The 72,089-nt window shown below is 41.9% G+C and overlaps 1 protein-coding gene across 2 annotated transcripts; it reads right to left on the bottom strand.

Annotated features, from left to right (window-relative positions):
* Positions 1–9,875: 9,875 nt before the first annotated feature.
* On the bottom strand, positions 9,876–38,875 carry LOC146389231 (beta-1,4 N-acetylgalactosaminyltransferase 2-like). 2 transcript variants are annotated; one of them, XM_084926957.1, is made up of 12 exons: positions 38,763–38,875; positions 20,222–20,349; positions 19,482–19,625; positions 19,144–19,250; positions 18,437–18,474; positions 16,848–16,914; positions 16,359–16,472; positions 16,082–16,168; positions 15,669–15,850; positions 14,820–14,963; positions 14,079–14,307; positions 9,876–13,991 (listed from the first exon to the last, which is right to left on the bottom strand). In XM_084926957.1, exons 2-12 carry the CDS (start codon positions 20,347–20,349, stop codon positions 13,798–13,800), a joined length of 1,434 nt encoding a protein of 477 aa, XP_084783083.1. In that variant the 5' UTR covers positions 38,763–38,875; the 3' UTR covers positions 9,876–13,797. The 2 variants fall into 2 exon arrangements, with proteins under 2 accessions (XP_084783083.1, XP_084783082.1); XM_084926956.1 differs by having other exon boundaries at positions 19,482–19,637.
* Positions 38,876–72,089: the final 33,214 nt, after the last annotated feature.

The raw sequence follows: 72,089 nt of genomic DNA on the forward strand, positions 1-72,089 counted from the left end.
GTATTTAAGTCTAGAGTAGTGATCATCACACCACAAATTTAGGTAAAGCAGGACCATTGACAGACTCAGAACCTTGAAGCAAGGATAAGAGGATAGTGTCACCAGAAAACTTAACTATAATTCTGTTCTCATAAGAAGTCCTGCAGCTGTTGGTGTGAGTAATAAGAAGCGGTGACAGAACGCAGCCCTGAGGTGAACCAGAGCTTGACACAATCTATTAACGAGGGTCTGTTGATCTCTTTGAGTAGAAAGTTTCAAATCAGCATCAAGAACTGATCTGGAAGTTTCAAATGAGAGATCAGTCTCACACTCAGAATATGAGGCTGCATATTATTAAAAGCAGAGGACAAATCAGGACACAATATAACTTCGCTTTTTCGAGGTGCTTTTAGACAGCGTTTAATATAAAGAGTTTAGCATCATCCACACTGTTACGTATAAGCGAATTGCAAGGATCAAATTTACAAAGATAATTGATATTGTCACCACATGTATCATAAAGTATGTGGTGTCATGTACAACACTCACCTTGGCAGATGTTCACAGGACACTTCTGAAACTCGGCTTGATGGTTGTACTTCTGCTTTAAGTTTGTCAAATATTTGTTTCACTGCAATGTCAAGAGTCAAGAGATCGTGCAAAACCCACCACTTACGTCCTTTTTTAACAAACAAACAAATCACCAGCTATTATTAAGGCGACCTTTCCCGATTCATAAATGAGAATATTAACTTCCTAAGTAACAAAATAGCTCACAGTGCCATATCTTATCTGTTATTATCTTTCTTTTTTGAAATGCAAATATGCATCCATCACAGAGCAAACTGAACGATGGTCACACAAAGGAACAGCTGGTGTTGATCAGTTGTGAAATTGTCCACTCACTATTTATTCCAAGATATGTTTCTTTTGTGACCATTTAGAGTTGATACCCATCAAGAATAAGAAGTGGTCCTCTTCATACCACTTGAGGCTGCTCCATATCAAGGACACATCTAAAACCTTCAGGACACCGGCTCTTGAGGCCTGGATTTCCCTACCCCTGGTCTACACCATGGATATAGACATAAAGTGATTTTATTGTTTGGCCAATTTATCTTTGCTGACACACAAGCATACAAAGGGAATTATCCCAGATGCAGATGCATCGTGTCTTTCTTTTTCCAATGAAAGACACGATGCATCTGCTTACCAAACATGTTTTGTTTGTCACTGAGGCACGGACGTATTTGACTATATTCAAAACTGGTTTGTAGACATGGATGTGTTGTTATGTTTATAAAGCTAAGGTAAGTTAATTGTACTAATGAAGCAGTTAAATGTTGTAAACTAAGTTTTTAATGGCAAGAAGGACCTGCTAGTTCTGCTTTGCTTTTGTTAAAGCTCTTGTCACTATTCATATTATTTATATTTGAACATGATAAATGACAAAGCAAAAACGGTTCAATGATGAAACCATGAAAAATTATCACTTTATAAAGAATTTCACCTCAGTTTTAATTCAGTTCAATTCAATTTTATTTATATAGCGCCAAAAACACAGCAACAGGTGCCTTAAGGCGCTTTATATTGTACAGTAGATCGTACAATAATAGATACAGAGAACAACCCAACAATCATGTGACCCCCTATGAGCAAGCACTTTGGTGACAGTGGGAAGGAAAAACTCCCTTTTAACAGGAAGAAACCTCCAGCAGAACCAGGCTCAGGGAGGGGCGGGGCCATCTGCTGCGACCGGTTGGGGTGAGAGAAGGAAAACAGGATAAAGACATGCTGTTCCAAAAAATAATAATGTCAAAGTATCTTACTGTATATTTTACAGTTTTGTACTGTCTTTCTAGAATATCATTAAATTTACATAAGTAGACTGTGATTTTACATGTCAAAGGTAAAATAACATAACATCACTGTAAATATAGTAAAACACAATTTACTTGTTTTTTAAATATATTTTGTTGTACATATGCATATTTAGATTGTAAAAATATATTCAGAAATGTATCATAATTTCACAAATATTTGTCTGTTATGTGAGAGAATGATCTGCTAAATTCAAATGTAATACTATGGAAAAATATATAAAATGATCGAAAATCAATGAGAATAATCAATAATTAAAGGAGTATTTGAATTATAATTTTGCTGAAAATTTCATGTCATCTAGGTCTGATTCAATAATTCAGAGGTAACAAGTGAAAATATAATTAATAGGAATAAAAACTAAAAAAAACATATAAAACACTGCACGGCTGCGCTGTGCTAATTATATATTTTAAAAAGAAATGTAGAGGTAGGAATTGCAATTAATATAAATCTCAAAGTATTCACAACATTCCTGAACAGAAATAGGCCTCTGCACCTGGGGTGAGGGTGTGGCCATGAAAACAATGTGACATGCCATTGGATGTTGGGACACATAATAACATGACGCTAAGCATCGGCCAATGAATGTGAACTAACAACCACAAGGTCGCGGGTATGGCAGCACTGTAGGAAAAAATCCTAATATAAAAGTATTTTACTGTGCATTTTACAGTTTTGTTCTGTTCTTCTAGAATATCATTAAAGTTACGTAAATAGACTGTGATTTCACATTTCAAATGTAAATTAACGTTAAATCACTGTAATGTAATAAAACACAATTGTCATGATTATTAAACGTATCTGTCTGTACATATGCATATTTAGATTGTTAAGATACATTCATAAATGTATCATGATTTCACAAATATCTGTCTGTTATTTGAAAGATTGAACTGTTGAATTCAAATGTAATGCTATGGAAGAACTGATAATCGTTTTTTTTGCCCTCTTTATCACCTGATTTTTCCAGAGTGAACACAAATCTGCCTGACCCCAGTGATTTTGGAGCAGGTATTAACAATACTGCTGAGGGAGTTTCTATTCTTAATAGATAAAACACTAAACCAGCAGATAAAAGAAAATGTTAAAAGATTTTTAATAAATGAACAGTAAAAGTTAATTAGAATTTTCTTGTTAACATTAAGAGAGTTCAGGATTCTTAACAAAAATATTCTCTGTTGACTCTGTTTTACAATGGACTCATTGTTCACATCGAACTTGAGTTGATGTTCAAAGACTGTGCCAAGATAGTTACAAGACTGCACTTTCTGGACGTCCCAGTTGTGAATAGCACTGGCTTTATACTCAGTATTACAGTGTCTGGAGTCAATAATCCTTTCCTTTGTTTCTGACGTATTTAAGTCCTAATATAAAAGTATTTTACTGTGCATTTTACAGTTTTGTTCTGTTCTTCTAGAATATCATTAAAGTTACGTAAATAGACTGTGATTTCACATTTCAAATGTAAATTAACATTAAATCACTGTAATGTAATAAAACAAAATTGTCATGATTATTAAATGTATCTGTCTGTACATATGCATATTTAGATTGTTAAGATACATTCATAAATGTATCATGATTTCACAAATATCTGTCCGTTATTTGAAAGATTGAACTGTTGAATTCAAATGTAATGCTATGGAAAAGTATATAACATGATTCCTATAAGCTTGTGTTACATCACATAAGTATTATTATCATTGCTATTTAGGGCGATCGTGGCTCAAGAGTTGGCAGTTCGCCTTGTGATCAAAAGGTTGCCGGTTCGAGCCCCGGCTCGGACACTCTCGGTATTGTGTCCGTGGTCAAGACTCTTCACCTACTGGTAATGAACAGAGGGGCCGATGGTGCGATATGGCAGCCCTGCCTCTGTCAGTCTGTCCCAGGGCATGCAATCCATTATTATTTAAACCAACTGTTAACTGTATATTTCTGTACATTTACGTATTATGATTCATATTGCCACGTTCATTGACCTTGTTTATAGGTAATTTCATTGTTTGATCACGTTAAAATGTTCCTAATTTAATGTTTAAGATCACTTGAAAAGGCAAGATCCCATGTAAAATTAGCGCAACAAACTGTCACGACGGGGTGCGCCGGTGTGTTTTTTGAAACAGGACCCAAAAGCAGTTGTGGACGAAGAGTTGCAGGTTTAAACAAAAGCGATCCTTTATTTGGATGATGGCAGGAGTTAAACATGTAACCCTAAGCAAACTAAAAAAAACACTAAGACACAAACACTATGAAGCTCTATTACTGTGACTACAACAATGACTAAGACAATGGTGGGGATAACAGATGACCTGACAATGACATTCAGAAAACACAGGACTTAAATACACACATGAGGCGATCAGGGGAAGTGGTGACACATGAGGAAACAGCTGACTTGGATATACATAATGATGCACAGGAAAGAGTAAATTAAATGCAGTGAACAAAGAACAGACTCTTTCAAAATAAAACAGGAAACACGGAGACATAGACATGAAACGAACTAGACAACAAGAGCCACACAGACATGACACACAACGGGTAGGCGCACGAACCAGGGAGACCGAGTACAGGGGAAGATGACAGAAACGACAACATGAACTTGACAACATAAGACACACAGACATAAACACATGAAGGGCAAGGGAGACTTAACACAAGGGTAATATAATAACAAATGAGCTAGAATAACTTAATGAACCTAAACAAACAATAAACATCAAAATAGACTAAAACTCAAAACACTGGGTCGCACGACGTAGGACCATGACACAAGCTGTATTGTCATTAATGGAAATAACCGTATTTTTAAGAGGAAGTTATTTTCTGTTATTTTACGGTAGTATTTTGGCGCCCCAGCTGCCGGAATATTACCGTTTTTTTAAGATGTTTTTTTTAACAGTGCAGACAGAGATTAATAACAGGTATGATTCAATGCAGAGAGGTCTATTAACACAGAATAGACCTTTCTATATAAAGCTTACAGTTTTAAGCTTTCAGCCAGACACTGTACTCATTGGGTTAATTCTTACTACACTCATAATGTTGTTTTCTGTCACCATAGGCACCATAGGCAGCTCTAATTTGTTCATTTTATTTGAAGTAACCGTGGCCTCGATTCGCAACTAAACAGCAAACAGCAGATATGTTAACAAACATTTGAAGGGTATTCTGGAGCATTTAGCAGCTATAAAGTGAGATATTTCTTTTGGGTCTCCTACTGAACAGGAGGCAGCATAATGGGAGTGAATTTTTATCTTATCTTATAAACAGTACATTTGCATAATGACTGAAACCAGCCCACTGAAGGAACAATGGGCTGGGAGGTCAGTTCTTAATTATGCGAATTCTCATGACCATTGCTCAACAACCACTTACCAAAACCCACTGATCAAAGACCACTGATCAATGGCCATGAGTACCATTCACAGAGAGTTGGGGAATGGCTGCAATCACAGCATTGTAAGATGGTGAAAGTTGTACCCTTAGGCCCCCTCCTCAATTCAGAGATGGTCTTTCCCTTTTCACGTAAATGGCCTCCCTGACTCCGCGCTCAAACCAGCGTTCCTCCCTGTCCAGGATGTTACATCCTCATCCTTGAAAGAGTGTCCACTGGCCTGTAGGTGTAAATAGACTGCAGAGTCCTGGCCTGATGAGGTAGCTCTTCTGTGTTGTGCCATCCGCTTCACCAGAGGTTGTTTGGTTTCCCCGATGCATAAATCCTGGCAATCCTCCTGGCACTTAACAGCGTACACTATGATACTCTGTGTCGGGGGACCCGATCCTTGGGGTGGACCAGTTTTTGGCGCAGCGTGTTTTGGGGTTTAAAAGCCACAGAGACCCGGTGTTTAGAAAAAATGCATCTCAACTGTTCCGATACTCCTGACACATATGGGATCACTACAGGTTTTCGCTTGGGCAGCGGTTGTCCTTCTCTCCTGGATCGGCTGGAGCTTTCTTTAGGAGCCTTTCCTGCTTTGACAAAAGTCCAGCTGGGATAACCACATTTACTCAGGGCCTTCTTGATGTTCTTCTGCCTCCCTGGCCGCTGTGTCTGTGGGGATGGTGTTCGCTCTGTGTTGTAGCGTCCTCATGACACCCAGTTTGTGCTCCAGTGGATGATGAGAGTCAAACCTTAGATACTGATCCGTATGTGTAGGTTTACGGTACACGTCAGCTTTTAGATGTCCCCCATTACTGATGGAAATCTCACAGTCTAAGAAGGCTAACCTGCCACTTTTCATATCCTCCCTGGTGATTTTGATGTGTCGGTCCACCGAGTTAATGTGATCCGTGAATTGTGGTACGTCCTGAGATTTGATTTTCACCCAGGTGTCATCCACATATCTGAACCAATGGCTTGGTGGTGTTCCAGGGTAGGAAAGCAAAGCCCTCTTTTCCACTTCTTCCATGTACAAATTGGCCACGATGGGTGAAACTGGGGAGCCCATGGCACACCCATGTTTCTGCCTGTAGAACTGACCCTTGTATGTGAAGTAGGTGGAATAAAGACACAGTTCCAAAAGCAAACACACTTGGTCGATGCTGAGAGTGGTCCTGTTGCTGAGGTTGGTGTCATCCTGTAATCTCTTACGGACTACCTCCAACACTTCCATGACTGGGATGCAAGTGAAGAGAGATGTAACGTCGTACGAGACCATGGTTTCATCTGCCTCCATAATGACATCTCTCACCTTCTCAACAAAATCCAGGGTGTTCTGGATGTGGTGTTCAGAGCTGCCCACCAGCGGGTTGAGGATCAAAGCCAGAAACTTGGAGATGTTATAGGTGACAGAGTTGATCATGCAGACAATCGGTCTTAAAGGTGCACCCTGTTTATGTATTTTCGGTAAACCATACAGACTTGGTGTAGACTCCCCTGGGTCAGCTGAGACTGAAGAAGTCACTTGGATGAGTGACGAAACATTTCTCCCACAAAACGCTACGTCCAGATGAACAGAATCAACTTTTGGAGCTTCTGTATTTCACAGGGAGAGAAAAGAAAAAGAACTAACTTCTGTCAGAGATGGAGAAAGATAAGAAAGAGGACAGGAGAGAAAGAAGAGATGTTAGATTTAAAGATAAGGAGTGTTTTTAAACCAGATATTGGGTCTGTACATGTGACATTATCTTTTTTATTATATTATGAAATGTGCTGCAAATCAAACTGAAGTGGATTAACTGCTATTTAAACACTGCATGAAAATATTCTGCAGTTTAGTGCAGGATAAACAAGTTTGCTGTACTGTGATAGATTCAAAGTAAAGAACAGTGATTGACTGGTACACAGTGGCTGTGGTGGAGTACGGTTATATCAAGTGCAGCAGAGATCGATATGAATTTTATCAGATTATGCTAAAATCTGTTGACTGATGCCTATGCAAAAATTGCCTTTTTCAGGAAACACAAAATGGGTTAACAATTTAAAACTGCAGCAATGGAGGTTGAAAGCATTGAAAGCTGGTGCTACTAATTCTGCTGAGTTCTTTTATGAGAGAAGGCAATGCAAACTCAACATATGACTTTATCTTTGTTTTATTCAAACAATCAAAGGTTGGAGTTAAAAATGGCTGTCTCTTTGATCCCAGGATGATCTAAAAGAGCACCACACCCAGACAGTAAATGCTTTTAGTTACGTGTGATAAACAGGACACTAAGGTCAAGAGTTGGTCAAGAGTTGGAGGAAAGCCACAGATCTCCTTATTTGGCTGAGATCCAGCGCTTCAGCTCACATTTCTTTCTCTGCAGCTTTCTGAGCATCTCCTTATTTGGAGATAAGCCTTCTGCCAGCAACGCCCCATTACTATGGCAACCATCTTTTGCCCTCTGGTCAGAATAAGGGAGAGTGCACACCAGCAGCACCTGATTTATGGCCTTGTTGTTTTGTAGGTACCAAAACTCCCATCCACATTCTTGTGTAGGGATCTCAGTGTGTTGATATCAGAGTGAGTGAAGACTATTCTACACTGTGTGCAGTAAAAGACAAAACACAAATATGCAATGCTATTTATGTATTATACTTACAGATAAAAATAAATCCCAACGATTCGTACAGGTCTTTGTTGGGTTACTTTTGTTGTTGTTGTTGGGTTAATATTTGAGAGAGAGAAGACAAGTATGCTCCAAGTGTAACATGCTAATTATGAGATATTAGCCTTAAGGATAAAAATAAATGCCAGCATGTTCTGACTTCTCTGGATTACTTACAAACAACCCCTCTGTCTGCATAAAAGCAGTGTTGGGACACACTGTGGTACCATGCCGTTGTGAGCATCAGTTGAACAGTATTGTATTGCAGAAAGTAGTGTGTTGCTACAAAAATGGTGAGAAAAAAGCAATTAACAATGGAAGAGAGACAGACCATCATAAGACTTAAGATGTAAGTCACAAAGAAATTCCAAAGAAAGTCAAGGTGTCAGTGAATACAGTTTCTTTCACCAAAAATACTCAGAAACTCAGACAGGAAGAGGTCTGGCAGACAGCCACCAGCTTGTTCCTCAGAATTTGTCTTTTCCTGGAATGCCTGCGCTGTCACCAGTTCCTCACATTGCTCAGTCAAGCTTGTTACCAAGATTTGTGACAAGTAAGCTCTCCAACTCTCGTACCTCACGTAATCCACATTTGCCGCTCGCCAAGTTCATTCTCTAATCTCTGCTCTTTTTCCTTCCTGTAGACCGTTTGAGTTCTCCTCCAGTTCCCACACGATCCCTGAACTATGTTAATGTTTCTCCTTCACTGTAAATAAACCATCTCCACTGTCATCTAATGTGCCCGTGTGGTCTGCTATCTGGGTCCACCTGAGTTGTCTCATAACACTGTTTGGGGTGAGAGAAGGAAGACAGGATAAAAGACATGCTGTGTAAGAGAGCCAGAGATTAATAACAAGTATGATTCAGTGCAGAGAGGTCTATTAACACAGAGTGAGTGAGGAAGGTGACTGAAGAAGAAATACTCAATGCATCATGGGAATCCCCCAGCAGTCTACACCTATTGCAGCATAACTAAGGGAGGATTCAGGGTCACCTGGTCCAGCCCTAACTATATGCTTTAGCAAAAAGGAAAGTTTTAAGCCTAATCTTAAAAGTAGAGATAGTGTCTGTCTCCTGAATCCAAACTGGAAGCTGGTTCCACAGAAGAGGGGCCTGAAAACTGAAGGCTCTGCCTCCCATTTTACTTTTAAATACTCTAGGAACAACAAGTAGGCCTGCAGTGTGAGAGCGAAGTGCTCTAATAGGGTGATATGGTACTACAAGGTCATTAAGATAAGATTATCTGATTATTTAAGACCTTGTATGTGAGGAGCAGGATTTTGAATTCAATTCTGGATTTAACAGGAAGCCAATGAGGGGAAGCCAATACAGGAGAAATATGTTCTCTCTTTCTAGTCCCTGTCAGGACTCTTGCTGCAGCATTTTGGATTAGCTGAAGGCTTTTCAGTGAGTTTTTTGGACATCCAACTTGAATGAATGTTGGATGAATGAATACCTTATAAGGTAGCAACTCATACCATCACTCAACTAAATTTAATCTTGACTAAGTACAACATATCTGCAAAACTGCTGAAGAGCTCAGGAGCATAAAAGATGGCAAAAAATAGCATCTACCACAGGCTCTAACACTTGGAAGCATTCTCCACAAGGGCCAGAGCTGTTTTAAGACCTGCACAATATTTAGTAGGTACTTATCTTAACTGGCTTGCCAACAAAATGTCTTTCCTATGTCAATGAATTTGATATGTTGTCTTTGTGTCTGTTTATTCTTCTGCCTGTCTCAGTTTCTGCTTGCTAACAGAACTGTCATTTTAAGGAAAATGCTTTGAATATGTTGTTAGTTTTGATCAGATATGTTTCCTTAAATTATCTAATTTATTATTATTATTTATTAATTATTATTATTATTATTTACAAAATATTGGATTCAATGTAGAAGGTGTAAAAATGAAGAAAACACCTGCTAATTAACCACTAATTAACTTGCGGTTGCCATCAAAATGCCTGTTGAGAGATCAGAAAGCATTACTACAGTATAGCATATTTATTCATATTATTTAATAATGAATTCTTGACCCTGATGTGCTATGAATCCCCCAAAATATTTAACATACTTAAAGCAACTTTTTTGTTATTGGTTTTTTTATTTTGTTACCTTATGCTGATTACACATGTTAACTTCAGTACTGTTTTGAATGAAGAACGTTTTAATTTTTATGTTGTATTATTATTTTTAAACACAAGGCCTGACCATTTCTGTCAAGCCAGTGAATTTGCATAAGTGGTTGGGAGACTGAATACAGTAGATCCTTCGCCATGTCCCATGACAACGTCTATTAAGTATTTTTATTCATCTTTTCATGCCTAAAGATGACGCTTAAGAAAAAAATTAAGGTTGTCATAATTCATGCATGACAGGGTTAACTGAGTTAGAAGTTAGCAGGGAGTTAGCTCGCTAGCTTCCAGCTAAAGGGATTTATGAAACAAATTCAAACGTACAGCTCTGCTATCACTTCCAACATAAATGAAGACAGGAAAGTAAACAGCAGTGACGTTTGTAGGGTTACTGAAGTTGGGCTAGCTGGTATATAATGATGTGCTACGTGATCGCTAGCGCGACAAAGCCATGTTAGCATAACATAAACAGTAAAGCTGGAGGACGAACGCTAATGAACGGAGGACTTTTTTCAATTCTATAAAAGTTAATATGAGGGTTCCCAATGGTTAGGGGCAAATGTAATTGCATGGCAGGATGCTGTAAACAGACCAAACATCAGTCAGGAGAACCACTGAGATAATCCATCCACAATACAAGGTTAGTCACACTGCGGCATGGGCTGGGCTGTAGGTACATCGTAAGGGTTTAAAAACTGAGCTTTAAAGTGATTATCAGTAATAAAAGCCGAGAGAAGCCGACAGTGATCACTGACTGTTTTTAGGGGCTTGTTGAGATTAAATCGAACAAGATACAAAGCATTAAAACATGTTAAAAACACAACAGTCTTATTAAATGCAGACTACTTTGGGCCCGGAAGCAGGATTCATAATGTTATCACTTAAAGACCGGACACCGGTCATGGAGGCTAACAAGTGCTGCCCAAAGAACATCTGGATTAAGCCATACGGCTTCAAAGTTTTAGTGCTTTACAACAAACGCTCTCAGTCGCTGTTGCCATTGTCAAGCAGTAGCCGCATAGACACCAGTAGTTTTCCCTCACTCTCTCGTCCTCGTGTGACGGATTGTTTTCATCTTCAACTAAACTAAGTGCTGGTTGACTATTTTCACTGTGAACTGGATGCGATGCAACTGTATGACGTCACTACCCAGAGTGCATCTTTGCTTTTAACTTAGCGTATAACAGGTATTTGTACAAATTTAGGTCATATACAATCATAGACTGTACCTTTCCTTTCCATACTGCAGCTCCTCTTGGTTCAGGTCTTGAATCTGTGTGGGGTTAACACAGAAAAAGAGGAAGAATCTGATTAAACTTAAGAGTTCCTCATTTAAAGTTAGTTCTTTATTCACACAGTACTGCATGTAGCTACACATTTGTCCCTATTTACAACAAGCAAATATTTAACCATACAGAAAGAAGTTATGTTGTTTACCTCTTACTGGATTTAGTGTGCTTGGTGCTGAACAGGCCATGTTTTAGAACACAAAACAGCTTCGTGCTGTAGCCAAAATCCTGTTGTGAACATGACGGGTGAACCACAGTTGGGGACAGAATAGCGAATGAACTGAAACTCGATATGTGACTGTTAAACTGAGCAGAATTACAGATTTAAATGATAACTCCATTCAGTATCACCGTAATGTCACAGTTTCCCCCCCCCCAATGCAGTTACTTATATATAGTTTTTATAAATGTCAACTAATCATGATTCATAATTGAAAGAGGTAATATTTTGAGCTCAAATAATGGTTTTCTTAGTACCTTCTTCAGAATGAGCAATACAATTTCATTTTATGAAACCAGTGCAAAGTGGACTTAAATCACCATATCTTTAAACAGAGCTGTTTTTCTGGCCATCTGAATGTATTGGCTCTCTTTTAGCTGTGATTTTGTTCTTTCCCAACTCCTAAGGGCAGTATCTGGATCTAAACATGTCATCGTGTTTGGTGATGAGCAGGCCATGCTTTAGAACTGAAAGCAGCTTCCTGTTGTAGCCAAAATCATCAACATGGTGAGTCAACCACAGTTGGGAACAGGTAACAATCACAATATGAAACTCTGGTAATCTGAGCAAAGCTGCAGAGTTAAGTGATAACTGTCATGGGGTGGGGATAATGTGGACCCAAAGAAAAACCTGTACTTTGGCTTTGAGGATGTCCACAAAGGCTGCAGAAGACAAAGTCCATGAATAGAAACAGGTATTGAGTAAGAATAACAGGTGAGACAGAAAGGCAAAGAGAAAACTCAGGCAGTAAATACACACACGTTTATTTGGGTAGTGGGGAACAGATGCGTAAAAAAACCAAACAGGTGCAACAAATCAATGGAAACAAGCTAAATGAAGTAAAAATAAACACAAAGCACAAGAGCCAACAGAGGGAAGCAGTTCCAATATGTTTCTGAAACGTGCACTGAAATTAACTTAACCTGTTTGAGCCTTTTGTACCACATATCTTTAAATTGTTATTAAAAAAAAACAACATATTACATAACTTATAACAATACATGACATGTGAGTTAGGGTTTTTCTTTCTGCTTAACAAATAATAGATGGGTCCAAAAGCTTTTTATAGGGCACTCAGATGTCTGTGTGAGGTCAAGATATACACCTGTTTGGATATATCTTTGACCTATGCATCTCAGACTAATGGGTTGTCTGAACAAAAAACCAATTGAACTCATTCAACAAACCAGCATCTAAAGCTCACTGACAATCACCCCCCTCTCAGTAAACATTGCTTCTATAAGAGTGAACTCTTTAGCCCATTTACACCAGGATCCAAACATGTGGTTAGAAGGGAAATTATGGCATCTGATTACATCTGTGTAAACTATCATAAATATAAATTTTAAGGAACAGCTGGCCAGCTCCCAAGCAGGATTTCAACACCTGTGGGATGGAGTAGTGCATTTGTTTGTTTTTGTATAATATGATATTCTTCAGTGTGTTATGGGTATATGAATTGGGTTTTTTGCTTTTTAATTCAATTCAATTCAATTTTATTTATACAGCACCAAATTACTATAACAGTCACCTCAAGAAACTTTATATTGTAAGGTAGAGCCTACAATAATACACACAGAGAAAAACCCAACAATGATATGACCCCTATGAGCAAGCACTCTGGCGAAAGTGGGAAGGAAAGGAAGGAGGAACAAATAAACTGTGGTGATAAATGACAAGAAGTGATCACTGAACATAACAGAAAAAAAAACACGAGAATAAATTAAAAAATAAATAAATAATGCAAATGAAAACAACCAACAACCACGAGATATTACAAATTAGTAGAATAAAGGTGGAATCTGGCTTGGCAAATTTAACTATTACTGTTACGACACTGTTCATTCTTGTACAGTATGTATATTTATTTCTTTGGTTTTATTAAATATAAACATAGGTGGCATAGATAAATGACTCACAACATCTATTAGTCATGTTGATTTTAGCGTGTTTTGTACTTCTGTGAAGATATATAAAGTTCTAAAGTTCAGTGTATTATATTTACAATGAAAACATGAGTGAAAACACAGGATGACAAAACAGCAAAAGAAAATAAGTAATAACAGAATTCAGTGTCACCAACATCACAAGATATTAATCTCTATAAGAATAATAGAGAAAAAAAATCTTGATGAATAAAATCCAAACAGAGAGCCAAACTCGGCTATATTCACTGAGAATCCTAAACTCAGATAACCCTGGGACCATGACAAAACAATATGACACTACAAGTGACGCTGATGTTCTTTGAATGAATCTTCTAACCATATTTAATGCACTTAAGGTTGTTTTTGTAAAAGTGAAGCTGCAGTTTGAATTCTTCATCATTTTCTCCCGGGATTCTATATTTGTCGTATATAGAACTTTGGCTGTCGGCTGTTTTGGGTTGATGACCAATGGATACGTGACTACATGATGCAACCAGCAAAGAGCCCAGACCATCCATAAAAAACTCTAGAGTTAGAAATTGGAATTTAATATTTAACACAAAATTCTCTTGCTGTCATTTGTAATATAAACTTTTTTGAGATCTGGACCTACCTGAATGTGCTACTCGCTGTAGCTTAGGGTCAAAACCCACCGTCTGTACAGCATCTGTACGAGCCAGGAAGAAGTTGACCACTCCATTAGCCAAAAAGCATTGTGGGTAGCCAGGAAGTGAGTGAAATTTCCCCTGAGACTTTCTGTATAGGCAACCACCTTCATTTTCCTTTCCTTCCTCATATATAAGAGTAAAATAAAACTGGTTCTCTTCTACAGCCCCACCAACCTAATACGAATAAAGAAACACAACATCTTGTTACAAAATGGCTAGTGTTTCACTGCAAGCTCCAATATTGTTCAGTCGATGTTCAGATAGACACTACTTGTCATGCTTGTTTTTGAAAAGCAAATCTAGAAATGAGACTAGTCTTTCAGGTAACCTATGCATCTGTCCAGAACCTGGTTCCACCAACTTTACTTTATTGTGCCTGGTCATAACTGCTCATCTGATCTTTGTTAATAATAGATGTTACAGTAAACCCAAAAATCTAGAATAACCTTTGTCTTCATTGATTATAAAGGATCTGCTCCATGCAAGTTACTGTGAAGTTAAGACCCCAAACATTGGCATGCTACATGGTCCAAAAGGCCTAACTAGATCAGATGTAATAAAGGAAAAAAGGACTACATCAGTCTAACATGTGTATTTTATGGGTGTATTATATTTACCTTTTAATGTTCTATTCAAATTATTTTAAATAAACTGCAAAAGCTTTATGTGAGCTATTTCATTCTCACCACATCCAGTTCAGGGTTCACCTCCATCACCTCCACAAGCTTCTCTATCTTTGTCTTCTCTGTAAACACAAAATCATCATCCACCCACAGGAAGTACTTGGTGGTTACCTGGGAAACAGCCAGATTTCTGCCTGCAAACCAGCCCTGAGGAAGGAAACATCTTTCACATCTTAATCTTAACATTTTAATCTTTTACAGTGTGGTGTAATGGTGCTCTCAAGTGATCAAACAATAAAAGTTATTGTAAAGCAACACTGTTTTTTGTTTTATTAGCAAAAAACAAATTTCATCCATCCATCCACCTTCTTCCGCTTATCCGGGGCTGTGTCACGAAAGAAGCAGCCCAAGCCTCCCTCTCCCCAGCCACCTCCTCCATGTGAAGGAGCCCTACTCTACTCTGAGCCCCTCCCGGATGGCTGAACTCCTTACCCTATCTCTCAGGGAGAGGCTAGCCAGCCTATTTCTCATTCTTTTACTCACTACCCACTGCTCGCGACCATAGGTGAGGGTAGGGATGTAGATCGACTGGTAAATTGAAAGCTTCGCTTCTACGCTCAGCTCACCCTTCACCACAACAGACCAGTACAGCGTCAGCGGAGTGGCACTCCACCCTTTTCCTGCTGAGGATCATGGTCTCAGATTTGGAGGTGCTCATTCCCACCGCTTCACACTCGGCTGTGAACCGTTCCACCATAGGTCAGACATATTTTAAATTCATACATACAGGAATCTGAATTATATCTGAGATTTATCTGGTTTTGTAGAAAATTCAAACTGACAGTTTGTACCAACATTGCATATTTAGTAAAACACAACTGTGGTTCCAATTCTTGGATCTACCACACATACCTGTGCTGGAGGCATGATGTAATGTAAGATATTTTCTCCATGAATTGGCTCTGGTTCTAAGCTGTCATCTGCAATAATCACTTTTATGTTGTTGTAGAATTTTCGGATGCTGTCCAACAACACCTTCAGTTCTCTGTAGCGCAGGAAAGTCTTTGTGGTGATGGTGACTTGAGAACTAATGTCTAAAAGGCAAAAGAAAGCAAATTATTTTCACTTTTCTTCAGTCAATAGGAAAATTAAACAGCAGAACAGAAAAAGGTCAGAAGAAAAGGATACACACTGATCTTTCCTCTTCTCTCTGTAAGATTTCAGTCATAAGTTTTACCTGCCCACACACCTAGAGCAGGCTGTATCTGGTACTTACAAATAATAAACATTTCATGACTGAATCTTGGTAAAAAGCGCACTCCTACCTGTCCCTATGTCGTACAGGACTGGTATATGAGGCTGTTTGATGGCAATGGGGAACACTGCTTCATGGTTTTCAAACTGGAATGTGGCTATAGAAAAAGTGGAGAAAACAAAAGTAAATTAAGAAAACACTTTTCACTGTTACCTGAATCCGCTTGCATTTAATGTTAAAGATGTTAGAAGTTTACATTCAGAGCAAAGGGAAAGCTCATAAACAAAAGAACATACAGATATCAAAATTTGAAATTGTAGGTCATTTATCATTTCTTAGACATATACCAAGGTCTCCAGTGTTTATATGGTAGATAGTGCTGGTATACGACACTTTGGCCAGCAGGTTGTTGAGGATTACCAGGTTATTGGATTCAATTATCAGTTTGTTCTCACCAGAACCTGTGAATTAATAAAAAAAAACAAGAATTTCACAACAGTCTTACAATAACTTGGTTAATATGTTAATGTGTAAGAGCCAATGTAGCAACTTCGTTTTGTGTTGTAATAATCGTATAACACAGTATGACTATCATACATGATACTCAATTTTTACGTTTCTAAAGCAGTATGACAGTTTGCTTAGCCAGATCAGCTTTACCCATATTTGCTTGACGACCACTAGGAAAAGGAAACATTTTTACTGACCCTTCCATGAAACAGGAGAGTTGGGCTAAAAAGAACACATCATCAAATGCCCCATACACCTTAGAATTTAAACTATTTGATTTTTCACCAGTTTATAAATAAACTTTAGTTCTGACAGTCAATTCTCACCTTTAACTGTCACGTCTTGATGTCGTATTTCAGTTGTGAGGATGCCTTTAGACACACTTAAGACCACCTACAACAAAAAGACCTCAATAATGTGAAGCAGAATATTGATACCTATACAATCATCTAAACAATAATAGCTACACTAAGCTGTATATGAAACAGGCTTAGGTTACTCTTGATTTTCTTAGGTATTGCAGATTGAACTATGTCTTAACACTAGATTTATTTACTAGGTTTATACCCTTACTGGTACAGTGTGCAGATAGTGCAGAGCACAGGTTTCACAATCCAGTTTCACCAGAAAGCATTTCAATGAAAATCATGTTTGTTATGAAACATTTGATGACAATGTAATGCCTTTGGCTATGGAGGTACAGAAGGTCATCTGCTAATTGGAAGGTTGGTGGGTTGATCCATGGCTGTTCCTGTTTGCATGCCAAATATCCTTGGGCAAAAGACTGACCCCAAGGTGCTCTCCAACTCTCTCGGAGTGTGAACGTTAAAGCATAGCGTTCTTGTGTGAATGGGCAGATTAGGCATGTTCTATAAAGAACTTTGAGTGCTCTAGAAGAGTAGAAGGCGCTACATAAGAAACACTACAAATGCCTATGGGAATATCTACTAATTTGATATAGGTGTCAAGCTAACTGTCAAGTAGCAAAATGAGGAAAATAGCATGGAAACTGATGCTAGTTTATTTAAATGACACTACTGCTAAATATCCTTTATGATCACTGAGATTGAACTAAAATCACATGACATGTTTATGTTTTTAAGACCTGGCGTGGGCAGGCCTTTTTAGAAAGCTGTTTCTGATTTTGCTGATTATGTATACCAATCTATTTGCTACAAAGTTACCAAGTTATTTGAGTAATAGTATGCAATATTTTATGTAGTCCATGCCATAAAATTAATCTTGGCAAACTGAGATTAATATATTAGATTAACAAGATTAACACCAAGATGGCTGCTGTAAAATAATAATGATATAAAAAAACATGTGTCTTGTCCATAATCAGTTTTGCAAAGTTATCAATGTAATTTTTTTCTGTCCTTGTTTCACAAAGAGAAGGATCAAACTAGCATCAGCTGTAGGATCACAATCGTTGGATTTAATGACATTTAGGGATTTGAAAGTTAAATACATCAGAATCCCCCTTGAAGTATGAACTTTACACTTTCAGCAGCCATCTTGATTAGACCAGGCAACATCTACTATGCTTTACCATCAGTTAGATATGAAAGCTTGTTTCCACCACTGAAAAAAATATTAATGAATTGATACTTTTTGGCAACTGATTGGCAAAAATGATACAATTTTGAGTTATCTCAGAATTGTGACTTTTTCTCAGAAGTTAATACGATGAAAATGCCTTACTTGAAATTTTGAGATAATAACACAAAATTTTAAGATGACCAATTTGACTTTAAGACCATCATTCTTACTCATTGATGATCATTTTTTGTTTGTTTTTTGTTTTGTTTGTCTGGTTGTGGGTTTTTGTTTTTTGTTTTTTTGTGGTGGAAATAAGCTTCCATAGTGGCATCAGTGTAAGAAATCCCCAACTCATCTGTGATGTCACACCAACCTTGTAGCTCTTTCTTTTTTCTGCATGCAGCCCTAAAGCTGGAAATGAAATCAGTTCTTTTATGAGAAGACACATAATTAACTCAAATTTAGAGTTTACAACAAGACTAAACTTTGCAAAGCAAGTAGATTAGGTAAGGCAAATGGTTTGGGGTATCCAGATTTATGTTTTCTAAAAAGTATTTCACACATTCATACAGTGCTTTAGACTCTATAGTTTAAACACTTTACCTCACATGTATGTTCACTTAAGAACCACCTGGTAATCTAATAAGCATTTTTTTGGACTGTGGGAAGGAGCCAAAAAAATCATGAGAAAACCTACACAGGCCCAGGGTACAGTGAACATTCTAGGAGAACATGGAAAACCCCACGATCCTCTATATAGAAATCACTAAAGCCACAGATCAAAGTGAGATTAATTTGACGGTGTGACGTTGTAGCCATGCTAACCACACCTTCCCTAACTATTTCAGTAGCTGCCAGGGCGAAGAAGAGGTGTGCAGGGTTTGGAGAGGAGAGTAGTGGGATTGAACTCGCTGGAAAGGGTACAGCCACACAAATGCAATAAATATGTGGGGGAGCACAATAAACATGAGCTTCCCATGTTTGATCGTGCACACAGGGATTATTTTGTGCACGATCAATTCATTCAATTTAATAACAGTAAACAGTAACAAAGTGCTCTGTATATTAAGCCCAGTATACCTGGTATGACAGTGGAGGTCAAAGGCTGCACTGTGTAACCCTGGATAGGATACTGCAGAGGAGAGTTAGGCAAGGCAAACAACAGTCTGGACAGTACTGAAGTTGTCCTGTTGAAGAGACGAGGTGTGAGCAGAGGAAAAGACAGATTACCTTCTTGACTTATAACATGAAATAAAATTGTTCAATTTCTGTCATTTATATCTGACACACACACACACATACACACAGTATACGATTAAATGGTCAAAACCCACAAGCTTTATACTGCTGTTCTATTCATGACATGCTGATGCTTTGGAAAATAACATTTTCCAGCATTCTATCCATGGAGCTGGTACCTGTTTTTGTTCTGCTGAAACTCCCTAGCTCGTCGCTGCTTTAGCTCCTCACTTTGCTCCTTAGGGAGGTGATCTTTTAGGATATATGAGCCTTGAGGACAGGTGCAGGAACCAGGTAGAGGTAGAGGTCTGGTCACAGATGACCTGGAAACATGGCTGTAGGATAAAGATGCTGAAGAATGGCTGTTATATAGAAGTCCTGTATGGTTACCACTCCATTCTTTAATACATTCAGTGTCTGATTAGTTTGCTGTTCAGTTTCTAAAGACCCAACCTAGGGAAGTTCAACTTGATCTCTTCTCTAACTCCAAATCATAATGTCATCTGCAATCATCCAAATCCATGTAAACTCCTGGCAGGCCTCATCTATCAGACTATCCATCACCATTGCAAACAGTGGAAGGAGCTCAGAGCTCATCCCTGATATATTCCTATCCCCACATGGAACGTTTCAGTCACTCCAATCGCACACCTCACAGGTGTCCCACTGTCATCATACACATGCTTCTCTGTCCTCATTAAATACAAAACTTTCTCTCTCAGCATCCTATCATGTTTTGTTTCACATCATAAAAGACACAGTGCAACTATTTGACAGATTGACCCCCTATATAATTCTCCATCATCAACCATGCAAAGACTTTTTGAGGCACTTGATATGGTTTGCAGGTATATTTGAATGGAATGAATTTAGTTACCTGGATGATTGAGCATGCATCAAGACAGAGAGTTTGTTATACCTTCGTTCTGGTGTAGTGGGAGTGATGTTGGGTGGCTCTCCACGATATTTACTAAAATCTATGAAATAGAACGCCATCAGGATCATCAGGGAAACAGCAAAAAGCAGCTGAAATCTGTTGAAAAACATCTGTGGAGACAGACATACGCAAAAGCACTAATGTTATAGAAAGTTAGTTGTCAGGACATTTTATGATCTAAAAAATGTAACTGCTAAACACATTAAATCAGCAGAGATAGCAGTGAGTGATGATTTTATGAATGATCCTAAAACTATGAAGGATGTGCCAGAAATTAAATTTGTGGATGTGGTGACAGAGTGCCAAAGAGTTTTAGAGATTATTTTAAAGTTGGATTATTTCTCTACCACTACCTCTCTGCTGAATCACACTTGTTATTAACCTCTGTCTCTCTTCCACAGCATGTCCTTTATCCTGTTTCCCTTTTCTCATCCCAACCAGTCGCAGCAGATGGCCCCGCCCCTCCCTGAGCCTGGTTCTGCCGGAGGTTTCTTCTTGTTAAAAGGGAGTTTTTCCTTCCCACTGTCGCCAAAGTGCTTGCTCATAGGGGGTCATATGATTGTTGGGTTTTTTCTCTGTATGTATTATTGTAGGGTCTACCTTACAAGGTAAAGCACCTTGAGGCGATTGTTGTTGTGATTTGGCGCTATATGAATAAAACTGAAGTGAATTGAAGCTTGCCTATTCTGCTTGATTTTAATAATATGATGCCTTCAACTGTCAATTTATGCATACTTGTTATTTTGCAATTATTTAGTTGTAAGTCTTCCTTGAATGTTTTGAAAAGTGCCTATAAAATAATAAATAAAATGTATTATTAGGGCCCGAGCACTGACAGTGCGAAGGCCCTATTGTATCTGCTCTGTTTATTAGGGCCCGAGCACCGAGAGTGCGAAGGCCCTATTGTATCTGCAACGTTTCTTATTATTATTATTATTATTATTATTATTATTATTCAGGTAAAACAAGGGCCTTTTTGAGGGCCTAAACATGCTCAAAAACTCATGAAATTTTGCACACGCGTCAGGTCTGGTGAAAAATTACGTATTTTAATGTCCTCAGACATGGCCAGGGAAAATTGGCTCAGTAGCGCCACCTAGGAAAATCTAAAACGCGAGCCCCCGGTGTGGGTATGACCTATATGTATGAAAATTGGAACACATATCTATCGTTAGTAGACACACAAAAAAGTCTATTATGGCCATGTCCTAAACCCAACAGGAAGTCCGCCATTTTGGATTGAAGGTGACATTTTGGCTCTGATTTTACCGTTTCCATGCCTTGTACTTTAACGAACTCCTCCTTGGGATTTGGTCCTATAAACTTCAAATTTGGACAGTGCCAACTACACACCTGGGCCATGTTAAATTGCGGAGCTTTTGAGTTTTCACAATACGGTGACGCCGTGGCGCCGCGGCGAATTTCGATGACTCGCCATGAAAATCTTATTGCCTCTCATTCTGTCATACATTGTCCGAGCTGGACCAAAGAGTACACATATGATAAGGCTCCACCCCTGAACACATTTCAACTGCCATATTTGACATCAGGGACAGCGCCACCTAGTGGGAACAGGAAATGTCATGTTTTACACTTTGGGGTACAGTATTGTGATGGGTGACATCTGCAGCCTCAAATTTCTCCAGGAAAGCCTTAAGGAGTTGGTCTTGGGTTACAGTGAAAACTGTGACTTTTCGCGAAAGGGTGTGACTCCAGCAGCATGGCGAACTTTGATGTCTCGCCATGGAGAAACAAATTAGTATAACTCAATGAAATCCAAGCTGATCAGAACCAGACTTTACAGGTATGATGTCAGACCCGCCCTGAACAGATTGATGTGCCCATTGTCGGGAATACGCAGAGCGCCACCTAGTGGCAACAGGAAATGTCATGTCTTTCACTTTGTTGTACTGATTTTCACAGGTTCATCGTGGACACCTCAAAAGCGGTGAATATTAACATGGGTCCCTCATGATGCTTCAGTGCGAAAATTGTGACTTTAAACTGAACGGCGCACCCTGGTGGCAGCGCAGTTCACCATGAAAGATGAAGTGGCTTTTGAGGGGCTTGGAAAGTTTATATAGGCTTTAAATTTGGCCCACACCTCCAATGTGATGAACGCTTTGTTGTTATGTAACCATTTTCCTTGAATAGCGCAAAATGGCTCCACAGCGCCCCCTACAAAATTTCAAAACCACAGCCCCTGCTCTGTGTTTTATCTATGAGTCTGAAACCTGGTAAGCTTATAGGAGATATCAAGATGTACAAAAAAGTCTCTTGGAGCAATATCCCAAATCCAACAGGAAGTCAGCCATTTTAAAATGAATGTGTAATTTTGGCGACATTTTCCCCTCCTTTCAGGCACCGTACTTTGACGAACTCCTCCAAGGGATTTCATCAGATTGATGCGATCTCCAGTGTGTGGCATCTAAAGACCTTTGTGATGTTAAATTGCGAAGCTTTTTACATTCAGGGAAACGGGGTGGTCATGGCGGCACGTGGTTTCAGTCACTCGCCAAAAAGCAGTAATCTGCTGTCACTCAAAAACACAATGTTCAATCTCTCCCAAAGGTCATAGGCGTGATGAGACTCGAGCTCGGAAATGTTTGTTATGCCATTTGTCATTAATGGTTAGAGCGCCACCTAGTGGGACGACTAACTAATCATGATTGAACGAGGTGAAATGTTAGCTGGTGGTTAAATGCATGAATTCCATCAATGTGACATCAGATCGGACGTGCTGGTTTCAGGTGTTGGGCGTGGCTCGACACGCCGGGGGTGCGAGGGCCCTCATAACGCTGCTTGCAGCTTTAATTATTATTATTATTATTATTTCGGCAAATGAATTGGCCTTTTGAGGGCCTAAACATGCTCAAAAACTCATGAAATTTTGCACACATGCCAGGTCTGGTGAAAAATTTTGTATTTTAATGGTTTTACATATGAGCACTGGGAAATGGCTCTAGAGCGCCACCTATGCCTTGTTAAATGCAGCCCTACGACCACATCGTTTGAGCTACATGTATGAAATTTGGCACACATCTGTACCATGCCAAGATGAACAAAAAAGTCTGTGGGCCCATTGACGCAAACCCAACAGGAAGTCCGCCATTTGGACGTGAAGGTGACATTTTGGCTCTAATTTTGCCATTTCCATGCCTCGAACTTTTTCGAACTCCTCCTTGGGATTTGGTCTTATAAGCTTCATCTTTGGTCAGTGTCAACTACACACCTGGGCCATGTTAAATTGCGGAGCTTTTGAGTTTTCACAATACCGTGAGGCCGTGGCGCCACGGCGAATTTCGATGACTCGCCATGAAAATCTTATTGCCTCTCATTCTGTCATACATTGTCTGACCTGGACCAAAGAGCACACATATGATAAGGCTCCACCCCTGAATATATTTCACCTGCCATATTTGACATCAGGGACAGCGCCACCTAGTGGGAACAGGAAATGTCATGTTTTACACTTTGGGGTACAGTATTGTGATGGGTGACATCTGCAGCCTCAAATTTCTCCAGGAAAGCCTTAAGGAGTTGGTCTTGGGTTACAGTGAAAACTGTGACTTTTCGCAAAAGGGTGTGACCCCAGCAGCATGGCGAACTCTGATGTCTCGCCATGGAGAAACAAATTAGTATAACTCAATGAAATCCAAGCTGATCAGAACCAGACTTTACAGGCATGATGTCAGACCCGCCCTGAACAGATTGATGTGCCCATTGTCGGGAATACGCAGAGCGCCACCTAGTGGCAACAGGAAATGTCATGGCTTTCACTTTGTTGTACTGATTTTCACAGGTTCATCGTGGCCATCTCAAAAGCGGTGAATATCACCATCAGTGCCTCATGATGCTTCAGTGTGAAAATTGTGACTTTAAACTGAACGGCGCACCCTGGTGGGAAGGCGGTTGACCATGAAAAATGAAGTGGCTTTTGAGGGGCTTGGAAAGTTTATATAGGCTTTAAATTTGGCCCACACCTCCAATGTGATGAACGCTTTGTTGTTATGTAACCATTTTCATTGAATAGCGCAAAATGGCTCCACAGCGCCCCCTACAAAATTTCAAAACCACAGCCCCTGCTCTGTGTTTTATTTATGAGTCTGAAACCTGGTAAACTTATACAAGATATCAAGATCTACAAAAAAGTCTCTTGGAGCAATATCCCAAATCCAACAGGAAGTCAGCCATTTTAAAATTAATGTGTAATTTTGGCGACATTTTCCCCTCTTTTCAGACACCGTACTTTGACGAACTCCTCCAAGAGATTTCATCACATTGACGCGATCTCCTGTATGTGGCATCTAAAGACCTTTGTTATGTTAAATTGCGAAGCTTTTTACGTTCAGGGAAATGGCGTGGTCATGGCGGCACGTGGAGTTTCAATCACCTAGTGGGGCGACTATAATCATGATTGAATGAGATGAAATGTTAGCTGGTGGTTAAAGGCATGAATTCCATCAATGTGACATGAGATCGGACGTGCTGGTTTTAGGTGTTGGGCGTAGCTCGACGCGCCGGGGGTGCGAGGGCCCTTATAACGCTGCTTGCAGCTTTAATTAGGGCCCGAGCACCGAGAGTGCGAAGGCCCTATTGTATCTGCTCCGTTTCTTATTATTATTAGGGCCCGAGCACTGACAGTGCGAAGGCCCTATTGTATCTGCTCTGTTTATTATTATTATTATTATTATTATTATTATTATTATTATTATTATTTCGGCAAATGAATCGGCCTTTTGAGGGCCTAAACATGCTCAAAAACTCATGAAATTTTGCACACGCGTCAGGTCTGGTGAAAATTTACGTATTTTAATGTTCTCAGACATGGCCAGGGAAAATTGGCTCAGTAGCGCCACCTAGAAAAATGAAAAACGCGAGCCCCCGGTATGGGTATGACCTACATGTTTGAGAGTCGGTACACTTATATAACGTTCAGAGTCGAACAAAAAAGTCTATTATGACAATGTCCTAAACCCAACAGGAAGTCCGCCATTTTGGATTGAAGGTGACATTTTGGCTCTGATTTTACCATTTCCATGCCTTGTACTTTAACGAACTCCTCCTTGGGATTTGGTCCTATAAACTTCAAATTTGGACAGTGCCAACTACACACCTGGGCCATGTTAAATTGCGGAGCTTTTGAGTTTTCACAATACCGTGAGGCCGTGGCGCCACGGCGAATTTCGATGACTCGCCATGAAAATTTTATTGTCTCTCATTCTGTCATACATTGTCCGATCTGGACCAAAGAGCACACATATGATAAGGCTCCACCCCTGAACATTTTTCAACTGCCATATTTGACATCAGGGACAGCGCCACCTAGTGGGAACAGGAAATGTCATGTTTTAACTTTGGGGTACAGTATTGTGATGGGTGACATCTGCAGCCTCAAATTTCTCGAGGAAAGCCTTAAGGAGTTGGTCTTGGGTTACAGTGAAAACTGTGACTTTTCGCAAAAGGGTGTGACTCCAGCAGAATGGCGAACTTTGATGTCTCGCCATGGAGAAACAAATTAGTATAACTCAATGAAATCCAAGCTGATCAGAACCAGACTTTACAGGTATGATGTCAGACCCGCCCTGAACAGATTGATGTGCCCATTGTCGGGAATACGCAGAGCGCCACCTAGTGGCAACAGGAAATGTCATGTCTTTCACTTTGTTGTACTGATTTTCACAGGTTCATCGTGGACACCTCAAAAGCGGTGAATATTAACATGGGTCCCTCATGATGCTTCAGTGCGAAAATTGTGACTTTAAACTGAACGGCGCACCCTGGTGGCAGCGCAGTTCACCATGAAAGATGAAGTGGCTTTTGAGGGGCTTGGAAAGTTTATATAGGCTTTAAATTTGGCCCACACCTCCAATGTGATGAACGCTTTGTTGTTATGTAACCATTTTCCTTGAATAGCGCAAAATGGCTCCACAGCGCCCCCTACAAAATTTCAAAACCACAGCCCCTGCTCTGTGTTTTATCTATGAGTCTGAAACCTGGTAAGCTTATAGGAGATATCAAGATGTACAAAAAAGTCTCTTGGAGCAATATCCCAAATCCAACAGGAAGTCAGCCATTTTAAAATGAATGTGTAATTTTGGCGACATTTTCCCCTCCTTTCAGGCACCGTACTTTGACGAACTCCTCCAAGGGATTTCATCAGATTGATGCGATCTCCAGTGTGTGGCATCTAAAGACCTTTGTGATGTTAAATTGCGAAGCTTTTTACATTCAGGGAAACGGGGTGGTCATGGCGGCACGTGGTTTCAGTCACTCGCCAAAAAGCAGTAATCTGCTGTCACTCAAAAACACAATGTTCAATCTCTCCCAAAGGTCATAGGCGTGATGAGACTCGAGCTCGGAAATGTTTGTTATGCCATTTGTCATTAATGGTTAGAGCGCCACCTAGTGGGACGACTAACTAATCATGATTGAACGAGGTGAAATGTTAGCTGGTGGTTAAATGCATGAATTCCATCAATGTGACATCAGATCGGACGTGCTGGTTTCAGGTGTTGGGCGTGGCTCGACACGCCGGGGGTGCGAGGGCCCTCATAACGCTGCTTGCAGCTTTAATTATTATTATTATTATTATTTCGGCAAATGAATTGGCCTTTTGAGGGCCTAAACATGCTCAAAAACTCATGAAATTTTGCACACATGCCAGGTCTGGTGAAAAATTTTGTATTTTAATGGTTTTACATATGAGCACTGGGAAATGGCTCTAGAGCGCCACCTATGCCTTGTTAAATGCAGCCCTACGACCACATCGTTTGAGCTACATGTATGAAATTTGGCACACATCTGTACCATGCCAAGATGAACAAAAAAGTCTGTGGGCCCATTGACGCAAACCCAACAGGAAGTCCGCCATTTGGACGTGAAGGTGACATTTTGGCTCTAATTTTGCCATTTCCATGCCTCGAACTTTTTCGAACTCCTCCTTGGGATTTGGTCTTATAAGCTTCATCTTTGGTCAGTGTCAACTACACACCTGGGCCATGTTAAATTGCGGAGCTTTTGAGTTTTCACAATACCGTGAGGCCGTGGCGCCACGGCGAATTTCGATGACTCGCCATGAAAATCTTATTGCCTCTCATTCTGTCATACATTGTCTGACCTGGACCAAAGAGCACACATATGATAAGGCTCCACCCCTGAATATATTTCACCTGCCATATTTGACATCAGGGACAGCGCCACCTAGTGGGAACAGGAAATGTCATGTTTTACACTTTGGGGTACAGTATTGTGATGGGTGACATCTGCAGCCTCAAATTTCTCCAGGAAAGCCTTAAGGAGTTGGTCTTGGGTTACAGTGAAAACTGTGACTTTTCGCAAAAGGGTGTGACCCCAGCAGCATGGCGAACTCTGATGTCTCGCCATGGAGAAACAAATTAGTATAACTCAATGAAATCCAAGCTGATCAGAACCAGACTTTACAGGCATGATGTCAGACCCGCCCTGAACAGATTGATGTGCCCATTGTCGGGAATACGCAGAGCGCCACCTAGTGGCAACAGGAAATGTCATGGCTTTCACTTTGTTGTACTGATTTTCACAGGTTCATCGTGGCCATCTCAAAAGCGGTGAATATCACCATCAGTGCCTCATGATGCTTCAGTGTGAAAATTGTGACTTTAAACTGAACGGCGCACCCTGGTGGGAAGGCGGTTGACCATGAAAAATGAAGTGGCTTTTGAGGGGCTTGGAAAGTTTATATAGGCTTTAAATTTGGCCCACACCTCCAATGTGATGAACGCTTTGTTGTTATGTAACCATTTTCATTGAATAGCGCAAAATGGCTCCACAGCGCCCCCTACAAAATTTCAAAACCACAGCCCCTGCTCTGTGTTTTATTTATGAGTCTGAAACCTGGTAAACTTATACAAGATATCAAGATCTACAAAAAAGTCTCTTGGAGCAATATCCCAAATCCAACAGGAAGTCAGCCATTTTAAAATTAATGTGTAATTTTGGCGACATTTTCCCCTCTTTTCAGACACCGTACTTTGACGAACTCCTCCAAGAGATTTCATCACATTGACGCGATCTCCTGTATGTGGCATCTAAAGACCTTTGTTATGTTAAATTGCGAAGCTTTTTACGTTCAGGGAAATGGCGTGGTCATGGCGGCACGTGGAGTTTCAATCACCTAGTGGGGCGACTATAATCATGATTGAATGAGATGAAATGTTAGCTGGTGGTTAAAGGCATGAATTCCATCAATGTGACATGAGATCGGACGTGCTGGTTTTAGGTGTTGGGCGTAGCTCGACGCGCCGGGGGTGCGAGGGCCCTTATAACGCTGCTTGCAGCTTTAATTAGGGCCCGAGCACCGAGAGTGCGAAGGCCCTATTGTATCTGCTCCGTTTCTTATTATTATTAGGGCCCGAGCACTGACAGTGCGAAGGCCCTATTGTATCTGCTCTGTTTATTATTATTATTATTATTATTATTATTATTATTATTATTATTATTTCGGCAAATGAATCGGCCTTTTGAGGGCCTAAACATGCTCAAAAACTCATGAAATTTTGCACACGCGTCAGGTCTGGTGAAAATTTACGTATTTTAATGTTCTCAGACATGGCCAGGGAAAATTGGCTCAGTAGCGCCACCTAGAAAAATGAAAAACGCGAGCCCCCGGTATGGGTATGACCTACATGTTTGAGAGTCGGTACACTTATATAACGTTCAGAGTCGAACAAAAAAGTCTATTATGACAATGTCCTAAACCCAACAGGAAGTCCGCCATTTTGGATTGAAGGTGACATTTTGGCTCTGATTTTACCATTTCCATGCCTTGTACTTTAACGAACTCCTCCTTGGGATTTGGTCCTATAAACTTCAAATTTGGACAGTGCCAACTACACACCTGGGCCATGTTAAATTGCGGAGCTTTTGAGTTTTCACAATACCGTGAGGCCGTGGCGCCACGGCGAATTTCGATGACTCGCCATGAAAATTTTATTGTCTCTCATTCTGTCATACATTGTCCGATCTGGACCAAAGAGCACACATATGATAAGGCTCCACCCCTGAACATTTTTCAACTGCCATATTTGACATCAGGGACAGCGCCACCTAGTGGGAACAGGAAATGTCATGTTTTAACTTTGGGGTACAGTATTGTGATGGGTGACATCTGCAGCCTCAAATTTCTCGAGGAAAGCCTTAAGGAGTTGGTCTTGGGTTACAGTGAAAACTGTGACTTTTCGCAAAAGGGTGTGACTCCAGCAGAATGGCGAACTTTGATGTCTCGCCATGGAGAAACAAATTAGTATAACTCAATGAAATCCAAGCTGATCAGTACCAGACTTTACAGGTATGATGTCAGACCCGCCCTGAACAGATTGATGTGCCCATTGTCAGGAGTAAGCAGAGCGCCACCTAGTGGCAACAGGAAATGTCATGTCTTTCACTTTGTTGTACTGATTTTCACAGGTTCATCGTGGACACCTCAAAAGCGGTGAATATTAACATGGGTCCCTCGTGATGCTTCAGTGCGAAAATTGTGACTTTAAACTGAATGGCGCACCCTGGTGGCAGCGCAGTTCACCATGAAAGATGAAGTGGCTTTTGAGGGGCTTGGAAAGTTTATATAGGCTTTAAATTTGGCCCACACCTCCAATGTGATGAACGCTTTGTTGTTATGTAACCATTTTCCTTGAATAGCGCAAAATGGCTCCACAGCGCCCCCTACAAAATTTCAAAACCACAGCCCCTGCTCTGTGTTTTATCTATGAGTCTGAAACCTGGTAAGCTTATAGGAGATATCAAGATGTACAAAAAAGTCTCTTGGAGCAATATCCCAAATCCAACAGGAAGTCAGCCATTTTAAAATGAATGTGTAATTTTGGCGACATTTTCCCCTCTTTTCAGGCACCGTACTTTGACGAACTCCTCCAAGGGATTTCATCAGATTGATGCGATCTCCAGTGTGTGGCATCTAAAGACCTTTGTGATGTTAAATTGCGAAGCTTTTTACATTCAGGGAAACGGGGTGGTCATGGCGGCACGTGGTTTCAGTCACACGCCAAAAAGCAGTAATCTGCTGTCACTCAAAAACACAATGTTCAATCTCTCCCAAAGGTCATAGGCGTGATGAGACTCGAGCTCGGAAATGTTTGTTATGCCATTTGTCATTAATGGTTAGAGCGCCACCTAGTGGGACGACTAACTAATCATGATTGAACGAGGTGAAATGTTAGCTGGTGGTTAAATGCATGAATTCCATCAATGTGACAACAGATCGGACGTGCTGGTTTCAGGTGTTGGGCGTGGCTCGACACGCCGGGGGTGCGAGGGCCCTCATAACGCTGCTTGCAGCTTTAATTATTATTATTAGGGCCCGAGCACTGACAGTGCGAAGGCCCTATTGTATCTGCTCTGTTTATTATTATTATTATTATTATTATTATTATTATTATTATTTCGGCAAATGAATCGGCCTTTTGAGGGCCTAAACATGCTCAAAAACTCATGAAATTTTGCACACGCGTCAGGTCTGGTGAAAATTTACGTATTTTAATGTTCTCAGACATGGCCAGGGAAAATTGGCTCAGTAGCGCCACCTAGAAAAATGAAAAACGCGAGCCCCCGGTATGGGTATGACCTACATGTTTGAAAGTCGGTACACATATATAACGTTCAGAGTCGAACAAAAAAGTCTATTATGGCCATGTCCTAAACCCAACAGGAAGTCCGCCATTTTGGATTGAAGGTGACATTTTGGCTCTGATTTTACCGTTTCCATGCCTTGTACTTTAACGAACTCCTCCTTGGGATTTGGTCCTATAAACTTCAAATTTGGACAGTGCCAACTACACACCTGGGCCATGTTAAATTGCGGAGCTTTTGAGTTTTCACAATACGGTGACGCCGTGGCGCCGCGGCGAATTTCAATGACTCGCCATGAAAATCTTATTGCCTCTCATTCTGTCATACATTGTCCGAGCTGGACCAAAGAGTACACATATGATAAGGCTCCACCCCTGAACACATTTCAACTGCCATATTTGACATCAGGGACAGCGCCACCTAGTGGGAACAGGAAATGTCATGTTTTACACTTTGGGGTACAGTATTGTGATGGGTGACATCTGCAGCCTCAAATTTCTCCAGGAAAGCCTTAAGGAGTTGGTCTTGGGTTACAGTGAAAACTGTGACTTTTCGCGAAAGGGTGTGACCCCAGCAGCATGGCGAACTTTGATGTCTCGCCATGGAGAAACAAATTAGTATAACTCAATGAAATCCAAGCTGATCAGAACCAGACTTTACAGGTATGATGTCAGACCCGCCCTGAACAGATTGATGTGCCCATTGTCGGGAATACGCAGAGCGCCACCTAGTGGCAACAGGAAATGTCATGGCTTTCACTTTGTTGTACTGATTTTCACAGGTTCATCGTGGCCACCTCAAAAGCGGTGAATATCACCATCAGTGCCTCATGATGCTTCAGTGCGAAAATTGTGACTTTAAACTGAACGGCGCACCCTGGTGGGAAGGCGGTTGACCATGAAAAATGAAGTGGCTTTTGAGGGGCTTGGAAAGTTTATATAGGCTTTAAATTTGGCCCACACCTCCAATGTGATGAACGCTTTGTTGTTATGTAACCATTTTCCTTGAATAGCGCAAAATGGCTCCACAGCGCCCCCTACAAAATTTCAAAACCACAGCCCCTGCTCTGTGTTTTATCTATGAGTCTGAAACCTGGTAAGCTTATAGGAGATACCAAGATCTACAAAAAAGTCTCTTGGAGCAATATCCCAAATCCAACAGGAAGTCAGCCATTTTAAAATGAATGTGTAATTTTGGCGACATTTTCCCCTCTTTTCAGGCACCGTACTTTGACGAACTCCTCCAAGGGATTTCATCAGATTGATGCGATCTCCTGTATGTGGCATCTAAAGACCTTTGTGATGTTAAATTGCGAAGCTTTTTACGAGCACTGACAGTGCACTGACAGTGCGAAGGCCCTATTGTATCTGCTCTGTTTATTATTATTATTATTATTATTATTATTATTATTATTATTATTATTATTTCGGCAAATGAATCGGCCTTTTGAGGGCCTAAACATGCTCAAAAACTCATGAAATTTTGCACACGCGTCAGGTCTGGTGAAAATTTACGTATTTTAATGTCCTCAGACATGGCCAGGGAAAATTAGCTTAGTAGCGCCACCTAGAAAAATGAAAAACGCGAGCCCCCGGTATGGGTATGACCTACATGTTTGAGAGTCGGTACACATATATAACGTTCAGAGTCGAACAAAAAAGTCTATTATGGCCATGTCCTAAACCCAACAGGAAGTCCGCCATTTTGGATTGAAGGTGACATTTTGGCTCTGATTTTACCGTTTCCATGCCTTGTACTTTAACGAACTCCTCCTTGGGATTTGGTCCTATAAACTTCAAATTTGGACAGTGCCAACTACACACCTGGGCCATGTTAAATTGCGGAGCTTTTGAGTTTTCACAATACGGTGACGCCGTGGCGCCCCGGCGAATTTCAATGACTCGCCTTGAAAATCTTATTGCCTCTCATTCTGTCATACATTGTCCGAGCTGGACCAAAGAGTACACATATGATAAGGCTCCACCCCTGAACATATTTCAACTGCCATATTTGACATCAGGGACAGCGCCACCTAGTGGCAACAGGGAATGTCATGTCTTTCACTTTGTTGTACTGATTTTCACAGGTTCATCGTGGACACCTCAAAAGCGGTGAATATTAACATGGGTCCCTCATGATGCTTCAGTGAGAAAATTGTGACTTTAAACTGAACGGCGCACCCTGGTGGCAGCGCAGTTCACCATGAAAGATGAAGTGGCTTTTGAGGGGCTTGGAAAGTTTATAGAGGCTTGAAATTTGGCCCACACCTCCAATGTGATGAAGGCTTTGTTGTTGTGTAACCATTTTCCTTGAATAGCGCAAAATGGCTCCACAGCGCCCCCTACAATATTTCAAAACATCAGCCCCTGCTCTGTGTTTTATCTATGAGTCTGAAACCTGGTAAGCTTATAGGAGATACCAAGATGTACAAAAAAGTCTCTTGGAGCAATATCCCAAATCCAACAGGAAGTCAGCCATTTTAAAATGAATGTGTAATTTTGGCGACATTTTGCCCTCTTTTCAGGCAGCATACTTTGACGAACTCCTCCAAGGGATTTCATCAGATTGACGCGATTTCCTCTGTGTGGAATCTGAAGACCTTTGTGATGTTAAATTGCGAAGCTTTTTACGTTCAGGGAAACGAGGTGGTCATGGCGGCACGTGGTTTCAGTCACTCGCCAAAAAGCAGTAATCTGCTGTCACTCAAAAACACAATGTTCAATCTCTCCCAAAGGTCATAGGCGTGATGAGACTCGAGCTCGGAAATGTTTGTTATGCCATTTGTCATTAATGGTTAGAGCGCCACCTAGTGGGACAACTAACTAATCATGATTGAACGAGATGAAATGTTAGCTGGTGGTTAAATGCATGAATTCCATCAATGTGACATCAGATCGGACGTGCTGGTTTCAGGTGTTGGGCGTGGCGCGACACGCCGGGGTGCGAGGGCCCTCATAACGCTGCTTGCAGCTTTAATTATTATTATTATTATTATTATTATTATTATTATTATTATTTCGGCAAATGAATCGGCCTTTTGAGGGCCTAAACATGCTCAAAAACTCATGAAATTTTGCACACGCGTCAGGTCTGGTGAAAATTTACGTATTTTAATGTTCTCAGACATGGCCAGGGAAAATTGGCTCAGTAGCGCCACCTAGAAAAATGAAAAACGCGAGCCCCCGGTATGGGTATGACCTACATGTTTGAAAGTCGGTACACATATATATCGTTCAGAGTCGAACAAAAAAGTCTATTATGGCCATGTCCTAAACCCAACAGGAAGTCCGCCATTTTGGATTGAAGGTGACATTTTGGCTCTGATTTTACCGTTTCCATGCCTTGTACTTTAACGAACTCCTCCTTGGGATTTGGTCCTATAAACTTCAAATTTGGACAGTGCCAACTACACACCTGGGCCATGTTAAATTGCGGAGCTTTTGAGTTTTCACAATACGGTGACGCCGTGGCGCCGCGGCGAATTTCGATGACTCGCCATGAAAATCTTATTGCCTCTCATTCTGTCATACATTGTCCGAGCTGGACCAAAGAGTACACATATGATAAGGCTCCACCTCTGAACACATTTCAACTGCCATATTTGACATCAGGGACAGCGCCACCTAGTGGGAACAGGAAATTTCATGTTTTACACTTTGGGGTACAGTATTGTGATGGGTGACATCTGCAGCCTCAAATTTCGCCAGGAAAGCCTTAAGGAGTTGGTCTTGGGTTACAGTGAAAACTGTGACTTTTCGCGAAAGGGTGTGACCCCAGCAGCATGGCGAACTTTGATGTCTCGCCATGGAGAAACAAATTAGTATAACTCAATGAAATCCAAGCTGCTCAGAACCAGACTTTACAGGTATGATGTCAGACCCGCCCTGAACAGATTGATGTGCCCATTGTCAGGAATACGCAGAGCGCCACCTAGTGGCAACAGGGAATGTCATGTCTTTCACTTTGTTGTACTGATTTTCACAGGTTCATCGTGGACACCTCAAAAGCGGTGAATATTAACATGGGTCCCTCATGATGCTTCAGTGAGAAAATTGTGACTTTAAACTGAACGGCGCACCCTGGTGGCAGCGCAGTTCACCATGAAAGATGAAGTGGCTTTTGAGGGGCTTGGAAAGTTTATATAGGCTTTAAATTTGGCCCACACCTCCAATGTGATGAAGGCTTTGTTGTTGTGTAACCATTTTCCTTGAATAGCGCAAAATGGCTCCACAGCGCCCCCTACAAAATTTCAAAACATCAGCCCCTGCTCTGTGTTTTATCTATGAGTTTGAAACCTGGTAAGCTTATAGGAGATACCAAGATCTACAAAAAAGTCTCTTGGAGCAATATCCCAAATCCAACAAGAAGTCAGCCATTTTAAAATTAATGTGTAATTTTGGCGACATTTTCCCCTCTTTTCAGGCACCGTACTTTGACGAACTCCTCCAAGGGATTTCATCAGATTGATGCGATCTCCAGTGTGTGGAATCTGAAGACCTTTGTGATGTTAAATTGCGAAGCTTTTTACGTTCAGGGCAACGAGGTGGTCATGGCGGCACGTGGTTTCAGTCACTCGCCAAAAAGCAGTAATCTGCTGTCACTCAAAAACACAATGTTCAATCTCTCCCAAAGGTCATAGGCGTGATGAGACTCGAGCTCGGAAATGTTTGTTATGCCATTTGTCATTAATGGTTAGAGCGCCACCTAGTGGGACGACTAACTAATCATGATTGAACGAGATGAAATGTTAGCTGGTGGTTAAATGCATGAATTCCATCAATGTGACATCAGATCGGACGTGCTGGTTTCAGGTGTTGGGCGTGGCCCGACGCGCCGGGGTGCGAGGGCCCTCATAACGCTGCTTGCAGCTTTAATTATTATTATTATTATTATTTCGGCAAATGAATCGGCCTTTTGAGGGCCTAAACATGCTCAAAAACTCATGAAATTTTGCACACGCGTCAGGTCTGGTGAAAATTTACGTATTTTAATGTTCTCAGACATGGCCAGGGAAAATTAGCTCAGTAGCGCCACCTAGAAAAATGAAAAACGCGAGCCCCCGGTATGGGTATGACCTACATGTTTGAAAGTTGGTACACATATCTAACGTTCAGAGTCGAACAGAAAAGTCTATTATGGCAATGTCCTAAACCCAACAGGAAGTCCGCCATTTTGGATTGAAGGTGACATTTTGGCTCTGATTTTACCATTTCCATGCCTTGTACTTTAGCGAACTCCTCCTTGGGATTGGGTCCTATAAACTTCATATTTGGACAGTGCCAACTACACACCTGGGCCATGTTAAATTGCGGAGCTTTTGAGTTTTCACAATACACTGAGGCCGTGGCGCCACGGTGAATTTCGATGACTCGCCATGAAAATCTTATTGCCTCTCATTCTGTCATACATTGTCCGAGCTGGACCAAAGAGTACACATATGATAAGGCTCCACCCCTGAACATATTTCAACTGCCATATTTGACATTAGAGACAGCGCCACCTAGTGGGAACAGGAAATGTCATGTTTTAACTTTGGGGTACAGTATTGTGATGGGTGACATCTGCAGCCTCAAATTTCTCCAGGAAAGCCTTAAGGAGTTGGTCTTGGGTTATAGTGAAAACTGTGACTTTTCGCAAAAGGGTGTGACTCCAGCAGAATGGCGAACTCTGACGTCTCGCCATGGAGAAACAAATTAGTATAACTCAATGAAATCCAAGCTGATCAGAACCAGACTTTACAGGTATGATGTCAGACCCGCCCTGAACAGATTGATGTGCCCATTGTCAGGAGTAAGCAGAGCGCCACCTAGTGGCAACAGGAAATGTCATGTCTTTCACTTTGTTGTACTGATTTTCACAGGTTCATTGTGGACACCTCAAAAGCGGTGAATATTAACATGGGTCCCTCATGATGCTTCAGTGAGAAAATTGTGACTTTAAACTGAACGGCGCACCCTGGTGGCAGCGCAGTTCACCATGAAAGATGAAGTGGCTTTTGAGGGGCTTGGAAAGTTTATATAGGCTTTAAATTTGGCCCACACCTCCAATGTGATGAAGGCTTTGTTGTTGTGTAACCATTTTCCTTGAATAGCGCAAAATGGCTCCACAGCGCCCCCTACAATATTTCAAAACATCAGCCCCTGCTCTGTGTTTTATCTATGAGTCTGAAACCTGGTAAGCTTATAGGAGATACCAAGATCTACAAAAAAGTCTCTTGGAGCAATATCCCAAATCCAACAAGAAGTCAGCCATTTTAAAATGAATGTGTAATTTTGGCGACATTTTCCCCTCTTTTCAGGCACCATACTTTGACGAACTCCTCCAAGGGATTTCATCAGATTGACTCGATTTCCTCTGTGTGGAATCTGAAGACCTTTGTGATGTTAAATTGCGAAGCTTTTTACGTTCAGGGCAACGAGGTGGTCATGGCGGCACGTGGTTTCAGTCACTCGCCAAAAAGCAGTAATCTGCTGTCACTCAAAAACACAATGTTCAATCTCTCCCAAAGGTCATAGGCGTGATGAGACTCGAGCTCGGAAATGTTTGTTATGCCATTTGTCATTAATGGTTAGAGCACCACCTAGTGGGATGACTAACTAATCATGATTGAACGAGATGAAATGTTAGCTGGTGGTTAAATGCATGAATTCCATCAATGTGACATCAGATCAGACGTGCTGGTTTCAGGTGTTGGGCGTGGCTCAACCCGCCGGGGGTGCGAGGGCCCTCATAACGCTGCTTGCAGCTTTAATTATTATTATTATTATTATTATTATTATTATTATTATATTGGACTCAAAGCACATGCTTTCAGTGCAGTAGCTTTCTTTTAGTGCAGTATTTGATTGCTCCTTGGCAGAATCCTCTACCTCTAATTCGAATGAGTCTTTTCTAAGTAAAGGGTACATCTGACTTAGAATAAGTACTTATTACATTACTTAGCCATGAGTGTAAGTAAACTACACTAAAAATTCTGTCAACTTGCATACAATATCAGTAACAGAAGCGATTGTAATGGGTTCCAGTTAAAGCCAGACGTGACTGCTTTTGTCTATAGTGTAAGGTATCCCCTCCTTTTATAAACAGGGAGGACAATCAGTGAGAAAGACAGAGAAAGCTCCTCTGCCTGGCTCCTCAGAGAAACCCAAAATAAGGGTGAAGAACACGTGAACATAAGAATTTTCAAATTCTGCTAATTGTGTGGATGTAAAATCTGATATATAAAAATCATATAATATTGAATTCAACACAATTAATTTAAAAACAATGATGAGACATTGACAAACAAACATATTCCTCTCCACTGGGGAAGGACAATGTAACGTAATCTCAAAGCCTAATGTTGAGGTACTGTCTAAAAAATAGCAGTCAACAAATACTATTTCCATTTCTGACTACAAGGTCAATACACATAAAACTATTCTTGTTTCATCATATACAGATTAGGAATGTTTTTCACAAAATCAGAATATGCATACTGGCAGCTGCCTCTTCTCTCACTCACAAAATGCCTGTTATGGAGGAACAGAAGCCTGAGAAACGTTGAAAACAATGTGTTTGTGCTTGTCACAACAAGACTTACAAGAGTACCTCATGTTCAGCCACTACCATGAGGTAATGTGAACGCGGAGATATACTTTAGCACCAATTTCTTCCCAATAAAGTAAAAGTTGGCTTATAATACACAGCTTTCCTGAAAAGCAGCAGCGTTTGTCTTTCAAAAAGCAAATCCAAATATGTCAAATATCCACTAATACTTATTTTAAGACAGAGCCTGAGGGGAGTCCTGTTGCCACCTGCATGCGCACCTCAGTCAAATAGCCTTTGTAGTTAAAGCGTGAACACGGTTCTCCACTATGAGAAACTTCTGCCTTGTGAAAGATACAGAATTAATACAGACCTTTCCCAATGGCAGCAGGGTGTGGCTTCGTGTTTGATTCTCCAAGCCTGACCAAAGGTAATTTCAATCATGTATGGAGAAAAGCAAATCCAAACATGTTAAATGTCGAGCAACACTTGTTTGAAGACAGAGGACAAACCCTTTGGGGGAGTGTCTTTCCTACCTGCCTGCACACCTCTATCAAATACCCTCGGTGCTAAGGTGTAATGTACAGCCTACCTGCACCACAGACTTCCCCTTGTTGCACTGTAAAAAAAATTCTAAAAAGAGACTATCAAAAAGCAACAGTAGACTGTAAAATCCAAAATAATACAGGTCCAAATGACTTTTACAGAAAGACAAGCAGAGATACCATCACCCCATTAACTCATACACACACAGCGTCAACAAAACAGCTTCCTCCATGATTTATCAGTTCAAAATAAATAGGACCAGATTAAAACATACTATTTATACTGCCCACCTGCAGTGGGCAGTATAAATTAAACCTTCACCTTCCTGCGTTTCTTCCTGACTGAAGAACTGTAACATATTATTACTTCATTTGTTAAATAAATATCTACTGTATTACCAAAGATTAGCTGACAATGACAAGTGGTGAAAGACTTCTTCAAAGCATTCCTTTAGTACAGTACAACAGCACACACTAAAGTTAACACATAAAACTGTATTAATGAAAAATTCTGCATAAAATACCAAAAATAAAAATCGATTAATAGTGCTTGAGCTCATTTTAAATACTTATATTCTGTTTAATGTCCAGCATCCAAGCATATGTTTGCGGTGGCTGTCCTGTGAGGACCACATAGCTATGATAAAACAAACAAACCAAAAAGACAATTGTTCACGAGCTGAGAAGCAGAACTATAATAAATATATTAAAACACATTAATTTAAAAAAACAGCTGAATTAAAAGCATTGAGCAGTATGTGACATGGATAATAATCTACAGGGGGTTTGAAATATGAATGGAAATGAAGGTGAAGCGTTGGCAAAACAGCTGGTTAAATGTATTACAAAATCAGACTGATACAGACATGTACATGCTTGATACAGACTGGCTAATTGTGGAGAGCCAGAGAGACCTGAAATCAGCAGGTACAATTGTGTCAAAGTAAGCAATGAGTCATGCATTCAACCACAATGGACTGTGTGCACTCTCACCACCAGCGAGACTCTATTGCTGAAGAAAAAAGAATGTTGAGCAACATTTAGACCAGGCTGTGAAATACTGGGAGAATATAGTCTGTTTTTGGATGCCATAAACGTGATATTTGGTGGTCAAAAGGCACTGCATATTACCTCACCATGCCAACAGTGAAGTTTAGAGAACATCATGATGTGGGGCTGTTTTTCAGCATAGGGCACTGACATGCTTTATATGCTTTATTTGCGCCACGGACCGGTTTATGCCCGACAATATTTTCACGGACCGGCCTTTAAGGTGTCGCGGATAAATACAACAAAATAAAACTAGTACCGGTATCGAAAAAAAGAAGATTTATTCATAACACACGTGAAAAGACCCAGGAAAACCGAGTTAACGATAAAAACGATAACAAAATAACGCTGACAACCGATAAAAACCCTGAAAACCATACATTTCACACCTGAGCCTCAACTCTCGCGGCCCGGTACCAAACGACTCACGGACCGGTACCGGTCCGAGGCCCGGGGGTTGGGGACCGCTGATCTATGGCAAGAACTAAAGGTCAGAATTTACAACATTTTATCAGTGTGTTGTTGCAAGCACCACCTTCTTTGCTGTGTCGTGCTGAGGTGCAGGCATGGCAGGCAAGGAAGCAAACAGACTGAACACACTCATTGCCACCCTGGAGGAGGTGATCAGGGACAGAATGCTGGCAAGACTTCAGGCAATCATTGACAATGATTGTCACCCGCTCCATAGCACACTGGACAATCTGTTGAGCAGCTTTGGCAACAGGTTCCTTCACCGTCGCTGTCTGAGGAAATGTTAGAGGAAGTTGTTCCCTCTGCTGCTATCAGACTCTTTAATTCATCCACTTGGGTCAGATCCACACATGTGGAACAGAACTAATCACATCTCAATGCACCCTGTCACTTTTGTACTCCACGACATATATTTTCACAGCTACTTGTATATTTATATTGATATTTGTATTTATACCTATTATCTATTTATCTTAATATTTATCTATCAATATCTCTGTTTCTATACTCATTTTATAGTGTAGTGCCCATAGTGCCCTATGGAGAATAGAATAATTCTATTCTAATTCTAAGACTGAATTAAACTTAAATGAATTGAAACAACAGGTGCAGCGTTTTCAGTTTATGTTTTTGATTTCTTGTGTTACATTTTGAGATAATGTTAAGTTCTTTGATTATTGTTAGTTTGCCTCAAGTTGTAGTGTTTCACCCGCGTCCTCTGTGTTAGTTGTCATGCATTTCTTGTCTGTGTGTTCCATATTGTCAAGCGTTCTATGTTGATTGTGTTTAGTCTCACTTTTCTCCTGTTGCATCATTATGTTCCTTAGTCAGCTGTTTCCCCATGTGTTTCCTCTTCTCCTGTGTGTATTTAGTCTGTGTGTTTTTTCAGTCTTTGTCTGGCCGTCTGTGTTTCCTCCCACCACGCCACGTCATGTTCCATGTATTTCATGATTTACGTTTATGTTTCTTCCTCATCATAGTTTGTCACACGTTCCTGTTCAGTCTCATGTTCATGTCTGTTGTCATGGTTATCACAGTTTCGTTTTCCCAGTTTAGGTTTTAGTTTTAGTTATCGCCCCTGTTTGCTTTGTTTTTGTATTCTTGTTATCAGCCGTAATAATGGCTCGCCTTTTGTTAGCCTTGCTTTGTTTTTCTTCCATGTCTGCGTATTGGGTCCTTTCCTTAAACACGCACGCTTCGCAGCTGTGACAATATCAGCTATTGGTGGTACCAGTAGTACCAGCAACAACTAATAACAGCTTGTAACTAGGCCTCGCAGTCACATGAGGCTGCTGCCACTAGCACCAGCTGTGGAGAAGTGAGGAAGAGATGAAGTAGATGAAATTAATGTGGTAAGAAAATAGATGGAGGGGCATAATTAGGAGGGGAGAGATTTAAAGATTCAGGTAAGATGAACGACTACTTTGACAATGAGCCACAGCTAAAGTGTAATAATTTAATTACTGTCACATGCTGAAGTGCAACTAAGCAACCAACCCAATCAATAATCATATTAAATATGTTTTAGCATCCACTGTCTATACTTTAGGACACATATTCTAGTCATTAATCTGTGTTAGTCAGGTTAAGATAGAGATATGATTGATGTGTGGACTTTCAGCTTTAATTCAAAGGGTTTAAGAAAAGGAACTATTTGTTACTTTACTTGTTAACTATTTAGAAATTACAGCTATATCTATAAATGTTGCCGTCTCTCATCTTCTCTCTGCAGAGAACAGAGGTTTAAAAGTTTAGGTTTGTTCAGTGTAGTCGGCGCCATGTTCAACTTTTGTTTGTATTTCATTTTCGTCCCTCTGTAAATAAAATAAACTCACAATAAGTTTTTCGTCAGTGCCAGCACTTGGGTCCTTTCTCTCATTCCTTCCACGCCATCTGCCCTGTCAGATGTGATATATAACATAATGTCTTTATACCATATTATATTGCTCTAGGTGGAATGTGGATTTCAGTGGATTCATCAAAGGATCATCCTCTTAATTGCAAATTTCACATCAGTACCACTCTTTATTCCATGCTAAACCTTTAAATCTAGCTTCTCCTCTCCCTTCCTTGTCTTTCTTACATCTTCCTCCATCTCTGACTGAACCCATCTCGCACTCTTTTCTTCACTCTGCCTGGAAACACAGCAGCAGCAATACACTGTGTAACAAACAACAAAATCAAAATTTAATTGTAAAATAATGAATTACTCGGTCCTGTCAGAGAAGGCTGTATTTTAGATGTCTGCAAATCAGGCAGAGAACAGTCAGATTACACACCAGTATTTTGTGTGTGTGTGTGTGTGTTTGTGTGTGTGCGTGCGCGCGCGCGTGTGCGCCAGTAGGAAAGAGAATCCAAACTTTGGGACTGCGCAATCCTCTTGTGAAACTTATGAACAGGCTTTCAAAATAAATGAACAGTCATAACAGCAACAATCACAGTCATAAGGAGTTGGCATAAACCCAGCAACATGGTTTGGTTGTGTTTGGTTGTCACACGAGCTGTCCATTTTGAGGGATCATTTTGTGAAACACACATAAAAGATAGGGTCAGGAGGTGTTTTTTAGTTGTTTTGGGTCAGAATCATTTGTTGTGTTGTTATTGTTTTTGTATTACAAGCTTACACAGTATTAGTCATTTATAAATTAGACAGAGATTCAAATCAAAGCAATTATGTTCAGGTTTGATCATTTTTCACCAGCAAATTAAAGGTATGACGTAGCTAGCTTAAAATGTTTATAAAAAAGTCTGTTGGGGATGGTTGTTTCACTGGTTGGTTGTCACATTGCTTGTTACTGTCACACTACAGGGCCTTTTGAAATGCTGTTAATATCACACATTTCACTTGACAGTGCAGTGTTCATTTTGTGAGTATAAAAAATATTTTTGGAGCTAGAAAAACAGCTGAAAAACTACATCATTAAGGCTTCTGATATTTACGGTTTTGCATCCAAAAGTCCATAAGCTTGCATGCCACTTTGCAGTTGCACAGAAAGTCATAATCTGAAAGCCCAGTGAGCCCCTGAGTAAGACTGAAAAAGGCAAACTGGTTATGTGGCTTTCTCAAATGACACTCTACTCACTCCATTTGATCACCAAGCCTGGGGGAATGATGTTCTCAGACATTGTGGAGAAGATTACGTTGAAATACAAATGGGCCTGTACGAAATACCTGGTTGGATGACAAAAAGCTTTGTCAACAAAATGTTCAAAGGGGAAACCCACCCTGCTATATTTCGACAACCGTGGGTCACATCTATCACTGGATCGTCTGAACTATGCCAAAGAAAATGATATGGTCATCTTTTCATTCCCTCAATGTTTCTCACAGAATCTCCCTGTTCAGTATATGGACCCTTCAAAAAACATCCAAACTTTACCTGTGATACTGCAAAATGCAAGAGCAGCACACACACATCAGAAGCAGCATCCGATTCCTCCCAACCCACAGCAAATGCAGTCCCTGCTAAAGCGAGACAGAAGATCTGATCATGAATGTTTCTGCCTTTGTGTTGAGCCATATACAAATAGCCAGCCCAAGGAAGTAAAAAGAAAGATATCTTCTATACTGAAGTTTTGTATTTTGTCCTTGTCAGACGTTTCCTTTGTGATATTGAGTTCAGTGTAGATTTGATTGATCAACATTTGCTTTGAAGAGTTTGTCTTCATCAAACTGCTGACATTTCTTCCCAAAGTTTATGATGATGTTTATGATGATGCTCTATGATGATGCTCTACCTCCTGGCTGTAGCTCAGGAGGTAGAGCAGGTCACGCAGGTCACCACCCAGGCTCCTCCAGTCTGCATGCCAAGTATCCTTGGGCAAGATACTAACCCCAAGTTGCTCTCCGATGCATCCATCGGAGTATGAATGTGTGTGAGTGTAGTTAGAGAGCACTCAGTATAGAGGTAGTGCTTGTGAGAATGGGTGTGACTGGGTGAATGTGGCGTGTTGTATAGAGCGCTTTGAGTACTCCGGGAGAGTAGAAAAGCGCTATATAAGAATCAGTCCATTTACCATTTAATCAGTGAGAATCTCTGAGAGAACAAATAATAAAGTTAGGATGTATTTTAACCAAATGACTTAAACCAATACATTTCAATGTTACACATGTTGCGTTCTCACCTGACTTATCCCCAAAAGCAGACTTTTAACAATTAAGTGTAATCCATTAAACCATATATTAAGAGAATTTTAAGATAATTAGACATAGTGGAAACAAGCTAGGAAGAAAAAGGAGATAATGCAGGAGAACTACTCGTCGCTGGAATATTGAGTAACTCATGTTAGTGAACGCCCGGCTCTGCAAACATGTGTTTCTCCTGGTGCTTACTCGGGAATTAACGTTAACTTTGGATTTAGGATGGCTAAGCCCCTGAGCGTGAGTGTTGGCAGTTTGAAGTGGAGTGTGTGTGAAAGGAAGGAATTCCAAGCGAGGAGCTGAGTGAGGGTGGAGATCCAGTTTTTCCTAACCCCGTCGACCCCTAACACCCCCACATTCCCACCCCCACCACACACACACACACACACACACCACACCACCACCACCTGTATGTAGTTCACCCGGTGTTGTTTAGTCAGGGCGACTATTACAATACAGTTTTCATGGAAAACTGTATTGTATTCATGGCTTTGACATAAGCTCCAAATAAACTTTTTATAGACAAACTGCTCAGGACCACAATGAGCAACAAAAAATCAAAGGCATTGATGACGTCTCCAAACTCCTAATCTGTTCCTGAGCTGATCAAACATTTGTGCAATGCGCTGGAAAAAGGCCAGTCTATAAATGTCAAACTCCGCAGTCCACAGAAGAAACCTAGAACTGTAGAACTAGACACCGCAGGATGCCTAAAAAGCTATCGTGTCAAAAGAACTAAGCTATTTTGGGACCTAAACAATATTAGGCAGATGGTTATACAGTGGTGATTTATTGCTGATACAATGGAAAACAAAAATATTAGTTTAAAGAATGCAAATGACCTCATTTCAGCTCTTTTATTTAACACTTTTACTAACATTTACTAACAATATATACCAATATATACTATTGAATTCGGTTCTTTGCATTCTTTCGGCCGTGAAGAAAAACTGGGCTCAAAGTGGTCTAACTCAAAAAATGATCTTTATTTTGCATTCCCGGGAATGGGGAGCTGTTAGGCGCTATCATGCACCCACAGCTCTGAAAAAATCACAAGATGAATTCTCATTTTTTTTATTAGTTCAAGTTTTTATTAGTTCAAAACTTGAGTAAAAATGTAATCTATTAATGGAATTCAGTAATCTCACTTTTTTATATAGAGCATTTAATTATTCATGCCATTACTGGATAAAATTGCCGAACGAGACTTACAGAAAAACTCTGCTTTAATGTTCTGCAGTTTAACAATCCAATGTCCGCTTCACTGGTCGTGCTTTCAAAGCCCACATAGAGCTCTGTTAATGATTACTGGTAATAAAGTTCAGTAATAGGTTAACATTTAATTGAAAAAATGCAGAGCAGCTCTTCAAGTGTTCAAAGTGCAAGACATGATTTATGTGCCTGAGTCAGTCAGTATGTTTTTCAGGGTGCTGACTCGGGAAATGACCTGAAACAGCACCTGTGCGGCACTACTTGTGTTGATATTGTGTTGAATAATCCACTAGAACTATTATAACGCAATACCCACATGCACTCTGGTGAAATGGAAGTGGACAAGTCCCAGCTACCCACACCTCCAGCACTCCTTTCTCAATGTTCTTGCTGCTCCCAGTTAGCGGGGTTCAGCGTTTATAGCCACTAGGACCTTCGACGGAGATAGCGGATAAGAAAGGGTTATTGCAGCAGTTAGCCACAGTGGTGATGTGACATGAAGCCTCTTCCTTGGGGCTGGGACTGGCAATTTCTGTGGTTTAGCTTTTCAGCTCTGTGCTGCTCGACTCAGCCCTCCTCTCTGGCTGTTCTTGCCTCTCTTACTTTGTCCTCCTCTGTGTCCCGGTATGAAACCGACATAGAGAAAAAATACTAATGATTGAAATAATGCGTCAGCCAGCCTCCCCTAGCACTGCCCCTTGAACCCGCTGCACCACCCTTCCCTTGTAGTCGAGCCACACATCACACCTTGCCAGGGTCACATGTTGTTAAGTGGAGCAAATTAATCTCTGCCAGGTACAAATATAAAATAAATCGGTTTAAAAACAATGAGTAATGTGTGATACATTGTTCCAAATAAAGAAAAAAATGCATTCAGTGAAAATACTTGTATACTTAGTTCCAGTGAAGTAAGGGGCCAGGCCCAACTCCTGAAAAGTAATCCCTGGCTGACAGCCTCTGTTGGTCTGTTTGTGTTTATTAGTTTTGTTCTCTCCTTCCTTTTGCCAGTAAAATGAAAGCTGTGATTTTGAGTTCAATTCTGCTTGGGTCCACTTTCTGCTTGCCTGTGACAGAAGGATGTGACCTAAACATGTGTTCTTTCAACAGGCACCCATCAGCATGACTACAATTTTAGTTTCTGGTGCTCATGTTTTTAAGCCCAGAAAGGGAAGGTAAATAATAAAGTTATTAAGGTTTTTTTTATTGCAGTTTTAAGTATTATCATTCATAATTTTTTTTTTTAACTTTAATCAGCTGGTAAAGTAATGGATGGAGGGAATTTAATTTTGGTTACAGAATCCTAAACAAGGAGGAGGAGAGCATTACACTAGGATACTATTAGTGGTGCAACAGATCACGGTTGATCCGTAATCCGAACCTATCCCACTCCACGGTTTGGCACGCACGTGATCCGAAGATTCGAAAAAGAAGAAAAAAGTATGTGTATGGTGTGCGTGGTCAGTCTGTCAAGCGATAGCTATGGTCAGCGCTAGCGGTCCAAGTGGAGGAGCAGAGGAGTGTGGGATTAAAGAAGTTATTTTACTGCTATTTTATTATCAGTATTATCATTGCATTAGAACCACGTAACAAGCATTGCATTAAAGCATTTATTGAAGTTGTTAACATTACATTAAAGTCTGTATTACAGGTGGTATCATAATCATATAATAATCTTTCATTGCAGGAGCAACTGTAATCATTTTATACACATTGCATTTTGGTGCTTATTAAAGAGTTGAAGCTCGGTCAGTTAATTGATGGTCAGAAGCTTCGTCCGGCGCGATGTCCGGCCGATCTATTGAGTAAAATGGCTTAGAGCTATGGAAGGATTGCATACACGCTTACAATACATATATCACATATAATCTAGAAACAGGCCTGAATAAAGGCCTGAGTGTATTCAGCAACCTGCTGCGTTTGAGTTTGCTTGGTAACAGATGACTTAGAATAAGTCAGGAAGTGTACTTCTAAAATGTCTTTGTTTCCTCTGTAAAGTGGGCATTTTTTGGTGGTTAGTTTTAGGAGCTGTTTGGATGAGGCTATTTGAATAACCAGGTTATTCATTGTTATCTTTTATTCATTTATAATCTTAATATTAAGCTTTGAGTAGTGGCATTCATTTAAAGCATTTATTCAATATATTACATATATAGTTTTAGTAGATTGTTACACATATGAGAGTGGCCTCTGTCTGGTTGTGAGCTTTAGTAGGTGAGGTGAGAGGTGAAACAAAGTGCAATTGAGGTCGGGAGACATATGCACACACATCTTAGGTAGATTCATTTCTAGGTAAGAGTTCAGACATATTTTTCTTGCAACTGCATTTTGAGTCTGCAGAATTGACAGTTTTTGTTACAGAGCATGCCCTGAGGTTTTGGAGAAGCGAGAGCGAGCCGGGCTACAGGAAAAGCACCTGGCATGGAGATGGAGGCGATGTTCTTTTCACTGTGTCAAAAGTCGTCACCAGAACATTTGTGGTTTTGAAACTTATGCATGTATTGTATCTGCTTGACGCATGAGGGGGCGTCAGAAAACATTCCCTGATGCTATAAAAACAACTGATTGTGTATTGTTCGAGTGAGATCGATGCTGTCTGCGTACAGTGTAAAATATATAGTCATTGACCTGTGTAGTATGTTAACACTATTGGAAGTAAAAATAACTTGAACTCCAATTTCAAAAACATAACTTTCTTTTTTTTTTTGTAAAGCTCTGACTTGTATTATGAGTCTGTGGTCTGGGAGAGAGTCCTGTCTGCAAAATACAGTATATAATGACCAATGCTGGGCAATTAATTATATAGTTCTTCAAAAAAGTAACGCAGTTTGGCAAACAACAGTTTTTTGCAGCTATTTTTTTTTAAATGCAGCCAAGGCGTTTTTAAATAAAAATTTCAAACTATTTACAGAACAATCAGCTGTTCTGCATCAAATTTGATGCCACACAAATCATTTGTGCCACTCCAAAAAATAATTTCTGTCCACTATGAGATAAAGGAGAACAACAGCCTGATACCTGCAGGCCTGACAACAGGAGATGTATCACACCTGTAACATTCAGCAGTCGCCTCATTGTTCTGACACGCACAACAAAACTACACTACACACTAACTACACAAGATTTGCGCTAAACGTCTCAAATCTCTCACATCTCCAAGCACCACCGTCACTCCTAAAACTTCCCCCCGTTTCTTAACAACTAGATGCCACGTTGCCATATCATTTTTTGATTGGTCGACATGGTACTTTTTTGGACAAATAGGAAAGGGAGAGGGGGGTGGGGTTTGTTTTTGCTCACAGGCGGAGAGTGCTTTCGAGCCTTTTTTCTTATAAAACGCAGTTTTTACCGTTTCTTCCCGCAGTAAATATAAATAACGATAGTATTCAGGAAGAAAACCAAACATTGCAGATATTTTTATCATAACTCTGGTTTTACGTGGCCGATCAACACAATTTAAAAACTGGTATAAAGTCCACACTTTTTCCGTCAGTTGTTCCCTCTGTCCTGCTCACATCTCCAATGGTTGTACACGTTGTCATTAATGTGGCTTCACTCCACATCAGCCACGCCGCTTTGCCAGCTAAAACACATAAGGACGCTGTCATAGCCTGTCAATGGCGTTGATTAGCTGCGTATATATGAATGTAAATCGCATTATTGGCTGGACTATGGGATAAGGTGGCATCGTTCTAATCCCATATGGGAGCAGCCAGTCACTTACTGACTAACACTGCAAAACAGAATCGTTAAAGTATTAATTTTAATTTCAATTCAGGTTAGATTTTGATTTTTTTTGTGCGCAACGCAGATTTTCTGTGCGCAGAGAGCGTGCCAGCAGTGCGCAATTGCGCACGTGTGCAGCTTAGAGGGAACATTGCTTCTATTGTGGATGAATAATCTCAGTTGTTCTCCTGACTGAAGTTTGGCCCGTGTATAGCATCCTGCTATGCGATTGAATTTGTCCCTAACAACCAGAATCCCTCACGTTAACTTTTATCGAAGGGAAGAAAAGTTGGCGTTCATCCTCCAGCTTCACTGTGCTAATGTTATGCAAACATAGCTGTGTCGCTAGCAATCACGTAGCACATCATTATATACCAGATAGTCCAACTTCAGTAACCCTGCAAACGCCACTGCTGTTTAGTTTTCTGTCTTCATTTATGTTGGAAGTGACAGCAGAGCTGTACGTTTTAATTAGTTTCAAAAATCTCTCAGTCAGAACATGGTATGAAATGTTTAGGTGGAAACTAGCGAGCTAACTTCCCGTTAACTTCTAACTCTGTTAAATTTAATAAATTCTGTTTTCATGGATGCCTGGATGTTAAACTTAATTGTTACACCCGATAAAGCAGCAATGCTGATGATTTTATTAAAGATGAAAACATTTAGACCGTTTTTAACTCTCAGTGTTCGTTTGACTTTGGGACCTGAAGGGACGGAGTTTTGGACCCAGATTACTCCGCAAAGCTCCTCACTACAGCAGCTGTAATGCTCTGACAATCCATCAAGCAGTGCGGCTTACCAAAGTTGTACTAAAACATTTTTAACAGATTTCTGCACGCCAAAATCGGTTCGAGGTCAGTAAGCACAACCAGAATTCATACATAAGGCACACTCTCAATTTTTGAGAAAATTAAAGGATTTTAAGTGTGCCTTATAGTGTGGAAAATACGTTGTACAGAAGAAAATAATATATCGCGATATATATCGTTACCACACGTGCTTCAAATTATACCACGATATGGATTTTAGGCCATATCGCCCTGCCCTAATTCCCAGTATAGACCCTCCTGTTTTTAAAGGTCCAAGCCTGTAGTAGAGCGGTTGAGGCTGCTGTCTCTTTGATGTGCTGCAGTGTTGTGTTCCTGAATAATCCCAAAACTATAGGTTTTTATGTTTATTATCCATTTGAAGCAGTCCATTAAGCTAAGCTTTTAAAACTTGGCATTGTAAACTGCAGCCTTCAGGCTTACAGATCCAAACACCAATATTTAAAAAATTCAGAAATTAATAATTTATGTACTAACTTGTGTTGTTACTGTAAAGAAAGGATTTTTGTATTTCATTATTCAGAGGTGTTGGGTGGCTTTTGCTTTTGCTTCCGGGTAGTTTCGCCCATGGCAAATTGGTACTGAGTGAGGAACACTTTAACCTTCCCCTGGATAAGCTAGAGGAGGTGGCCAGGGAGACGCTTCTCTGCTTAGGCTGCTTCCCCTGTAACCTGGCCCCAGATAAGCAGGAGAAAAATCATACAACAATCAAACAATTACAATCATATCTGAACCGATTAAGGGGCCTAAGGGTACATTTTTCACCATCTTATAAATCTGTGGTTGCAATTATTTCCTAATTCTCTGTTAATAGTACTTCTGGCATTTATCAGTGGTCCTAACAGTTTCCATATTCATGATCATGAAGTTGAACTAACACCCAATAAGAGGTTAATGGGGCTAATTTCAGTCATTATACAAATGTACTGTTCATATGTTAGCTGAGAGAAGAAGTCATTTAAGGGGATGACAAAATGTTCTTCTACAGAAAAGATTATGTCCAGATTAACAAAATCAATTTTCCAGCATTTTCTGATGCATGCATCAAGGATAAGGAAAACCGCTTAATGTGTTCATTTTTAACCTTTGACTTTAAATCATGTGCAGTGTATCATTTATGTGCATTATATCACCATACAATCACACAACAATTAGGATATCGCACCCAGACTTACAGATCAAATGTTGCAAGGAACACAGATTTAAGGCAACAATACAGGAGAAATAAACATCAAACCAGAATAGCATGCACCTTTGTACACAGCAAATCCAGCATGTCCAAATTAACACTGTCAGATTTGATTTCAACACTATTAAAGTGACTATATGGGTCCACACCAGAGAGTGTTAATTTAACTCTTTTTGGAGAGTTGGTACATTAACTCTGATTTAGTGTTAAACACCAAATCTGTCTGGAGTTGATAATTTAACACTTACTAATGGTGTTAAGAGTTTATATATTAACTCTCAAAGAGTATTTTAGTTTAACTACGTAAGAGTTATCTTCTAATTAATTCTAAAAAGCGGGAATTTTACTGTTCTGAACTTCTAGAAATTTCTTTTGCAAATAAACATTTACTAAAAAGATGCAATGGTTTTTGAAAAACATTTATTCTGAACTGTGCACCACAATTTCAAAACATTTTCTGAAAGATGTAACAGTGTACATGTTCTCACTTTCATTAGAATTTTGTTTATCAAAAGGTCTGACATAGGTGAGCTGGTAAATGCAAATAACAGCATTCTCATCACTTATTTCTTCAATACAATATGCATGTCCTTCATTCATCACTTTGTGGAACTTCAACGCACTTCTTCTCTCTCCCATATTCCATCTTCACAAACATATCCTATGTGGAGATTGAATAAAAATTAGTTGACACTAATTAATGGCACAAATAATCTGGTAATCAATTGCAGCACAGTAAAACAAAGGAATCCTCTTTGAGCCATTACTTGTGTAAAGTATTTTCCCAAAAGACAAGGACACAGGCAACAGGTAATACTGAACTAAATGTAAAACCTCAACCTTTTTCATTTTTACCTAAACCGTGTGCACAAAACTCTGGAGGGATCTAAATGCTAACGTAGAACCAGGTCAGGACATCTGCTACTGCTGTTTGCTCGTTTTTTTTTTTATGGCAGATCGTTTTCAGACTTCAAGTAGCACCATTATACCAACATTTCACATTCTAGACATTGTTTTAGGTGTATTTGACCAAAGGTTTGACTGAAAATTCACATGCAAGCTTTTTTTTTCAAGGCTGTAGTATTTGCCCGCAAATAATACCTTTCAGCTAGCTAAAACAGAATATTATGCTATCGCCGAGTAACATGGCTAATGCCTTTCACACAGCTTTGTCTCAACTCCAAAGAGCCACAGAAGTAAAAGCTAACAATAATAATTGAAACAATCTTTGAAAAAAATGACTTACCAAGCATGGCAAACAACTCAAATATGTAGAGCAAAATGTTCTGAAACGGCTTCACTTCAGCTTCGATTGGAGCCTATGGTGCTGGGGGCGGAGTCTGTGAATTTACTCTATTGGTGTCATAGCCCCTGTAGGAGTTCAGCGTTAAGAGGTCAAGAGTTAATGTTTCCATTGTAACACCTCCAGATTTGACATAGAAACACTCATTTTTAACACTCGATTTTAACTACTATCATTTTACACCTCAGAGTTACATTAAAAGAATGTGACTCTACTTAGAGTAAAATTAACTCTACTTTTGCAAGAAGACTACTAACACCAATACATTTAACACTTTTGAATTTGCTGTGTAAGATCAAATATTAATTATTTCATTCTTATTAGAATTTTGCAACACATTTTGTATGACAGTATGACAGAAGAGGCAGAAACAGTAGCCAAACAGAACAACATGAAGAGAATGTATGAGATCACCCGGACCTTGTCAGGAAAGAGTTTTAACCCAAGTAAGCCAGTCAAGGACGAGAATGGGAAAACCATCACCAAAACCAAGTGACGAAAAACAAAGAAGAAGATGGGTGGAACAGTTTGAAGAGATCCTGAATCGACCACCACCGCAAACAGTTCCCGACATACCCCCACAGAAGAGCCCCTCTGTATCAACACCAATCCACCAACCAAGGCAGAGATCACCAAAACGATCAAGTCCTTGAAAAATAGAAAGGCACCAGGGCCTGATGGCATCCTTCCAGAAGCTCTCAAGGCAGACGCAGCAGCAGCGGAGATGTTATAACCTCTTCTAGTGAAGATATGGGAACGAGAGCAAGTGCCTGCCAACTGGAAGCTTGGGTACCTGGTGAAGCTTCCCAAGAAAGGCGACCTATCCCAGTGCGGCAACTGGCGAGGAATTATGCTGCTGTCCATCCCCAGCAAGGTGTTGACCAGAATCATCTTAGGGAGACTGAAGGAGGCACTGGACAAGAGACTGAGATCAGAGCAGGCAGGATTTAGAAAAGATAGATCATGTATAGACCACATCGCCACTCTGCGCATCATCATCGAACAGTCTATCGAATGTCTCCCTTGTACACAACCTTCGATGACTTTGAAAAAGCCTTCGACAGTGTCAACAGGGAGACCATGTGGAAACTGATGCAGCGCTACAGAATCCCGCAGAAGCTCATCAACATCATCCAACAGCTTTATGAAGACTCGTCCTGCCAGATCAGCCACAATGGAAAACTGACCAACCCCTTCTCAGTGAAAACTGGCGTGAGGAAAGGCTGCATGCTGTCACCGACAATCTTCCTGATCGTCATGGACTGGATCATGAAAAAAACCCACAGAGGGCGGCAACACCGGTATCCAGTGGACCCTCACCAAACAGCTGGAGGACCTGGATTTTGCAGACGAAGTCAGCCTTCTGTCCCATAAGCAGCAATATGCACAGTCCAACCTTACCCGGCTGACTGAGGAGGCAGAAAAGACCGGCCTGAAGATCAATGTCAGAAAAACTGAGGTGATTTGGCTGAACAACCGACAAGAACATCCACTGCAGCTACAGGGAGAAGACTTGGTGGAAACCAACCGCTTCGTCTACATAGGAAGCTATTAACCCCGATTCTTTTATCCCCGTGATAGAACAGAGAAAACCGACTCATAGTGTGTTAAAACATTTATATTTCTTTTTATTCAATCATCTTCCGGAAGAGAGAGACCCCTGCACAGCTCAAACGCCAGTTGCAAGAGCTCTAACATTTTTAGCTCAACATGTGTCTTATATGGTGTTATTTCTGTACTTCAGATGTCACACACGTCCCACACAGTTTCAAACATTGCTTATATGGAAAGTTCCTCTTTTCTGTGTCTTTATCTATTAATATGCCTGTGCACTAAAACTTCCTGTTTTTTAGTCGGGCTGAGCACTTTGTGAGTGTTACATCCTGTGAGGCTGTGGGAGTGTGTGGGCGTGGTGTTGTCTTCTCCCTCTCCTCCTCCTTCTTTCTTGCCCCTCCCCTTGTCTCTCTCCGCCCCTGCCTTCTCCTTTAGGACACACCTGCTGCTCATCTGCCCTCGTTACCACCAATTACCCTCAGAGGTGATATAAGCTGGAGAAGAGCAGTGTGGATGTGGGAGAGGCTTCTGGTGGATTTCCTCTGTGCTGGTCAGTGTGTGATACTGGTTTAGGTATGGAAACGGCCTGCTGTGTGTGACCAGCCCCACCGTGCGTGTCTCTTTGTGAGTAGTTCTTAACTGAGCAGTGTTTTCCCTTAAGTGACGGCGGCCTCCATTAGCTTGTTTGGCCTGCCTGGGTATTGTTAATAGCAGCGTTGCTGTCTATTTCTGTTGAAGCCGTATAGTTGTTTTCTTTTGTTGAAGTGGTCACTATCTCTTTGGGTTGACCTGTCTGATTTATCATTAAAGAAGCGGTGCTGTCTCTTTTTGTTGTTACTATTTATATGATTATTGAGTTAATTGATTATAATAAAGATATATTTTGTGTTAACTACCTCTGCCTGGTGTTCTTTTCATTTCACCCGGATCCAACTGTTACTGTCCCCCACCCTCTTCGCCTAGCTTTCATGTGGGGACGTAACAAAGTGGGGGCTCGTCCAGGATAGGAATGAAAGGAATTGAGTTGATTACGAGTGTGAACAGGTGTTTGTGTGTTGTGTGAGGGTCATGTGACTAGCTGCTGCTCTCCCCGGCTAGCACAGGGGAGTGTCTAGCTGAGCATTTGCTCTTCCTTCGCACACTCGTTTTTTGTTTTGCCTTTGTTATTTTCGGAGTAAACCCGGGTGGGGATTAATTCTCTGTTGGGGGTAGGCTTTTCGGTGCCTTTGGCACTTGATGATTTGCCTTTAAAGTGGCCTTGAGCCTGGTACGCTCCAGAAGCTAGGTCAGGCTAAATTCTGAGTAGGCAGGACTGGGGGGAGTGTGGGCAGAATTTTAGTTAATGGTTGACTTGACACAACACATTTTATTTTGCCTGTTTTTGGTTCTGTAGTGAAGGTATTGTGTGGCCCTTTAGTGGTTAGCTTGTGTTTTGCAGGCCGTTTTGAGTTTTCATGGCCACTTTTGATATTTCTGGGTTTACGGCAGAGCCGTCGCTTGCCCTGCTGGATGTCTAACTGTGATGTCATCAGGGTAATATAAGGATGGGGAGCGGTCTGCTCGACGAAGATTGTAAGATTGTTGTTGCAAGTTTCTTCCCACACTCTGCGCAAGTGTGTAAATAAAGATCACTATGTTTTGGCCACCTACCTGGATTCAGTCTGCTTACTTCTCTTACCCAAATCGAACAAGTTTCAACAATTCTTGGTGCCGAAAACCCGGTTGGGGAAGAGAGGAGCGTGCGGCTTGGAGGTGCCAAAGGGACGGAAGGCCAGCAGCTTATCTGAGTGACACGCCAGGCGAAGTAGAAGGTGAGTGCCACCTGTTGATTTTTATCCAAAGGCGCTAAATTGGAAGTTAAAACTAAATTTAATAATATTCACTCAGTATAGGCTTCTGGTGTCTGTCCATAGTGATTTTGGGGTAATTAGTGTTAAAAGCAGGGAATATTGGACTGACTAAATTTATTGCTGTTTATTTTGGGGGCGAATTTTGAGTTAAGAGGTTATGTGTCTAAGTCAATACGGTGTGTGTTTAAAGTGATGTGGGTTGACTGGGGAGGCCAGCCAGCCAACCAGTAGTTTAGGGTATTCGGTCTGATTGATCAGCAGAACGCGGTTCGGGCGTCGAAATAACCGCGGGCTAAGACCCCGCAGTGATGCTTATAATACACTTGAATAAATTGTCTTAGGACTGGGGCGTGGCTCAGCGCGTAGCGGCGACCCCTGATTGTGGATGCACGGTCAGGTTAAAAGCTCGGGTGGTACCCGGGGGATTTCGAGCCCCCCTTAAAAACTAAAGTGATCAAGGGGATCACTTTCCTTACTGCGCTGTTTTGATTGACAGGGTGCGACCCGGCTGCGACTATTTAACGTCGGGGACTTGTGAACTTTAAGTAAAGCCAAAAGCGTGAACTGTGATATTTCACGCGCCTGGTGGAGGTCCTTGTTGCCTGGCGGGAAGCAGTTATAAATTAAGTAGGGCTTAGGAATCTGACCGCTCTCGGCGGGGGCGTCCTCGAAGCGGGTTTAATTGATTAGCAAGGCGCAGCCCTGGGCTGAAAGATGCTTTTAAATTAGTCGAAAAACTTAGGAATAGCGGTAGAGAAATAAAGAAGATAAGCTGTTCTGGCATATGGTGTTTTCATACGTTTATATGGGCCCGCGTGTGTGTGTGTGTAAATAAAGTGTAAATAAAGTGTAAATTAGCGGTATAAACTGTCTGTTGAATTTCTCCTGTGTGGTTGCAGAGTGAAAAAAGGAAAACTCTTTCTTTTCTCTCTCTGAGAGGAGGAGAGGGGGCTCTGTGGGGAGCTCTGTGTGTGTGTGTAGCTGCTGGCTTTGTTCCATCTCCCTACTTCTCCATTTCTCTGCTTCTCAGTTTCCTTTTTGGGTAGGTGAAGGTGTGTTTCAGAAGTGTGGTTAAAGGATTTCAGTATATTAAATAAACTAAACCTTGTAGTCTTGTGTTTGTGATTTCCTAATGTGAGTATGGTTTAATGGGATCTAATGTGTAATGATCTCTCATGTAAAACTCCCGTAAAATAGGAGTGTGTTGCTAAGTATACTGGCGAAGATTGAGTACTTTGTGTGATTGCTGGGAGGTTTTCTGGTTGGGTCATATTTCCTCCTCGGCCTGGAGAAGGCAGAGGTGTGTGCTTTATTTTTGATGTTGTGTATATAAAGTCTTTTAAAGATCGGTTGAGTCTCTCGCTATAAGGAGGGAAACGGCGTGCATAGTAGATTGATTGGATTATTCTCATGTGTGAAAACTTTGTAGTTGTTAGGGAAGTGAATGTGAGAGTGAATTTTTGCTGGCTTTGGGTGCTTAAATTGTTGCAGTAGACGTTTGTGAAGTTTTGTCTTGAAAGGAGGATTAGAGAGTGTGTGTGTGTGTGTATGTGTGTCTGTGGGCGGTCTCTCCCCGGCTAGAGCCTAGCGGATGTTAAGCTTGACCAGCTTGTGGGATTCTGACTGCCGAAAGGGGAACTACAGTGAGGCAACCCCAAAGGGAGGAGCCTAAGAGCGGCCATTTTGGTAAGGTAAGTGAGGTCGAAAAGCAAAATGGCTGAAGAGGAAAAGGCGACCCCTGATGGGGGAAAGAGATACAAGCCACTGAAGGAGCAAATACAGCAATTGAAGAAAGCAATTAAAATTACTGCTGAGGGGACTTCAAAGGAGATTGCCCGCCAGTGTCAAGATCTGGAAAGAGAAGTGAAGGAATTATGTGAAAATCAACAGAAGACGTTGGAGGACAGAATCCCTCTTCATTCCATCTTCCAAGTTGAAGGTGAGAAATGTGAGAAGAGGATCAAAGAGCTTGAAGAGGAACACTTGGGACGTTTTAAGGGGAGAAAAGTGAAGGTAGAAAAGAAACTGATGATGGAGAAACAGAGTAAGTACTGCAAGTATGTGATTGTCTGCCGAGGTGTCTCCCCCTCGATGAAAGACGAGGTCAAGGACCCCACGCCAGGGCTGGCAGAGGAAGCCCAGGACGAGGGGAGGTTATATCCCAGCTTGAAGGGACTCCCCAGTGCACCGCCCCCTCCCTACATCTGTCCAGTGCTGACCCTGGAGGGTGGCACTCTTTGGGGACAGGAAGGGGAACCTCGGGCCTGGTTCCGATGTGTGGTGTTAGCAGGTCTGCCAGAACGAGTGAGAGCAGATCTACAGAAGAATCCAGACTTTGCGGTGGCAGATTCAGCAAAATGGGAGAGGTATATCATACATCGACTTGAGCTGGAAAGAGACGAGGTGAACAAGAAAAAACAGGAGCTGGAGGAGGCGCAAGGGCAGTTAGTAAAATTGAAATTGGCTGAGGCGAGAGAAAAACTAAACGAAAAGAAAAAGGAAAACAAAGATGGAGCTAAGAAGATGCTGGTGGCGCAGCCACAGGGCAATCCGGGGCCTGATTGGCCAGATTTGGATCCGGTTCTGTACCCTGATGACCGATGGCCCGCCAATGGACCAAGGCAAGGAAGACCCGCGGGGAATTGGGGGGCTACTAGGTCGTTGAGGGGGCGTGGTGGATCTCAAAGAGGAGGCGGACTAAGGGGTCGTGGTCTGGGGGGACCTATGCTGGACCCGAATGTATGCAGAAGGTGTGGAGGACGAGGACATTGGGCTCGTGATTGTCCTACACCACGACAGCTAGAACTTGGTTATCCATCTCCACCCCAGGCACAGGGAGCTCTTCGAGGCAGAGTGGTCCAGACAAGGGGACATCAAGCTCCAAACCCAGGCATGGCGCCGGTGGCTCAGTATCCCCTGGCCTACTGGGGCGGAGAGGAGGAGCTGTACTGACGGGACCCACAGAGACAAGACGACATGGGAATGGCAGATCCGATGTTGTCAATGAGTGTGGAAGGGACTGAAATGACCTTCCTTGTGGACACTGGAGCTACTTACTCAACGCTGAGACAAAGACCAAGCAGTGTCACACTTTCCGAACACACGGTTAGTGTGGTGGGTTTCTCTGGGGTTCCAATGACTCTGCCAATAACTAATCCAGCCCGGACGGTGCTGGGAAATCAGACATTGAAGCACAGCTATGTGGTGTCTCCTCAGGTGCCAGTGAATTTGATGGGCAGGGACCTGCTCATTAAATTGGGAGCCACTGTCATGTGCTCAGCTGATGGATTAACAGTGACACTTCCAGGAGGAAAAGAATTCTTTTGCCTGGGGACACTTTCAAAGAACCAGTACTTGCTGAAAGACTGTGAACAAACGACAGCTGACATTTACTGGGGTCGGTTGGTGGATGAAGGCATTTTGAGACTGTATCAGCTGTGGAAACCTTGGATTATGGCCTTGGCTGTCTATTCTTCTCCGCGAGAACCATACCACGCTACCCTCTATTATGATAAGAACGAGGACGAAATTTATAGGGACCAGTTCCAGACTGAACTTGAGAGTCAGACCTGGAATGTGTGTTCTCAGAACATCTATGTCGGTCCTGAAGGCGTCGCTGCAGGAGTAAATTTAACCGAAGAACAACGGCCTTGGTTCAAAATGGGACCTGATTCAGTGCCCCATATTACATTGGCGGTCCATGAGGGTCATCAGGCGAAGGAGCTGGGAACAATGGTCAAGAGAGCCCTCGATGAACCGGGCTGGCAAGCTACTCAGATTCCAGACGTTTGGTACTCGCCAAAATGCAAAATTTACCGTATCACTTGTCTATCAGAGGACACAGTGATATTGGAGCATGAACAAATCTCAAGAATCCATGGGAGAGAAAGAATAGACCATGCGGATGCAGTTGCCGCACTTGCGACTCTTCCTGACACCTTGTGGTCAGCAGGGTCTACGGATGTGGGCCTGGCAACTTGTTCGCCTGTTTTGTTCCAGCTGAAGTCTGAAACGCCAATTTGGAAACCGCAGTATAGGCAAAAGAGAGAAGCTGAAGAGGGAATTGCAGGAACCATTGAAGGGCTATTGAAAGTAGGGGTGCTTGAGCCCTCTCAATCTTACTGGAACACTCCTATTTTGCCAGTAGAAAAGCACGGGACAGGAAAGTACAGAATGGCACATGACTTAAGAGCCATTAATGCCATTTTACGTACTGACACGGTGCCTGTCCCAAATCCATACACAGCATTGACGGCATTAACACCAGAACAGAAGTGGTTTACATGTATTGATCTAGCGAATGCATTTTTCTGTCTCCCATTACATGAGTCTCTGAGGGACATTTTTTCATTCACATACAGGGGGCAACAGTACAGATACACACGGTTGCCACAAGGGTTTGCACTCTCCCCGGGCATTTTCAACCAAGTGTTGAAAGAAGCTCTATCGCCATGCCACCTACCAGAGGGGTGTTCACTGGTGCAATATGTTGATGATTTGCTCATTGCGGCTCCGTCTGCTTCGGCCTGTACGGCAGCCTCACTTACCATACTGAAGAGACTCGCTGAGTGCGGTTTCAAAGTGAGTAAAGAAAAGTTGCAGTTGGTCCGACCAGAAGTAACATTTCTGGGCCGTGTCATTGCTCACAAATCAGTGGGTTTGCTAAACACCCATCGCGATCAGATTTTGACACATCCAAAACTGCGTACGGTTAAGGAGTTGCTCTCATTCTTAGGTTTAACAGGATACAGCCGTCACTTCATTCCAAATTATGCAGGGAAAACAGCCCTTTTGAGGGATTTGGTGAAAACGGTGGGTGTCCGTAACCTGAAGGCTGAACTGCCATGGACAGCGGCCACTGAGTCGGCGTTTATCGCATTGAAACAGGACTTGTCAAGATCGGCTGATCTTGCCATCCCTAATTATGATGAGCCCTTCTATCTTGATGTTTCAGAAACACACGGGATAGTTAATGGGGTGTTGTTTCAGAAAAAAGGGGGAGGGAGAGATGTACTTATGTACGTCAGCGTCAGACTGGATCCATTAGAGACAAGGCACCCGGGATGCACACAGCATGCCATTGGGGTGTCAAAGATTATACAAAAGACAGCACATATAGTGAGGGACCATCCGTTGAAGGTGCTGACCACCCACAGTGTGGTGGCATATGTTAACTCACAAGCCTTCACCATGACACCACTCACACAACAGAGAGTGTGTAAAGTTTTAGACGCTCCCAACTTGACCTTCACACATGAAGGAATCAACATGACAGATTTAATGGGGTCAGGAGAGCCGCACGACTGTGCAAAGAGAGCTGAAGTCGACGAGAAGATAAGAGAAGACTTGAAAGCGGAACCTGTACTGGGAGCTGAAGATTGGTTCACGGATGGATGCTGCTACAGAGATGAGGAAGGATTGAAAGCAGGCTACGCGGTAGTTTGCAGAAAAGGGGCTGAATTTGAAGTGAAGGAGGCTGAAAGACTTGAAGGGCAGCAGTCAGCCCAAAGAGCAGAAGTAATTGCTCTAAGTCGAGCTCTGAGACTTGCAAAAGGAAAAAGAGTCAACATTTACATGGACTCAGCTTATGCCTTTGGAGCAGCTCACGTGGAGCTGGCCCAATGGAGAAGAGCAGGATTCAGGACAGCAGATAATGCACCAATCTGCCACAAGAAGGAAATGGAGGAACTTGAGCAGGCCTTGGGAGATCCAGAGGAGGTGAGCATCATAAAATGCAAAGGTCACTCCTCAGGGACTGGCATGGTGGCTAGGGGAAATCAGGAAGCTGATCGAGCGGCCAAGGAGGCCGCAGGATATGGAGCACCTAGGCAGATGGTGCAAATAACCGCGGAGGAAGAAGTAGGAGTCAACATGCTAGAGGAGGCCAGGAAGGCCCAAGAGGAGGCGGCCCCGGAAGAGAAGGGGGTCTGGAAGAGTCGAGGAGCCTGGGAAGAAGGAGGTCTCTGGCGAGGACCTGACGGACGACCAGTGTTGACGGCCAACCTGGCAAAACAGAAGATTGCCGAAGCGCATGGGCTTGGCCATGTAGGTGTGGCCCAGATGGGAAGACATCTGTGCCATTGGTGGCATCCCTTTTTGAAGGATATGATCAAGGAGAAAGCCAGGACGTGTCTGATCTGTGGGAGGCACAATCAAAAGCCAGTAATTAAGCCAGAGGCAGGAAAATTTCCCATCCCAGAGAGACCAGGTGAAGAGATTGTGATCGACTTCACTGACATGATTGATCCAGGGCCAGGAGGAGTTCGATATCTACTGGTAAGTGTAGATGCTCTGACGGGATGGCCCGAAGCGTGGCCAACAAAGAGGGAGGATGCAAAAAGTGTGATTAAGTGTTTAATCAATCATTACATCCCCTGGCATGGTTTTCCTAAGAGAATTAGGTCAGACAATGGGACTCATTTCAAAAACAAAGATTTGGCAGAGGAAGAACAGAAGCTGGGGTTGCAACACAGATTTGGCACTGTATATCATCCCCAGTCGCAGGGGAAAGTAGAAAGAATGAATCTAAACCTGAAAAATAAAATCGCTAAAATTTCTGCTCACACGGGGCTAAATTGGGTGGCAGCCCTGCCAATTGCATTGATGATAATAAGATGTTGTGTTAATCAATCCACAGGTTTCACACCATATGAGCTGTTGACAGGACGACAGTTTCCAGGTCCTTGGACAACAGTCCCGGCGGAAGAAAGTATAAAAAGTAACAGAAACCATACTGAATGTTGGAAAGAATTAAAAGCTCTCGTGTCTAGTTTCACACAACAGGTTGGAGAGGGGGTGAATGCGGAGGACAGGTCCGTACCCGACGCCAAGGCGGTGTGGCTGAAGGTCATTAAGCGAAAGTGGAGAGATCCAAGGTGGACGGGGCCATTCGAGGTGACGGCTCGCACTACCAGTGCGGTTCGGCTGAAGGGAAAGGGTGAGACCTGGTTCCATTGGTCTCAATGTGCCGTGGCCGATGAGAGCTTACTCGAGATAAGCTCCACCCCAAGTAACACAGGGGGGAACATAGAGGCAGAATAATCCTCTCCCCCTGTGCCACGGTTCTCCCCAGCAGTCTACCTGGGGAGACGAAGAGAGAAGAGGAGCGTCACATGCCAAGCATTAATTCGTTCCAGGCTCCTAATAGGCTAGGGCTCTAGTCTAAAGTATTTGATAGTTTAAAGGAATCGTAATAGTTTTGTACGATAATCGCATACTTTTATACTCATAACGTTATATTCTTATCACGAAGTTTAAAGTAAAAGTAAAAAGAGCCTGGGAACAGTGATCATGAAATTGTGGGAAAATTGGAAAATAACGGGGATGTTGGGGTTAATAAGTGTTATAATGTGTTTGTTTATTTATTGGCAGACAGGTGAATTGCCCAGACGCAGAGGTCTATCCGCTCCAGAGTCCAAACCGATCAAGTCGAAGAGGAAATTCAAGCGCGAGGTTGGCTCAGGTGGGAACAATTAGGTCCGACGTCTTTAATGGGAGTCCAAAATCGAATGGCTCTGGACATGTTGTTGGCTGAGAAAGGTGGAGTATGTGCAATGTTTGGTGACATGTGCTGCACCTTTATTCCCAACAATACTGCTCCGGACGGAACGGTCACTCGGGCGCTTGAGAATCTGAAAACGTTATCTAGAACCATGCATGAGCAATCAGGCGTGAACACGGGGCTGGGAGACTGGATCACGTCTGTCTTTGGGCAATGGAAGGGTGTGTTTATGTCTGCCATGTTTTCTCTTATAGTTTTTCTAGGTATATTGATGATCGGGTGTTGTCTCATTCCTCTGGTAAGGCGAGTGTTGGTAAAACTGGTAAGCAGGGCCCTAGACTCTGGTTCAGCTGGTCCGGGGTATATGATGCCGTTGCGAGAGGCCGCCTGGACGGAGGAGTGAAACAAATTCTGGTAAAGGTTGGCCGATGGCCAAAGAGGAGGAGTGTGGACAAGAGATATTTTATTTTGTATTCTTATGGTGACAATTTATAATCAGAACTATCATTGATCAATCATTCATCATTGTCGAATCTGTTGACAGAATAATCTCTGAATTATATCTATGGTAATCTGAGCAAAATATTAATGTATGCATATTATCATCACTTTAATTAGTCTATTGTTGTTCTCTATCATTCTTTCTATCTGCTTAAGCTGTTGCAAATGGTATCCATATCATTGTATTCACACCTCTCGAAGCTGTGGGTCCAGTAGGGCCTTCTACATTCACTTACACACATATTCAGGCCTACACCAACATGCACATAGAGAGTCATGTAAAACACGCACGTTCACACACACACACACGTATTAAGAACAGGGAGGTCGTCTCAGGACAGTCTCTCGGTTGGACACACAGTCTCACAAAATTGCACAACATATCACACACTTGTTTGTCTCTAAAGTAGTATCGGATGTCTATATAAGGAGAACTTTTTGAACTGTTATCATTTCCAGTAAGATCTAACTGTGATGTCATCAGGGTAATATAAGGATGGGGAGCGGTCTGCTCGACGAAGATTGTAAGATTGTTGTTGCAAGTTTCTTCCCACACTCTGCGCAAGTGTGTAAATAAAGATCACTATGTTTTGGCCACCTACCTGGATTCAGTCTGCTTACTTCTCTTACCCAAATCGAACAAGTTTCAACAGTAGGAAGAGGGATCTGCATGAGGTGGCAACATATTACGGGATCAGTGTCTCCACTGGTCTACGCAAGGCGGAGCTGAAGGCCGCTGTGGTGTCCGGGTTGTTGGAGAAGAGGGTGGTTGTAAGGCGAGAACCCCCGAGCACACCCGGTCCGGCTGGACCGAGTGCAGCGCCTCATGTTCCAAGCCAGATCGTAGAACCATCAGTGTCTACACCTGTGGGCCAGGGGCTGCCCGAGGGCGGGCCAATGACGCTGCCCCGTTTTGATCCACTCTCCACCCAGTCATCAGAGGGTTCTAAGCAGGATGCTAGGCTCAAAGTCCGTCTGGCTCGTCTCCAGCTGGAAAAGGAGCAGCGTGACAGAGAGTTCCAGCTGAAAAGGGAGATAGAGCTTAGGCGTTTGGACGTGGAACTGGCTAGGGCTAGGGAGGTTGAGCTGATGAAGGTGGAGGCGGAGACTAAGGTCAAGCTGCGACAGCTGGAACTCCAGCAGGCCTCCTCCCCTCCTGTGGCGGCTTCGCTGTCACAGACAGACATACAGTTTGATGTAGGAAGGAATAGTCGTCTGGTCCCTGTATTTCGTGACACTGAGGTGGAGATTTATTTTGAATCATTTGAGCGGATAGCGACAGCCTTGCGTTGGCCGCGGGATGCGTGGGCCATCCTGCTGCAGTGCAAGCTGGTGGGCAAGGCACAGGAAGTTTGTTCCTCGTTGTCCGCTGAATGCAGTTTGGACTACGACAAACGATGAATGTTTTAAACCTTTCATTTTCAAAGGAGCGGTGTCGCTCTCTGGTGAGCCTGAAGATGAGCGTACTGTGACCATCTTACGTGACACAGGTGGCTCACAGTCCCTCATACTGGCCAGTGCACTTGCCTTTGATGAAAAGACTGCCAGCGGCACTGATGTTATTGTTAGAGGCGTTGGAATGACTTATGTGCCCGCCCCCCTCCATCGAATTTGGGTGCAGAGTGACCTAGTAAGTGGTATTTTTCCTGTAGCTGTGTGTCCTTGCTTCCCAATTGATGGTGTGGATTTCATAATGGGCAATGACATTGCAGGCGGGAAGGTTTATCCTACCCCAGAGGTCACAAAGACTCCTGACCCAAGTCCTTTGTCAGATGTTTTAAGCCGGCAGCACCCAGATGTATTTCCTGTAGGTGTTCTCACCCGGTCACACGCCCATCAGCAGGGAGAAGTGGTTGACTTGTCAGAGTCAGTGGTCGGCTCTATTTTGGAAAAGGATGTGATGCCCTCCGAGGAGGAGGTGGGTCCTGACGCCAAGGAACTGGCTCAAGAAGTAGCTGAGCCTGCTCCTGAACCCGCAGCCCCCCCTCTCCTCACAGGGGAGGCCCTTATTATCGCTCAGAAAGAGGACCCGTCGTTAGCCAAATGTTATGCCGCCGTAGATGAGAGTGATGGTCCGACAGGAGACAGGAAGCAGACATTTGTTGTTTGTGATGGATTGTTAATGCGCAGGTGGACCTCAACGCCAGGGGAGGACTGGAGTGTAGTCCAACAGACAGTGGTCTCGGCTAGTTTGTGTCAGCACGTGCTACAATTAGCCCATGACCATTCATGGTCAGGACATTTGGGGATAACTAAAACATATGACCGTATTCTGCAGCACTTCTTCTGGCCGGCAATGAAGGCAGATGTTGCGAAGTATTGTAATACTTGTCACACGTGTCAACTGGTGGGCACACCAAACCAAACTGTGCCCCCCGCCCCACTATGTCCAATACCTGCTGTTGGTGAGCCATTTGAACACGTTTTGGTCGATTGTGTTGGTCCGTTGCCAAGAACACGGGCAGGTAATCAGTTTTTATTGACCATAATGTGCTTGTCCACGCGGTTCCCCGAAGCAATTCCTCTGCGGAGGATCACCACTGCAAACATTACTAAGGCGCTAATCAAATTTTTTACCACCTTTGGTCTCCCAAAAACAGTGCAAACAGACCAGGGAACTAACTTCTTATCCCGAGCATTTAAACAGACTTTAATCTCCCTTGGCATTTCTCATTCTGTGTCCAGTGCTTATCACCCGGAGTTGCAGGGTGCACTTGAGCGTTGGCACCAAACACTTAAGGCCACGCTGAAAAAGTACTGCCATGACACGGGCAGAAGTTGGGATGAGGGTGTCCCGTGTCCCCTTTGTACTGTTTGCGATACGCAATGTTAAGCAGGAGTCCTTAGGGTTCAGCCCAGCTACCCTTGTGTTTGGCCGCGAGGTGCGGGGCCCGCTAAAGATGTTGAAAGAGAGGTTCCTTAGTGGGGGTGTTCCAAAAACTAACGTGGCAGATTTTGTGAAGACGTGTAGGGATCGCTGGCAACGTGCTACCTCATTAGCAAAAGAGGCCCTGTGTACTTCCCAGGCATGCATGAAGAAGTGGTACGACAGAAAGGCTGTGAAAAGACATTTTCAGGCTGGAGACAAAGTTTTAGTGTTGCTACCGGTGCCGGTTCTGCTCTTTCGGCCTGTTTTGCAGGACCGTATGTTATAGTGAGGAAGGTGTCTGAGACAGATTATGTCCTCAGTACCCCAGAACGCAGGAGGAAAACACGCCTGTGCCACATTAACATGTTAAAACCCTACCATGATAGGGAAACCCATGAGACTGTTGCCAGCGCAGCAACCTCCAGCTCTGTCTCTGCCACCGTGCTGAGCGTAGAGGCCAGTGCTAACGACGATCTGCATATGCTTTCTGAGGGACAACAGTGTGGGCGGTTGGCGAATTCAGCTTACTTAGCCGAGGTAACGGCCCACTTGTCTCATCTGTCCCCTTCACAATGCGAAGATGTGCTTAGCCTACTGCACTTTTACCCTTCTCTCTTTGGTGATGTGCCAAAGAGAGAAGTGGCCTTGCTCTACAAGCCTTCATTATTAAAGTACATAAAACAATCTAATAGGAAAATAAGGATACTAAGGATATTGATTTCATGACAAAGCATAGTCTACAGCGATGGCGGCACAGATGAAGACGTTAGGAGCCGGATCAACAAAGCAAGGCTTGCGTTCAACACCCTGCTACCCATCTGGAACTCTAAAAGCCTTATCTCAGTGCAGCAAGATCCGCATCTTCAACACCAATGTGAAAGCAGTCCTCCTGTATGGGTCCGAGACGTGGCGGGTGACCAACACCACTACTAGCAAGATACAGATTTTCATCAACAAGTGCTTGCGACACATCCTCAACATCAGATGGCCTGAGAAGATCTCGAACACAGACCTGTGGAATAGAACCAACCAGAACCCGGTCGGTCAAGACATCAAGAAGAGAAAATGGGGCTGGATAGGCCACACACTTCGAAAACCATTCGACAACATCACAAGGCAAGCACTGGACTGGAACCCACAAGGGAAAAGGAAACTGGGGAGACTCAAGCTAGAGAGGGAGGATGTCACAGGATGAGTCAGGAATCAGGCCAATACAGGTCAACCACAACAAGCAAGGTTCTTCACGTCGCCACACCTCTGACCACAAACTTCAAGTTGAACATCTAAATTTTAACTTCGGAGGCATGTTAAATGGGTGACTGTGGCTCAGGTGGTAGAGCAGATCAGCTACTGATTGGAAGGTTGGTGGTTCGATCCTTGGCGTCGCCAGTCTGCATGCCCCATATCCTTGGGCAAGATACTAACCCCAAGTTGCCCTCTGATGCATTCATCGGAGTGTGAATGTTTATTAGTTTGCACTTGAGTTTAGAAGTGCTTGTATGAGTGGATGTTAATGGGTGAAAAATGCATGTTGTACAGCGCTTTGAGTACTCCGGGAGAGTAGAAAAGCGCTATATATGAATCAGTCCATTTACCAAACAGACGTGGAGAAGATCTGTCGAGAGCGAAGTGAAGGCCGCCGGAATGACGTGGACCCAGTTGAAGAGAATGTCTCAGAACAGAGTCCGTTGGCGTGGTGTTGTTGCGGACCTATGCTCCACCAGGAGTCTACAGGAAATTGATTGAGTATTTTTCTGTTGTATGTGAAATTCATTTGCTCATAATTTACCCCTATGAATGATGGCCATTTACATTATATTTACATTAATTGTTATTTTCCATGATGTAAGAAGCCAGTCCATAACAATTACCTAGAGTTCAAAGCAACGCCTTCAGACAAGTCCAAATTTATTATCTGCATTTCTGGGTTTGAGTCCTTTAAAGCACTTTGAGTGCTCAAGTAAAGCCGAAAAGATTTAATCAGCCTTTTGTTTTGCCTGTCTTTGAAGTCTGCTTTTGCTATTGCTATATTTATTTTAAGTACAGTACTTAATTGAATGTGTTTACACCCATCTGTAACACAGAAAGCTTCTTTTCTGCTGGCAGCCTCTTATGGCAAAGGATGCAGCAACATTCTTCTCGAGGACGCCACAGAAGCCATCAGTCGGGCAGTTTGGGAGATCCTCATACTGCACTTGTTCTCCACCCATCCACAGCCACTCACCAGCCAGGTTACATAGGTCTGTCCACACCTGCCAACAGTAAACAAAGAGATACATATAAATACCGTATAAATACAGTCTCTTACCAACATAAATGCGAGCATGAAACTGCCCAACCCTCATCAGTGGTGGCCTCCTGTGCCCTGTCTCGTGCATAAGTGTGGTCATATGGAGTGATCAGGGTTGCCAGGTCATGTGAGGTTAGACGGAGGGACTTTGGCACTGGAGAGGGTGCCCGAGACTCTCATCCTGATTTGCTCTGCTTCTGTCTGTGTTAATTCATTAATCCGTATGGCGGTTTCTGTGGCTGTGATGAGGTCCATTGTGGGCAACTGTTGCGGAGAAATGGCAAAATTGTTCATATTGCCTTCATATTAAATATTTTTTTGTTTTTTTTAAAGAACCTATTTTAACATCACACTATACAACAACAAAGAAATCCTCCCTAACAAAAAAGTAACCTTAAGGGCCAAATTGCATTATATTTCTTCATGTTAATATACAGGCCGCAAGTAGGGGTGACGTGGGCTGCAAGTGGCCCCTGGTCCCCAAGTTTGGGACCCCTGATCTAAGGTATACTTTCAGTGGCAGGGCAACAATATAAGAACAGCCCCACCAAAGCTGGAGACAAAGCAATACTGGAAGAGAATATGGGAGAAGGACACAACCCATAACCATAACGACGTTACTTTTTTCAGTAACGAGTAATGTAACTAATTACTATTCCTATCGTTACAACGCCGTTACAGTTACTAACAAGAAAATGCGGTCCGTTACTATTTTTCAACAAACAGACGGTTGAAGCTGTGTTCAGCTTACCGCACCTTATATCAGTTGCACGCAAGTAGCTGTAAGTAATCTGGACGCTACCGTGGACGGTAATCATGATCACTGTCCAGCACAACACCTGGAGCTAAGGGGGCAAAACAATCGCATGAGTGCTGCTGTTTGACTGAGGAAGAATAAAGTAGTCGTGGTAAGCCAATCACATGACCACTTAAAGACAAAGCAACAAGGTGATTTATACCAGTTTATAAATTGTGTTGATAGGCCACGTAAAACCAGAGTCATGATGAACAATATATACGCGGCGTTTTTTCCTCAATAGTTTCGCCACGTTTACTGTCTAAGGACAGCGCAGCGAGCACTCTCTGCTTATGAGCAAAAAAAACAAAACAAAACAAAAACAGAGGATGTTTTAGGATTGACGGCGAGAGAGAGAGAGAGAGAGAGAGCAGAAAAGGAGAGACAGCGAGTTTTGAGATGTGAGAGATTTGTGACATTTAGCGTGTTTGGAGTGTGTAGTTGATGTGTTGTCTTCTGTAGTTAGTGTGTAGTGTTGTGCATAGTTTTGTGTTGTGTGTCAGAATAATGAGGCGACTGCTGTCTCCAGGTAGAAAACAGGAGTGATACACCTGCTGCTGTCAGACCTGCAGGTATCAGGCTGTGATGTTCTCCTTTATAGTGGACAGAAATATTTGGAGTGGCAGAAATAATTTGTGTGGCATCTTATTGAATGCAGAACAGCTGATTGTTCTGTAAATAGTTTGAAATCAAGGTAAAAGGTAAATCGATGCAAATAATGTTGTTGTATGCAAAACTTGTGCATAGGATTTTAAAATTGACAATTTATATTTGCATTTAAAGTTATGAAATATGATTCATTAAACATGTTTGTGGTTGTTACAGTAAAATTATAACTTTTTCTACCCTGATTTTGTGTTTTTTGTCTGATTTTAGATCAATTGTGTTATTGCAGTATGTCAAAATGAAAACATAACTGTAAATTCAGACACATGAGGTTGTGCTGAAAAGGATGATACCAAACAAGGCAAAGTAAATAGTTTTTAAAGGTAAAATGTGGAGGGAAAATCAAAAGTAGATAAAAATGGCCAATTATACCCTGGACCCCAGAGGGTTAAACTTTTTTTTTTAAGTAACGCAATAGTTACTTTTCAAGTAATTAATTACTTTTAGAATATTGTAACTCAGTTACTAACTCAGTTACTTTTTTCTCTACATGACCAGCACAGAATCCTGAAACCTGGCAAAACGTGGTGGAAGTTGAACAGACGACGCGACAACGAACAAAGGAAGACTGAGGACTTAAATACAAACATGAGGTGATCAGGGAAAGTGGAGACACATGAGAACACAGCTGACTAGAATGAAACATAATGACAATACAGGGGAGAGTAACACTAACTACAATGAACAAAGAACACCAGACTCTTCCAAAATAAAACAGGAAACACAGAGACATAGACATGGCACGAACAAGAGCCACACAGACATGAAACATGACAGGTAGATACGGAAGAGGATTAGGGCCATGGGGGAAAAATTCTGACTTTAATCTCAGAATTCTGACTTTTTTCTCAGATTTTTTTTCCAGTGGCCCTAATCCTCTTTTGTAGTAGGTAGACGCACGGACCAGGGAGAGATGACAAAAGGGACTAAGAAACCAAGAACTAAACTGCAAACTAGAAATCAACTAGATGCGTTAAACTACAACATGTGAATACAAAAATATGCATTAGAACTCAAAGACACAACCCAGTACCGTGACAGTAGAAAGACATATAACAACAAGTCCATTTAACATTTAGTCTCCTTTATTGCTCAGGGACCTTGTTGTAGTAAAGCTGTCCTGCAGTATGCTACAAGTATGGATTTTGTACATAGGAAAATGTTTACAGTTTTCTTTCTGTTATCATAAGGAGAAAAAGATATTTCTGAAAA

This window comes from Perissodus microlepis, chromosome 4 (assembly GCF_051167445.1).
Source record: "Perissodus microlepis isolate ML-2025 ecotype Zambia chromosome 4, ASM5116744v1, whole genome shotgun sequence".
NCBI lineage: Eukaryota > Metazoa > Chordata > Actinopteri > Cichliformes > Cichlidae > Perissodus > Perissodus microlepis.

What these genes read in the sequence shown, in the direction of transcription:
- LOC146389231 (XM_084926956.1), bottom strand. Translation starts at nt 20,349, where the DNA reads ATGTTTTTCAACAGATTTCAGCTGCTTTTTGCTGTTTCCCTGATGATC. An exon ending in AAAAAAGAAAGAGCTACAAG is followed by an intron (nt 16,915 to 18,436) that starts GTTGGTGTGACA and finishes TTTTTGTTGTAG; the next exon opens with GTGGTCTTAAGTGTGTCTAA. An exon ending in TATAAACACTGGAGACCTTG is followed by an intron (nt 16,169 to 16,358) that starts GTATATGTCTAA and finishes CTTTTTCTATAG; the next exon opens with CCACATTCCAGTTTGAAAAC.